Genomic DNA, 72,089 nt, shown 5'->3' with positions numbered 1-72,089 from the left:
ATCACTCGTGCTCGATCTCCCGATCTATAGTCCTCCTATAATACACTACATCTCTAAATAACACTTCACAACTAAGGTTGACTATCCCTTAACAAGTCAACATAGGTCAACACTGGTCAACGGTCAACTTTGACCGGACTCGGCGAGTGCACTATAGCGACTCGGCGAGTCTATGCGCATACATTGATTTCCCTGGGATCCTCACTTGACACGATGAGTATTCTCCTAGCTCGACGAGTTCCACCTGGCATGAGTTGTGGGGCCTCCACGACTCAACTCGCCGAGTCTCAAGAATAACTCGGCGAGTCCCAGCTTGACCCAGTCCACCTGTCAACCCACTCTGACTCTCCCTGACTCACTGAGTCAATCCCTCAACTCGGCAAGACCACTCGCTGAGTGGTGCTGGGCAATCTTCATGCTACTCGCCGAGTTTGTTCTTCGGACTCGGCGAGTCCATGCCATGCAACGACTCAAACTCACTCCTGAGGTCAGATCTGTTCCATACATTCATAGATCTGGCCTCCCCAAGCATGATAATCACGTAAAGTCCAAACCTTGGGGCTCAAACAATAACTATTTGCTCATAAATGATGTTTTAGCCCCATATCTCATAACTCTAGGCCAATACTCTCATGAACACTCATAAAGCTTAAGGAATACAGCTCTTCTGGACCTCTATGGATCTCATCTCAAGCCTTATCATGATTAGGGACGAAATGGACATCAAATCTAGCCAACAAAGGGGTCAAGAAACCCTAAACCCCCATGTTCATCATAAAAACGAAAAAGAAGCCAAGATATACCTCCAAGATGATGCTCTGAGCTCCAAAATCGCAGAATGTCCACTTCCCTTGCCTCTACTTAGCTAGAATCTCTTTTGCCTTGCCAAACCAAGCTCCAAAGGTCACTAATGGCCTCTTTTCTCTCCCAAAATGCTCAAATCTCTTTGGGGTTTCTCTCTAGGGGTTGGTGGTCGCAAATGATGGCCATAAGCGCCTTTAAATAGGTCTCAAACCCTGGGAATTAGGGTTTCATTACACAACGTGGACTCGTCGAGTCCACTCTTGGACTCGCCGTGTCCAGACGTGAACCCGCGTCAAGAATCGCGATCCTACTCGGCGAGTTTGACCTCCAACTCGCCGAGTCCACTCATAATTTTCCAAAAATACACCAATAATAAATTCCTGGAAATTTCGGGCTGTTATAATTCTCCCCCACTAGAACTAGACTTCGCCCTCGAAGTCTCGCTCTACAAATAACTCCGAATGCTGCTCGTGCATCTCACGCTCCGGTTCCCAAGTCATCTCGGACCCCTTCCGATGCTGCCACTGAACCAAAACCAAAGGTACCTCCTTGTTCCTCAGAACTTTGATTTTCCGATCTATGATTGTCACTGGTCTCTCAGCATAATTCAGGCTCGCATCCACCTGAAGATCCTCTAATGGAACCACTGCCGACTCATCAGCTGTACACTTCCGCAATTGCGACACATGGAAAGTGTTGTGAATCTGCCCCAACTCTACTGGCAATTCCAAATGATAGGCTACCCTGCCTACCCTCACGACTACCTGAAATGGTCCGATATATCGGGGCCCCAACTTGCCCCTCTTCCTGAATCTAATCACTCCTTTCCAAGGAGAGACCTTCAGGAGCACAAAGTCGCCGACCTGGAACTCAAGTTCGGACCAAAGTCTGTCCACATAACTCTTTTGTCGACTTTGAGCAGTCAGTAACCTCTGTCTGACCTGCTGGAGCTGCTTTGTCGTCTGAAGTACGATCTCAGTGTTTCCCATAACGCGCTGTCCGACTTCTCCCCAGCAAATGGGGGTCCAAAACCTCCTCCCATACAACAGCTCAAAGGGTGGCATACCGATGCTCGAATGATGGTTGTTGCTGTAAGAAAACTCGGCCAAGGGCAAATACGTATCCCAACTTCCCCCGAAATCCAATACACATTCTCGGAGCATGTCCTCGAGCGTCTGAATCGTCCGCTCACTCTGTCCGTTTGTCTGGGGGTGATATGCAGTACTAAAATGCAACCTAGTACCCAGCTCCTCATGAAACTTCTTCCAGAATCAGGAAGTGAAACATACATCCCGGTCTGAGACAATCGAGATCGGAACCCCATGCCGAGATACCACTTCCCTCACATACATCTCTGCTAACTTCTCTGCGGAAGACCTCTCGCTGATAGCAAGGAAGTGAGCGCTCTTCGTCAACCTGTCCACAATCATCCAAACTGCATCAACTCCCCGAGCAGTCCTTGGCGACTTGGTGATGAAATCCATGGTGATTTGTTTCCACCTCCATTCAGGAACCTCCAACGGCTGCAACTTACCATACGGTCTCTGGTGTTCAGCCTTAACCCTACGGCAGGTTAAGCACCTCTCAACAAACCACACAACATCCCTCTTCATACAGGGCCACCAATACTCCCTCCTTAAATCCAAATACATCTTAGTGGCCCCAGGATGGATCGAGAATTTCGACCGATGAGCCTCTTCCATTAAAATGGTACGCGTTCCTCCCACAAATGGTACCCAAATACGCCTCTGAAAAGTCATAAGCCCCCGACCATCGGTAACGAACTCCGATACCAACCCAACAACTCGCTCTCTCTTCTGGTTCTCCGACCTCACTGCCTCAGCCTGTGCTCCCCGAATGGTGTCCAACACCGGAGCCATCACGGTTAATCGCAAACATACATCTCGCAACGGGGCGCTCTCCGCCCTACGACTCAGGGCGTCGGCTACCACATTAGCCTTGCCCGGATGGTACAGGATCTCACAATCGTAACCCTTAACCACATCCAACCACCTCCTCTGCCGCATATTTAGGTTGGGCTGATCCGTTAAATACTTCAGACTCTTATGGTCTGTGTATATCGTACATCGAACCCCATACAAATAGTGGCGCCAAATCTTGAGGGCGAACACCACTACCCCCAACTCTAGGTCATGGGTGGGATACCTCGTCTCATGAGGCTTCAACTGCCTTGATGCATATGCTATCACATGCCCTCTCTGCATCAGCACCGCTCCCAACCCCAAGATCGATGCATCACAGTATACAACAAAGTCCTCCATTCCCTCCGGGAGGGCTAACATCGGGGCCTCGCATAACCTTTGACGAAGCGTCTCAAAGGAGGCCTGCTACCCGGGGCCCCATGAAAAAGCGACACCCTTCCGGGTCAACCTAGTGAGTGGCACTGCGATCTTAGAGAAATCCCTGATAAATTTCCGATAATAACCGGTCAACCCTAGAAAACTCCTAATCTCAGAGGGTGACCTCGGCACCTCCCAACTCATCACCGCCTCAACTTTGGCCGGGTCGACCAATATCCCTTCCTGGTTAACAAGATGTCCTAGAAACTAGACCTCTCGCAACCAAATATCACACTTGGAGAATTTGGCATAAAGCCTCTCTGACCTCAGAACTCCGAGGATCTCCCTCAAATGCTCCTCATGCTGCTCTCTAGATCTCGAATATACCAAAATGTCATCAATGAATACAATCATCAACCGATCCGACATCGACCTGTACACTCGGTTCATGAGATCCATGAACACTGCCGGGGCATTGGTGAGTCTGAAAGGCATCACCACAAACTCATAATGCCCATAACGCATCCTAAACGCTGTCTTCTGGACGTCCTCATCTTGCACCCTCACCTGATGGTAGCCAGACCTTAAATCGATCTTGGAGAACCAAGATGCTCGCTGCAACTGGTTGAACAAATTGTCGATCCTCGGTAACATGTAACGGTTCTTGACCGTCAGCTTGTTCAACTCCTGGTAATCAATGCACATCCGGTGTGAACCATCCTTCTTCTTGACAAACAGAATAGGCGCTCCTCACAGCGAGCTGCTCGGCCGAATAAACCCTTTCCCCAGCAGCTCCTGAAGCTGCAAGGATAACTCTTGCATCTCTGGAGGTGCAAGACAATAAGGCACCTTAGCGATAGGCGCGACCCCCGGGACCAAATCAATACCGAATTCTACTTGCCTCACGGGAGGCACACCCGACAACTCCTCTGGAAAGACATCCGGGAACTCACGCACTATAGGAACCTCCTCCACCAACCTCGGCCTCTTGGAATCAACCCGCGTATCCAACACGTACGTCACAAAACCCTTACAGCCCTGCTGTAGACACTGCCTCACCCTAGAGGCTGAACAAAACGCTGATCCAGAATGGGTACCCTCGCCGTACACTGTAAGAACTCCCCCACTAGGGTCTCGTATGGTCATTAGTTGTCGCTCGCAGTCGATAACCGCACCGAACCTGCTCAACCAGTCCATGCCCACAATGACACAGACATCCCCCATGGCAATAGGAACCAAATCAATCGGGAACTCAACACCGAAAATCTAGAGTACGCACCCACGGATCACCTCCATGGCATATATCACTTTCTCGTCAGCTACGGAAACTCTCAGAGGCCGACTCAGCGCCTCGCGACTAACACTGATGCGCTGATTAAAAGCCAAAGATACAAAAGACCGACTCGCACCCGAGTCAAATAATACCAAGGCAGGTACAGAATTCACAAGAAACGTACCTACGCATAACATAATATAAGCATAATATCTCAACATTACAATAAATACACGAAAGAATATATACCAGCCACGACATCGGGCGTTGTGCGGACCTCCTCCGCGGTCAACTGAAAGGCTCTCCCGCGTGCCCTCGGCGCCTCGGCCTTCACTGGCCGACGGTAGCTCTGATGGCGGCAGGGGCAGATCCCTGAGGTGCTCCCTGAGCTGATCCCCGCAACTGCGAACGTTCCGTTTTCCGGTGTCCGGTCTGGTTGCAGTGAAAACATACTGCAAACCCCTTGGTGTAGTCCTTGGCCATATGCCCCTCCTTGCCACCTTTGTAGCAAGATCCATCTCTACATACTCCATCGTGACCCTTGTCGCACTTTCCACAAGTGCGGCCCTTCTGGCTCCCTGATTTGGGATCAGCGGGCTTGGCCCACTTGGCTGCCGGCTGGAATTGTGCCGGTCGCCGATCCCTCCCCTGAGACTCAGCCTCCTCTCTAGCTTGAGTCTCCAGCTCGATCTCCCTCTTCCGAGCATTTTCCTGAAGCTCAGCAAATGTCCGGTATGAGGAGTTCGCCACGAACTCCCGAATGTCTCGCCTCAAGATACTCAAATACCGGCTCATAGTGCCTGCTCAGGGCAGAACATCGCCCTCTCATGGAACATCCTGGTAATCACCGTAACAGACTCAGTGCCCTGCTTGAGGGTCAGAAACTCCTGGGCCAAACGCTCCCTCTCCACCTGGGGAACGTACTCATCTCGGAATATGGCAGTGAACCTCTCCTAGGTCACTGCCGCAAGCTCAGCAGGCGAAAAGTGTGTTGTCACAAACTTCCACCAGTCCTTCGCTCCCAAGCGAAGCTGGTTCAGTGCGAACCGTACTCTCAAATGCTCAGGAGATGAGCAAGTGAAGAAACACCCCTCTATGTCAGAAATCCATCTCATAGCCACCACCGAGTTCTGGGTCCCATCAAACTCTGGTGGTTTCGTGTTGCTGCACACCCGGAACAGCAATGCATCACCACCCTGCGGCCTCGCAGCAGCAACAGCTGCGGTGGCCGCCGCAACAGCAGCCTCAGAAATAGCAGCATAATGCTCGTCGAAAGTCTCAATCAACGCGGTCTTAATAGACCCGAACATCTCTGGTATCTATGCCCTGATGACCGCAGCCACCTCCTCATGAATGATCTGACGGATCTCCTTATCACTAGCCCCAACGCCCTCCGGCATATGACGTGTCCTCACCATGATCAACCTCTGAAATACAACATATGATAAATTAGAATCCGTTCGAGCATACTCACACTCGACAACTCATCCCTCCTTGATCCTTGGCATTCCGAAGATTCTTACTCGGACATGTACACCGCCCCGGTGCTTTTAGTAGTACGGGCACAATACTACTGTCCACACCGTTTCAGTATACACCCCAAGTCCTCCTCTTCGAATCCCAATTTCCAAGTACTCTATCACTTTCTAACAGATCTCTTATAATCTCCTCGCTACTACATATTCACTCTCAAGCATCTCATAGCAACTCACATCCCCCTAGGCTAAGGCATCACAAATCAGGGCACTCTAGTCCTATTAGGAATACCCAGCCTACTCTAGCAAGAGAATACATCATAACAATCTCATAAACATATAATATAAGGGTATTTTGGGAAATCACCGTTCGGGCGCTGACTGATTGTACACACGTTTCTTCTCTGAATTTCTCTAAAAATCTTTTACTTTTTAGAAAATTTGGTTTTCTTTTGAAAATATTTTCCAAATCCTCAGTTTGAGTTCAAATACTCCCGAAGGTGTACCCGAATCTCTCAAACCAAGGCTCTGATACCAACTTGTAACACCGTAAATTTCAAGACAATTTTTTTTTCGAATTTTATAAAAAAAAACATAATTCACTTAATATTCATAAAACAACCATGTTTGAAATTCAATTCAAGTAATACAAAAATCCTAAGATCTCAAAATCATAAATCCCATGCGTGTGTACAGATCAAGCCGGCGCCTTCCCGCGGTCGTCACTAGTAACTGAAACAATAACACCAAACACTGTAAGCACAAAGCTTAATGAGTTCCCCAAAATACCACATATAACACATATTAGCCACTCGAGGCTATAACTCTATGGGTCCGTGCACCCAAACTCTGTGAACCCTCAGGTTCTAACTCTATAAACATGCACAACATAAATCACAAAGAATAATGCAACACAACACATAACACAAATATAGCATACAAGTACTATATCACATAACTCTAGTTACCTACTCATGGTATGTATAGTGAGAAGACTCACCTCGCGTATCTCGGTAACTCGCAAGTCCCTGAAATCACTCGTGCTCGATCTCCCGATCTATAGTCCTCCTATAATACACTACATCTCTAAATAACACTTCACAACTAAGGTTGACTATCCCTTAACAAGTCAACATAGGTCAACGGTCAACATTGCCAGACTCGGCGAGTGCACTATAGCGACTCGGCGAGTCTATGCGCATACACTGATTTCCCTGGGATCCTCACTTGACACGATGAATATTCTCCTAGCTCGATGAGTTCCACCTGGCATGAGTTGCGGGGCCTCCACGACTCAACTCACCGAGTCTCAAGAATAACTCGGCGAGTCCCAGCTTGACTCAGTCCACCTGTCAACCCACTCTGACTCTCCCTGACTCACTGAGTCAATCCCTCAACTCGGCAAGACCACTCGCTAAGTGGTGCTGGGCAATCTTCATGCTACTCGCCGAGTCTGTTCTTCGGACTCGGCGAGTCCATGCCATGCAACGACTCAAACTCACTCCTGAGGTCATATCTGTTCCATACATTCATAGATCTGGCCTCCCCAAGCATGATAATCACGTAAAGTCCAAACCTTGGGGCTCAAACAATAACTATTTGCTCATAAATGATGTTTTAGCCTCATATCTCATAACTCTAGGCCAATACTCTCATGAACACTCATAAAGCTTAAGGAATACAGCTCTTCTGGACCTCTATGGATCTCATCTCAAGCCTTATCATGTTTAGGGATGAAATGGACATCAAATCTAGCCAACAAAGGGGTCAAGAAACCCTAAACCCCCATGTTCATCATAAAAACGAAAAAGGAAGCCAAGATATACCTCCAAGATGATGCTCTGAGCTCCAAAATCACAGAATGTCCACTTCCCTTGCCTCTTCTTAGCTAGAATCTCCTTTGCCTTGCCAAACCAAGCTCCAAAGGTCACTAATGGCCTCTTTTCTCTCCCAAAACGCTCAAATCTCTTTAGGGTTTCTCTCTAGGGGTTGGTGGCCACAAATGATGGCCATAAGCCCCTTTAAATAGGTCTCAAACCCTGGGAATTAGGGTTTCATTACACAGCATGGACTCACCGAGTCCAGACGCGAACCCGCGTCAAGAATCGCGATCCTACTCGGTGAGTTTGAGCTCCAAATCACCGAGTCCACTCATAATTTTCCAACAATACACCAATAATAAATACCTGGAAATTCCGGGTTGTTACAAATCCTAAGCAAAGGTCTAGATTCACCTTATTCGGTGTATAGATCAAGATGGCAAGGACCCGTAGCGGAAACATGAATGCAAATGGGAATTGAAACCAACCCCGAGTAATTGAGCAAATACCAGTTGTGGTAGCCCCTGCTGAGCCAATAACAATGGCCGAAGTGCAAGAGAAGATCCAGGAGATGTTGGATTGTCAAATGGAGGAAAACAGACGTTTGCTCCAGCAAAATCGAGAAGAAGCGACCATACAGATCGAACAGCCCGAGTTGAATGAAGGGCATACTGAGGAGGGAAACTACAGTGGGACTGTAGGTCAAGCCATCCCACCAATAGTTAGGCAAAATCACCAGGATGGAGGAAATGATGGACGTGGATGCAAATACAAGGATTTCATGGTGTCCAAACCACCGAGTCTATCTGGAAGCCCGACGCCGGTGGAAGTCATGAACTAGATCTTCGAGATGGAGACGATGTTTGAGAGTTACGAGTGTAGCAACAGGCAGAAGACCGCTCTCGCGGTTCCTTTGTTGAAATCTGGATTACTAAGCTGGTGGAAGCTACTAGCCGATTCGATGCCCAAAGGAGAAGCGAGCAAGATGTCATGGGAGTATTTTCTGGTGTAGTTAAAAATGCAGTACTGCTCTGAGCAGGATCTTCTGGAGATCAACCACGAGTTTCAAAATCTAAAGAAGGGAAAGATGAGTGTCATCGAGTATGTTGCAAGTTTTACAGAGAAAATGAAGCTTGTTCCTTATCTAGTTCCAACTGAGCTCTCCAAGGTCAATAAGTTTGCCCATGGATTACCAGCAGACTTTGGACCAATGGTCAAGCAAGCAACCACTTTGATAAGAGCCATCTGGGCAGCCAGGAATGTTGAGACCCAGATTAGGGAAAAGGTCTGGAGAGAGCTGAAGTTGGCGAGAAAAGGAAGTATGATGGATCTTCAAAATCCAGCAAAGAAAGGAAATTCTCAAAGACTGAAGAAGGAGGAGGAGGTGAAACCAAGTGGTGCGAGAAGTGTAAAAAGAATCACTTTGGGAAATGTAGCGACGAGGTGACTTGCTACAAATGTGGAAAGATAGAGCATTACGCCAGCAAGTGTGCATCCAACAAGAAGGTGTGTTATGGATGTAACAAGGAAGGGCATATTTCTAGGGACTGCCCGGGGAAAAATAAATCAGCAAGACCAGAAATGCCACCGAGACCACGGGCATTCCACATGATCCTCGACGAAGCAGAAAACCGTGCGAGAAATCAAGGAAGAGGACTTCATATCCGAAGAACAAGTTATACAGTAGCCATAGTGTCGTATGATGTAACCTTTTAGAGGCATAGTCTAGGGTGAACTTGAACACCTATGTAATAGTTTCAAGAAATAATAAAACCTTCGTTTTGTTATCTGATGTGTTAAACTGTTGTGTGATTTTCATGTATGGTGACTTGGGAAAACTGCGAGACAATACTTGGGACGAGTATGAGTAGGTATGAAAGGTAGTAGATGCATATACTACCGGAAGCACAGGACTCACGCTTGGATCAGGGAAAGTCACAAGGTTACCAAGCTAGTAATGATTTCGTTTTATTCAAGCATGTCGTTACCATCGTTTCGGTAATGACCAAGAAGATTGTTGATATTCCGACCCGAGTGGTTATATCGAATTGAGTCCGACTACGATAAGTATGTTACGTGCAAGTTCGATGTAGCACCGACTTAAGCCAGAAGAATTGATCAAAGCGATCAGTAGAAGTATCGCAACGGTTGCTAGAAATTCTAACTTTTAAGATGTGAATAGAACATGAAGGAAGGTATAGTCTGTTCCGGAATTTGACTCTAAACGATCTAAGTCCAAGCAATGCATCACACGATGATAGGTCATTAGAATATGACGCATTGTCCCATTCAATTCGTATCAACTGAGGATTGACGATTGTGACTTGAAGGTCAAAATTTGGAGTCTAATGTGAGATAGAGGGCGGATGTCGGATCGAGCACCGCCTGTAGTCAAGGAGTCTAAGAGTTAGATACACGTTCGAAGAAACATCGAAGTTATGACTTAGGGTGAATACATAACAAATGGAGTCATCATGTGAGCCCTATTTTGTTGATGATTCTGGGATGTAATCATCCTAAGGGGGAGATAATTGTAATGCCCGTAGATCCGGGCTAGTCAATTTAAAGGTAATAAGGGTTGAAAATGACTTTTCGACAAAAGATTATTTAGAATAAATAATCTTAACCAAGTTGTAGAATATGTCTCAAGGTTTCCGTACATATAAAGAACACCGAAATCCAAGTTATAACGAAGAAGTTATGACCCGTTGAAGTTTCGCGACGGAACCGACACGATACCGGGAAACGTAAATAGTGAATTTACGATAGAGTGAGATTTAGCCTTAACTATCTAAACAAAATTCGTAAAATGTGTTAACTAAGAACATCGATAAAAAGAACGCCCAAATCTGACTTCGTATGAAGAAGTTATGATTTTTCGAAGTTTCAGATTAGCAGTGTACAGCCCGAAATTCGAATGTTAGATCGAGCGGTTTTTAGCCGACATGACCTAAACGAGAATCGAATATCTTGTTAAGAGTAGCGTAACGAGAAAAATATGGGTGAAAACGGACGTCGGATGAAGAAGTTATGAGGATTTAACGGACCAATCCTGTCCCGGACTATTAAAAAAATATAAAATTTAAAATCGAGTCAAAATTAGCCGACGAAGTCTAAACGAAAGTTGTAGAGTACATTCCCACCTTCGCGTGGATATAAAGAACGTCAAAAACGGAGCTCGTATACGAAATATATGATTTTTAGACGTCCGAGTGCAAAATTGCGAAATCTGCGAGAGGTTGATGACGTGGCCGCTTCTGAGCCGTTGCTTGCTGACCAAGACTTCACTCCGGATCATGCCACGCCGACTCGCATCTACGGCCCGCGTCCGAAGTCTGTACGCCCCGCGTACCTCTGGTTCTTATCCACTCTGAGGTCGGTCCACGTGCGAGCCAGATGGAGGCCTTATCCGAGGAGTACGCCCAGCGTACCCTCGGTACGCCCCGCGTGATTTCCGAGATCAGGCGCCTATAAAAGGCATGCGAAGGGTCCGAACTTCTCACTCATTTTTCACTCCACATTCCATTCTCTCTCTATTTTCTTTCTCTCTCTAAGACCCCAAACTACCCCTAAGCCCTAGTTAAACCCCTTAGCTCCCGAGGGAAGCCCCGAGGCTCCCGGAGTCCCGAGAAAATAGGTCTTTCGGTTTCGAAACAATGCTCCAAATAAAGTTTCGGTTTTCGATAAAATTCGTTGTAAGTGAGCTATGCTTACGCAATTTTTAATATAGCTTTCGAATAATTATAGGAATGTTATTAGGTCCTTAAAATAATTATTTGGGCTATTATTATGAGTTATATTGAGTGTTATTAACGCTTATATAATAATAATAATAATAATAATAATAATAATAATAATAATAGTCAGACTAATTAATTTGTCGTGGTTATCGTTAGACTAAACCCTAGTGGTATTGGTACTAGGTTTTATCGAAGGAAATTGTTTTGAGAGTATCGAAGCCCTGTCCGAGTGTTGAGTCACCACCTTTCAGGTGAGTGCATAGTTACTTTCATCTTACACATAGATATGAAGTATTTTGTATAAATTACGTGCTATGTGTGCATATTATCTGAATACTTGTTGTCTATGCTAGATGAACGATTTTATACATGTTTTAAATGATTTAAACTGTATATGTATTTTATATCTACGATAATGTTGGGGTAAACATGGGTAGATATAATAGATGGAATATGAGTTGAATGATGAGTTGAGAGGTGTTATAGACCACGAGGTGAGGGTGAGAGGTGGACGATGTGAGAAGCCTTTTTCCCAAATGATGGCCCCGTCATTCAGCAGAGTATAGATGACAACCACAGACTATTCTAGACAGTCCAGTGGAACACTAGCAGGCTTGCAACCTGTAGGTGTTGTGAATGGTGTGTTCACCCGATGTACTCTAACCTTGGTGATCATGCAGACTTGATGCCTAAACCTTGGTGATCATGCAGACTTGATGCCTAAACCTTGGTGATCATGCAGTCTTGATGCCTAAACCTTGGTGATCATGCAGACTTGACGCCTAAACCCTGGCGACTATGCAGACTTAGTGCCCGTTGTGTAAACCGTGGCAATGATGGACTTTGTGTCGATTCCTTAGGATAATCCTTAGGAATGAATGAACGAGGAATAGTTGATTCTTAGGGTAGATCCTTAAGAGTAAAGAAGATAATGGGGATGGGTAATTGGGTTTAATTGCTTGATTGTTTAAACATAATAATTATATTACTGTGGGTTGAAAACCCTATGTACTCACTAGGTTTCCCAACCTAACCCACTCAGTTTATTTATATCATAGGTGTGGATACGAAGTCACTTTACATTGAGAGATTTAAAGAGATGTAGATCACTAGTGTAGATAAATGTAAGTTTTGTTTATGCTTATGTTTCTGTATTAATGATGACATCCCAAACGTTTTGAAATGAATAAAATACGTTTCTTCGAAAATGTTTTTAATAACGTATTTATCATGTTTTTCTGGGAACAAATTTCGCAACATTTCTATTAAAAGAAGTACTTTGATTTTTATAAAGCATAAACAAAATCGGTCTTTTCTGGCCGTGAAAATGGGGATGTCACAGATGTCGCAGTTGGTATCAGAGCATTAGTTTAAGCGAACTAGGAATATGGATTTATTTCTAGACTTAAACTTAGAATGCAAAGCGATGATTGTGAGGTGTGAGCACTAGCTTATTTTAGGGAATGATGCCTAAATTGATTTTATGTGCTAAATGATTTGTTATGCTATAGTGTTATCGGATCTATGGTCTGTTGCCGACCGGATCTAGAAACCTTATGTGTTTAGGATTCTAAGCGTTTAACTACGATATTAGAACTAGCATATAAACGTTTCGGAGTGATAAGGATGATTTAAACGTCAATCCTAAATAAAGATCTAGATTCACCTTATTCGGTGTATAGATCAAGATGGCAAGGACCCATAGCGGAAACGTGAACGCAAATGGGAACATAAACCAACCCCCAGTGATTGAGCAGATACCGGTTGTGGTAGCCGCTGCTGAGCCAATAACGATGGCCAGAGTGCAAGCGATGATCCAGGTGATGTTGGATCATCAAATGGAGGAAACAAGATGTTTACTTCAACAAGCTCGAGAGGAACTTACGATGCCTATTGAGCAGCCCGAGCTGAATGACGGGCAGTCTGAGGAAGGGAACGATAGCAGGACCGTTGGTCAAGCTGATCCACCGATGATTAGAAGGAACAATCAAGATGACAAAGTCGAGAGGAATGGATGCAAGTACAAGGATTTTCAGACCTGCAAGCCATCGAGTTTCACTGGAAAGGAAGATCCGATCGGGGTCATGGATTGGATCTCGGAGACAGAGTTAGCTTTCATGACGTGTGGTTGTAGAGGCAAACTACAAACAACGTTTGCGGTACGCCAGTTCAGAAGAGGCGCGGTTCGTTGGTGGAACACTCTGGGGAAGACTCTAAGCCCCAATGAGCCCCTGCAACTGACATGGGCAGAGTTTTGGTGCAGTTCAAATGTAAGTACTGCTCAGCCCAAAACTTGCTTGAGCTAGAAAACCAATTCCTTACCTTGAAGAAGGGAAGCATGTCTATTGATGAATACACCAACAACTTCACAGAGAAGATGGAGTTCTCCTTGCGTCTTGTTCTGGATGAGCTGACGAAAATCAGCAAGTACGCAAAAGGACTTCCATGGGAGTACGCGGTGCCAGTTAGGGATGAGTTTTGGAACCGAAAAACCGGACCGGAACCGGAACCGGACCGGAACCGGAACCGGTATAACCGGAAAATGCTTAAACGGTCCGGGTATTGGGTTTCAAAATTACTCTTATCCGGGTTCCGGGTATTTCGGGTATGGGTCTAACGGGTCCGGTTATTCCGGGTTTTTTAACCGGATTTGTTAAAAAAACCGGAACCGGGTTAAATGGACCGGGTCCGGGTTTAGTGGGCCAAAGAACCAATTAAAATGTAGACCCGGTATAGATTTGGAACCGGAATGTGATAAGTTTTTTCCCCCGTGCGGCCGTGCCCTCCAAGTTCGTAAACGTCCGAAGCAAATAAAAAAAAAAGTCATCGAGTTCACGATTTATCGCTCACAGAAAATCGTTAGCTAAAGTCATCGATTTTCATCAAGTTCTTCAATCGATTTTCATCCAGTTCTTCATTCGATTTTCATCCAGTTCTTCAGTTCTTCAATCGAACACATGATCGCCCAAGCCTCAGTCAAAAAAGCCGATACTATTCATCAGTTCATCATTCAAGTCGACAATCATCAAATCAATTTCCTACAATCATTCCCAATTGAACTTCAAATCAATCTCCTACAATCAATTAAAGGCCAATGGTGGACAATTGGGTAGATAACAATGAAGCTACACAAGTAAGTTGTCAAATTACAATGCATACTGGATTATATTTATTGCATCTGCCAATTGACTTTTACTATTGATTATATTTATTGCAGTTTCATCCATCATCGGTGACCTGATTTTTTTTTTCTTTTTTTCTTTTCTGTGTGCGTGTGTGTAGATTATGCATATGGGTTACCAATCTAATGTTTCGTTTTAACCATCAATGTCGGGGTTAGGGTTGAAATTCTTAATCTTACTTTTCAACATATAAAAGATCTTTTATCTTTTTGGAGATGTTAAGGAGCGATGAAGAAACTGCTCTTTTATAAAATTTTATTTCGGCAACACGTGTCAAATAGCAATATACTATATGAAATGAGAAACTGTAAATTTTTAACTGTCGCTCAATAAGAAGATCATGACTTTTGCTCTTTATGCAAACAAGAATAACATAAAGACAAATGATCGATATTCATATTTTTTTTGTTGATTATAAATACATCTCGATATGACCATACATAGAAGTTGCATGCTTGGGAACTTTTGAGCACTGATTGTGATTTGTTTTCTTTTTATGACATATCATATGGTCAAATATTTAAACATGTTTACCTTTTTGTCATCTTTTGTTACATTACCTTTTAAAAAGAATGAAGGAATTTAGTCAAAGACAGAATGCATCACGAATCACCATGGATGGATCACTCTTACTTTTTGTGTTATTGTTATTAAGTTGTGTTATTGTATTTTAATTGTGTTTTTATTGTTATTTATTGTAGTTTGATGATGACGAGGTGTTTGTTGACAACACTCAACAAGAAATCAATGAGGAACCAACACAAAAGAGAAAAAGAGTAGGCAAAACAAGGTCCGATTGTTGGAAATCATTTGAGAAGATTTTTATTGATGGAGTTCGGCATGGAAAGTGCAAATGGTGCGAGAGGGCTCTCAAAGCCGACGGGAATAATACCGGTACGTCTAGCTTAAATAAGCATGCAAATAATTGTAAAAAAAACCCCGAGAATTTGAAAAACCAACAAACATTACAATTTAAAAAAGAAACAACCGGGGAGGGTAGTGTTAGCACTTGGAAACATGACGACAAACGAATTAAAAAGGCTATGTTGAATTTATTTGTAGTGGGTGGTCTACCTTTTAAATTTGTAGAAAATGAGGCCTTTATTGAATACACAAACGCACTAAACGGGAAGGTGATTGTACCTTGTCGAACAACAATTTCAAAAAAAGTGTCACTTTATTATCAAGAAGAAAGAAATAAGTTGGTAACATTCTTATGTAATCCACTTAACACGATTCATTTGACCACCGATTGTTGGACAAGTCCGAGTAAAAGGGTGCATTATATTGTCATTACCGCACACTTTATTGATGATAATTGGGAGATGCACAAAAGGATAATCAACTTTAAAGAATTAGATAGTCAACGGGGGGAAGATATCGGAAAAGAAGTTTTGAAATGTATTCAAGGGTGGGGTATTAAAAATGTCATGACTTGTACGGTTGATAATGCAAGTTCTAATGACAAAGCAATAGAGTTTCTAAAAAACAAATTAACAAACTTGTACAATGAAGGAAAACACTTTCACATTAGGTGTATGGCACACATTATCAATCTAATTGTGAGAGACGGGATGAATAAAAATGACGAGAGTGTTAAATGTTTGCAAGACGCCGTAAGATATATTAGAAAGTCCACACAACGCATTGCTCTATTTAAAAAGTGCATGAAAGCCGTCGGGGTGGAATCAACCAAATTTTTGTGCAACGATTGTCCCACTCGTTGGAACTCAACTTACGACTTATTGAAGATCGCGGTGGATTTAGAAAAAGCTTTCTATGAGTATGAAATGGAATGTAATTTTTTTTTTCTGCATTCTTGCTGAATTTTTAGCTCTATTTAAATTGTCATATCTACTTCGTTATGAGTCCGTTTGGGCTGATTTTTTTTTTAAATTGTAGTTCATTGTTTGGCAATAATTATAGACTTTGGAAACACCTAATTTGCATGTGTTTTGAGTAAGTTACAGCCCTCCAAAAATGATATATCAAAGCTGTTTTGAATATGTTAACAGCATTATTTTATAATTTTTCGTTAACTTTAAGCTGTCATATCTACTTCGTTATGAGTCCGTTTGGGCTGATTTTTTTTTAAGTTATAGTTCATTGTTTGGCAATAATTATAGACTTTGGAAACACCTAATTTGCATGTGTTTTGAGTAAGTTACAGCCCTCCAAAAATGATATATCAAAGCTGTTTTGAATATGTTAACAACATTATTTTATAATTTTTCGTTAACTTTAAGCTGTCATATCTACTTCGTTATGAGTCCGTTTGGGCTGATTTTTTTTTTTTTAAATTATAGTTCATTGTTTGGCAATAATTATAGACTTTGGAAACACCTAATTTGCATGTGTTTTGAGTAAGTTACAGCCCTCCAAAAATGATATATCAAAGCTGTTTTGAATATGTTAACAGCATTATTTTATAATTTTTTGTTAACTTTAAGCTGTCATATCTACTTCGTTATGAGTCCGTTTGGGCTGATTTTTTTTTTAAGTTATAGTTCATTGTTTGGCAATAATTATAGACTTTGGAAACACCTAATTTGCATGTGTTTTGAGTAAGTTACAGCCCTCCAAAAATGATATATTAATTTTTCTTTTGTAACATTTTTTTGATAGATCGTTCCTTTGCACGAGATGTGGTAACCCCCGTGAGTGAAGATTTTGTAACTTGTCGAGCAATGGTCTCCTTTCTTGAGAAGTTCAAGGTGAAAACAGAATTGGTGTCGACGACTTCAAAACCATTGGTAAATCGGTTTTTTGGAGAAGTATGTGGCATTTACAAACATATACGGGTTTGGTCAAAAAACAAACGATTTTATTCAATTGGGAAGGATATGATAGACAAATATGAGAAGTATTGGGGAGATTTTGAAAATTTGAATGACTACATGTACTTTGCGACTATCTTGGATCCGCGAATGAAGACAGAATTTCTTAGACATGCTTTTGAAACATTGATCAAGTACAAGATGCCGGAAAATAAACCCCTTTCCGAATTAGATATTACTGCGAAGACTAAGTCTTTAATCAAGGATATTGAATTGAGATTTGAGAACTTTTTTAATTGTTACAATACCAACTCTAATGTACCATTTGAAACCGGTGGTAGTCAAGATGCTCTGCATATTGATGATGATGACGACTTTGTGGGTGACTATTTTGCTCAATCGGTGAATTCATCGGCTTCAAAGGAAACGGAATTAACACAATACTTGAACGAAGGACAAACCCAAGGCGTTAAGGACTTTGATATATTGGTTTGGTGGAAAAATAACGCATCTCGTTACCCAATTCTCTCGCGGATGGCAAAAGGTATAATTTTAATTACTTATATTTTTTTATTATAATGTAGTATAATTTAACATTATATGTTTATGTTATTAGATCTTTTGGGCATTCAAATATCTACCGTGGCTTCCGAGTCCGCTTTTAGTACAAGCGGTCGCATAATTGATAGTTACCGCGCAAACTTGTCCGCACCTATAATAGAGGCTTTGGTTTGCACCCAAGATTGGGTGAGGAAATCAAAGAAGCCAATTGTTGACAACATCGATGATATTCTTAAAGATGATGACATAGCTAAAGGTAGCAAACAAATTCATTTTATTATCTAATAACAAAACATTGGTTATATGCTAACTTTCATATTAATATTTTTTTATGATATGTATTAGAGTTGGAAGACGCCATACGCACCCAAAATGGAAATGGAAAAAGGCCGATAGATATTAACGAGTAGTTATACTATTTTTGTTTTTTTTGTCGATAAATGATTATTGGTTTGTAAGTGTTTGTTTTGGTTGATTAATGTTTTTGAACTTTAGTCAATGTTTGTTTATGTTATAACAATCTACACTTCAGTTTCAAAGTTATATCTATCCTTTAGTTTCACGATTTCAATCTTTCTGATTTGACAGAAAAAATTACCCATCTAGTATATTTCTCAATTTCTTCCCACTAAATAGATGTCTATTTATTTGTTTTATGTTGTTGCATGTATATTATTATGTTATTATCTAGCGTGGAAATCATTTATTCTTTCCAAATAATACATAGCTTTCATGTACAACCAACATGGCCTATTGGTGATGATTTAGAATTTAAGCACCTTAAATTGAAGTTGCTTTAGGCTTGAATCTTAAATGCTTCTGGCCGATGATCCACCGGTCAAAAAAAAAAAAAAACACTCGCACGGATGCTTAAATTAAAATTGTGCAACAACTTATTAATTACTTCTCAAACATTGCGGCCAACTTATCAAATAAGGCAGTAAGGCTGCATCAATAAACCACTAACATTAGGTACTATGAAAATTAAATTATACATAATCATATTATACGATTTGGCTATATGGTACAATTAAATTATACATAATCATATTATACGATTTGTCGTCAATAATATTATACTATCTTGAGATTGTTTACTAAGGCACGTAGGTAAGTTACCTAAGGTAACTGTGATATGATCTAAATGTTAATTTTTTTGAAACCAATATTGTTATATCTATTTATTTATTTATTTTTAAATAAATCAATGTCGTCAATAACCTAATAATTTAAATGTAATTTTTTGTTTGTTCATTTTTTTATAACGGTTGAAAGATTATGGGTAATAAAAAAAAATCCGGGTTTTCCGGTTCTAAACCCATTTGACCCGGTTCTATTTTACCCACTTTCCTATTTCCGGGTTTTTCGGTTCTAGACCCACTTTACCCGGAACCAAACCCGGAACCGAACCGGACCCGGTTCCTATATACCGGTCCGGTTTCCGGTTCTTAAAAATATCGTTAAACGGTTCCGGGTTTTCCGGGTTTTCCGGGTCCGGGTCCATCGGGTCCGGGTTTGGACCCACTTTCATCCCTAGTGCCAGTGCGTCAGGCACCTACTCTGGAGGCAACTATCTGGGCTGCCAAGTCTGTTGAGGATATGATCAAGGGAAGAGCCGCCAGCAAGATGGAGGTTGGCGAGAAGAGAAAGTTTGAAGGATCTTCAAGGTCTAGCGAGAAGAGAAAATTCCCGAAGTCTGAAGAAGGAACACAATGGTGTGACAAGTGCAGAAAGAAGCACATCAGGAAATGCTCTAAAGATACGACATGCTTTCAATGCGGGAAGACTGGTCTTACGCCAGCGAATGCACAACCAAGAGAGAATTCTGCTTTAAGTGTGGTGAAGAATGACACTTCAAGCAAGACTGCCTAAAGAGAGAAGGGGCTACAAAGCCAAATGTGCCGCCAAAGCCAAAGGCGAGAGCATTTCAAATGATCCTTGACGAAGCAGATGACAATGCGAGGATTCAGGAGTGAAGGCTTGACATCCAAGGATCGAGTTATGGAGTAATCGTGTAGATAGTACCTCACGATGTAGCCCGTTAGAGGCATAGTATAGGGTGAACTTGAACACCTATGTAATAGTTTCAAGGAATAATAAAAACCTTCATTTTGATATTTGATGTGTTAAGTTGTTATGTAATTTTCTTGTATGGTGACTTCGAAAAACTACGGGACAATACTTGGGACGCGTATGAGTAGGTGTGAATGGTAGTAGAGGCCTATACTACCGGAAGCACATGACTCACAAGGTTACCAAGAAGCTAGTAATTGATTTCGTTTTATTCAAGTATGTCGTTACCATCATTTCGGTAATGACTAAAAAGATTGTTGATATTCCGACCCCAGTGGTCATATCAAATCGAGTCTGACTACGATGAGTATGTTACGTGGTTCAGAGAACCAAGTTTGATGTAGCATCTGACTTAAACCAAACGATTGAAATCAAAGCGATCAATAGAAGTATCGCGCTCGTTGTTAAAGAAGTTGGTAGCTAGAAATGCTACATGTTAAAGTGTGATTATATCACATTAGAACATGAAGGAAGGCATAGTCTGCTTTAGAATTTAACTCTAAGAGACCTGAGTCTAAATGTGCAGCACATGATGATAGATCATAATTTGGGGTCTAACCTGAGGTAGAGAGCAAGTGCACGATTAAGTACTACTTACAATCAATAAGTCTAAGAGATAGACTTGAAGGAATATAGAAGTTATAATTATTACCTAGGGTGAAGAGATAACATATGGAGTCATTATACTGCCTTGTTTTGTTGATGATTCCGGGATGTAATCATCCTAAGGGGGAGATAATTGTAACGCCCGTAGATCCGGGCTAGTCAATTTAGAAACAATAAGTGTCGAAAACGACTTTTCGACAAAAGATTATTTAGAATAAATAATATTAACCAAGTTGTAGAATATGTCTCAAGGTTTCCATACATATAAAGAACGCCGAAATCCGAGTTATAACGAAGAAGTTATGACCCGTTGAAGTTTCGCGACGGAACCGACACGATACCGGGAAACGTAAATAGTGAATTTACAATAGAGCGAGATTTAGCCTTAGCGATCTAAACAAAAGTCGTATAATGTGTTAAACTAAGACCATCGATAAAAAGAACACCCAAATCTGACTTCGTATGAAGAAGTTATGATTTTTCGAAGTTTCAGATTAGCAGTGTACAACTCGAAATTCGAATGTTAGATCGAGCAGTTTTTAGCCGACACGACCTAAACGAGAATCGAAGATCTCGATAAGAGTAGCGTAACGAGAAAAAGATGTGTAAAAACGGACATCGGATGAAGAAGTTATGAGAATTTAACGGACCAATCATGTCCCGGTCTGTTAATAATATTAAATTTAAAATTGAGTTAGAATTAGCCGACGGAGTCTAAACGAAAGTTGTAGAGTACGTTCTCACCTTCGTGTGGATATATAGAACATCAAAAAAGGAGCTCGTATGCGAAAGTTGTGATTTTTAGAAGTCGAGAGTGGAATTTGCGAAGGTTGATAAGGAATTGATGACGTGGCGCGTTGTGGCCCGTCCATCGCTGATCAGTGAACGCTTCGGATTTGGACACGCCTCGCTTTGCATTACGCCCCACGTACGAAATCCGGTACGCCCAACATACCTTTGCTTCCCATTCGACCAGTGTGCAAGACTGCTGGCTGCGAGCTGGCATCCATATCCGAGACTACGCCCAGCGTAGCCCCGGTACGCCCAACGTAAATCCGAGGATGTTGGCCTATAAAAGGGGGTGCGAACCCTTCCAAAAAATTCACACCTTTCTTCATTTCTTCTCTCACTACTTTCTCTTTCTAGGGTTTTGAACCCTCGCTAAAGTCTAAGTGAACCCCTAGCACCCTAAGGAAGCCCCGAGGCTCCCGGAGTCCTGAGAAAAAGGGTCTTTCGGTTTCGAAATGCTGCTCTAAATAAAGTTCCGGTTTTCGATAAAATTCGCTGTAAGTGTGCTACGCTTACGCAACTTTTAATATAGTTTTCAAATAATTATAGGAATGTTATTAGGTCCTTAAAATAATTATTTGGGTTATTATTATGAGTTATATTGAGTGTTATTTAACGCTTATATAATAATAATAATAATAATAATAATAATAATAATAATAATAATAATAATAATAATAATAGTCAGACTATTAATTTGTCGCGGTTATCGTTAGACTAAACCCTAGTGGTATTGGTACTAGGTTTTATCGAAGGAAAGTTGTTTTGAGAGTATCGAAGCACTGTCCGAGTGCTGAGTCACCACCTATCAAGTGAGTGCATAGTCCCTTTCATGAACATGATTTTAATACAAGTATTGATTGAAGTATTAATTATATGTTTATGTGCGAGTTAATTGATGTTGCCTGAAATACGTGTTAAAGAACATACCTGATTATATTTGATAATTTAGGATAAAGAGTAGACCTAAATTAAATATGAGGAATATTGGGTAGCATATTCTTACGAGTACAAGTGAGTTATACTCAGAGAATAGAATTGAGTATATGTCATTTATTCGGAAGTATGGATTAGACATATTCATTGTCCCTAGTCCGAGAGTATGGATTAGGCATAATCATTCATCATTAATCCGAGAGTATGGATTAGTCATTGTCCCTAGTCCGAGAGTATGGATTAGGCATAATCATTCATCATTAATCCGAGAGTTTGGATTAGTCATTCGTCCCTAGTCCGAGAGTATGGATTTGGTAAATTCGTTCATTTCTCATCCGGGAGTATGGAGTAGGTAAAACGACTAATCTTAGGTCCGAGAGTCTGGATAGCCTCGTTGTGAGGATCGACGGGGTGGGATAAGAGTTGTTTATATATATGGTGAAATTGTATATTTTGTGAGTTTTAAACTATATATATGGAATAACATTGTGGGATTGAAATCCCTATGTACTCACCAAGTTTTCCATCCTAACCCACTCAGTTTATTTACATCACAGGTGTTGATATGAAGTCACATTACACTAAGAGATTTAAAGAGATGTAGATCACTAGTGTAAATAAATGTAAGTTCTGTTTATGCTTATTTTTCTATATTAACGATGACATCCCAAACGTTTTGAAATGAATAAAATACGTTTCTTCGAAAATGTTTTAATAACGTATTTATCGTGTTTTTCTGGGAACAAATTCCGCAATATTTTTATTAAAAGAAGAACTCTGATTTTTATAAAGTATAAACAAAATCGGTCTTTTTTGGCCGTGAAAATGGGGATGTCACACTCCAACACCCATCCTATGCTTACTAGAGTTCGTACCAACTCTCTAAAACCTAAAACTTTCCACACCTCTACCTCCGACAAATTTGACTACGAACCTCGACTCTTCTCTCAAGCCATTAAACATCCCTGTTGGCAACAAGCTATGCAACATGAATATGATGCTCTCATGCGAAATAACACATGGTCTATTGTTTCTCGTCCTACTAATGTCAATGTTATTGGTTGTAGGTGGATTTTCATTATCAAACGGCATTCCGACGGCACAATTGAACGTCACAAAGCACGATTAGTAGCTCAAGGGTTCACTCAACCGGCTAATGTTGATTATTTTGAAACATTTAGTCCCATCATTAAACCCACCACCATCCGACTTGTTCTCTCCATTACTCTATCTCAAGGATGGTCCATTCGACAGCTTGACATCAACAATACGTTCCTCAATGGTGATCTACACGAAGTTGTCTACATGAAACAACCACATGGATTTGAAGACCCACCAAACCCAACCATGTGTGCAGACTCAACAAAGCCCTATATGACCTTAAACAGGCTCCAAGAGCATGGCTCAACAAGCTCAAAACCTATATCGTTGACCAAGGGTTGTCAATCTTATACTTCGCTTTTTGTTCACATCAATTCAACCACCATCATTTACATCTTGGTTTATGTCGATGAGGTAATTATCACAGGCAACGATGTAGTTAAAATTCAACGCTTCATCAACCAACTTCATAGGGTGTTTGCTCTTAAAGATCTTGGCCACTTACACCATTTCTTGGGTCTTCAAATCATATCTAGTGCTACTGGTCTTGATCTCTCACAACAACGCTATATCCTTGACATCCTAGATCGTAGCAAAATGACTGATGTTTCATCAGTTGCCACCCCGGTAATCCGGGCTCTCGTTTATCCAAAGATGGAGAACCATTTCAGGACTCGACAATGTTTTGTCAAATTGTGGGTTCACTCCAATATGCTACAATCAAACGCCCAGATATTGCATATGTAGTCAATCGTGTATGTCAATTGATGCACTCCCCCACCATTCAACATTAGCAAGCTACAAAACGCATCCTTTGTTATCTAAAAGGAACACTACATCATTGTCTACATTTCTCACCAACAAAAGCTGACTCTCTTCTTGCCTACTCGGATGTCGGTTGGATTTCAAACCACAAGGACAGTCGGTCTCAATACGGCTATGCAATCTTTCATGATTCAAACCTTATTAGTTGGACATCGAGAAAACAACGTGTCGTTGCACGGTCAAGTATAGAGGCAGAATACCGGTACTTAGCATACACAACAGCTAAATTATTATGGCTCAAACAGTTAATCAAAGAACTTCACGCTCCTATTTTGCAGCCACCACAGCTCCTTTGCGACAACTTAGGTGCCATATTTATGAGCAAAAATCTTGTCATCAGCACAAGATCCAAGCATATTGCCTTAGACTTTCACTTCATTCGAGAACAAATTGATATCGGAGCACTAATTATTTGTTATGTCTCCTCAGTTGACCAATTGGCTGATATATATTCACCAAACAACTATCAAAGGATAGAGTACATCTGCTTCGTTCGAAGCTTCAAGTTTTCCATAACCTTCAGCTTGTCGGGGGCTAATAACCGTGTGTTTAGTATGTGTTGAAGTGTTCAATTTACCGTTCCTATTATAATGTATACTGTTGGATAGTGTCGTATAGTTAGGCATGTATTTTCCCTTTTACTGGATATATATCTTGTACCATTTTCTGCATCAATCAAGAGAGCTTTACAGATTTACACTCAACAGCTTTACTTTATAGATTGGAATCGAAATTGAAAGTCCCTTGCTTGAAGTCGAACTCATATTCGATGGTTGCTACAACTCGTTCAAATATATGAACGAATTGAAGAAGATTATTAGTTTGAATCAAGAGAATCTAGAATTGAAATGTGATGGGTTATTGGAGTCTAAGCCGATTTTGATAAATCAATTTGGATTTGTATATTTGGAAGTCGAAGGCAATTTGGCATCGAATGAACTTAGAGTCAAAATCGAATTTGTCTTTGAGTAGTTGGAATCGTTCGCATCGAATAGGCATTGTTTTGGTTTGATAATTGAACTGATTTCGATTTCGAAAATTGATTTGGAATTGAGTATGCTGATTTGGTTTACTAATGTCAAAATCAGTTTCTCTATGGAGTCATAGAGTTCGTTTGATTTGCGGATTGGTAATTTCGACATGGGAAAATCACAATTTGATTGTGTTCACATTTGATCGCTTTCGCTATGGGTTGACATGTATGGAGTAATTCTTCACTTTGGTTAATTGATTAAGAGGTCGAACATGGGTCGTTGTGTGGAAATCAGGTTGGTAGTCGAATTCCCCTTCGCTATGGGTTAATCGAGTGTGATGTCGAACACAAGTTCGATTTTTGGATAGCAATTTCGACATGAGAAGGATTTGATTTCGATGTGTGGCTTGCTAGTTCACTATTGATGTTTTGGTTTGGATGTCGAACTACTTTTGCTTTTGGGGTCGCGATTGTATTTTAGATTGAGGTCGAAATCACCTTCGCTATAGGATAATTGTTATGGATGTCGAACAAGAGCTCAGTATAAAGTTCATCGTAAGGCTTGGTAATTTTGTTGTGTGAGTTCCTTTGAATGCGTCTGGAAGACGAAGGTTCTCATTTAAAGCAATTGGATAGCAAAGTGGGGAAGAAAGCAATAAGGTTACATCGAATCCCTGAACTTTCAAAGAAGTGGCAAAAAAATACCCATTTTCAAAATAGAAGTACAGTTTTGTGAAGTTTGCAGAATTTTCATTTTGAATCCCTACAGTTTATGCGAAATGGAAAATTTTACCCAGTTTTGCATTTTAGGTAAAAAAAATTGAGAAAGGGAATATTTTTGAATCGGGTCCCTAAAGCTTTTGTGAATTGACACCTTATGCCTGTTTTCATATTTAGGGTAAAGTTTCGCATTAGAAGCTATTTTGGCGCAACGGTCCCTGCAGAATTACAAAGTGGAAAGCTTATACCTAGATTTTGAAATTCTTGCAACTCTCACCCAAAAGTTGAAATTTTCACAAAATTTGGAAAATTTTCTTGACTTTTCATGATTGTTTTTCGAGCAAGATTTTCGAGGTTTCATTTTTGGCACACATCGAGGGGAGATTCATCAAGTTTATTCCTTGAGCGCTTCTCATCCTTTGTGAGTTTTATGATCACTTGTTGATTATAAAATGGGGAGAATGTAGAAATGGTATTCGATACTTCTCGGGTATTCATCTGCGGATTTGAAGACCAGTGTTATTTCTAGAGAGAGTTGGTCTTGATCGCGTGAGCTCATTTGGAAACTGAAGCCCGGACATCCAATCCTAACTTTTAGGGGGAGAATGTTGGGGTGCAAAGTTCTCCTTGGATGTGGCTTACCCTATTGTATGTGTAAGCGAGTTGAGTCTTTCCTATAAATAGGAAGTGAGTGACTCCCATGTAGTTAAGAACTTGTAAGACCCATTTGTGAGTGTTAGTTTAGTGAGAGAAAGAACAAAATCCACTTGTACTCTTACTATTCTAATGGAGCTTAAATGATTTTATTTACTCCTTATGTTCTTATTGTTTATATGATTCACTAGATCTTTTCAATTCCGCACATGTCATCATAATCAGGATCATGTAATCAACATAAACCAACATGTACATTAGTATTCCTTGATAGGTATAAACAAATAAGGATGGGTAGATGCGAGAACCTCGAAAAGCAAGAGCAAGAAAAGCAGTGGAGAGCCTACAAAACTAGGCTCGCGAAGCCTGTTTGAGACTGTATAGTGACTTGTGGAGAGGGCAAACATGCTTTGTTCTGGTGGGGTCAACAAAACCTAGTGGCTGCTGTAAATACACAGTTTCTTTTAAATCCCCATATAAAAACGCATTTTGCACATCAAATTGGCGTAATGGCCATTTTTGTGAAACGGCTAAGGAGAGAACAACACGAATGGTTGTGGCTTTGACAACTAGGCTAAATGTCTCCTAATAATCAACACCAACACCTGGTTGATGCTTGAATCCATTGGCAACAAGTCGAGCTTCGTACCGTTTTATCATACCAGTTTGATCTTTCTTCAATTTGTACACCCATTTACAATCAACAATATTAATATTCGGTTTTCTGGTTACCAATGACTAGGTACCGTTACGCATTATAGTAGAGTATGATCAGCATCCATCGAATTTGGAATGATGATATACAATACATTTAAGTCTACATGTCTCACATGCCTTTAAGTTTACTTTCCTTTATTATATTTAAAAGACCATGACTAGCATATCTAATGTTATCCATGACTTTTATTAAAAAAAAGGGAGAGAAGCCAAGTTTATAAAATCTTGCATGCCTTTATAAGATATAAATTAACTTTTAGCTTAAATACAGAAAAAAAAGTCTTTCTAACCCAAATTAATGTAAATAACTTAATAAATCATATCATAGATATATGATATATATTATGTTACTTGTCATTGAAAATTATTATTTTCATAGAATAAATAATTTTCAATTAATGGTAAGAGTTTATGAATATTTATCAAGTATCATAGAGTTGTTATTAATGTAATCCTTCAATATTATATGTTAATTAGTAATATTGTTTTAATATGACTTCTGAGCATAAAGATCTTTCAAGTACATGATCATCTATTGTGACAACAACATTACAAGGTACATGCCATGTAATTAAGTCCAACATCAACACACAAAACACATAGATATTGAAATTCACTCTGTATAGGAAAAAGTAGTGTTTCGCCTTGTACGTGTGATAAACATTCTATCTAGTTATTCATATACAAACATCTTTATGAAGGGTCTGCCAACTTCTCTATGTGCTTTTTTCTAATCTTGTTTGAACATTTGAAAGTATCCTCCAAATAAAAAGGTTGAGGTGTTAATATTCATAATATATATTGCATAGTCGGGCCTTAATTTAATGTAATTCTATTTATAATTATTAGATTTTGGAATCAGTGAGAAAGTCAATGAAGAAATACCCATAAATTTAATTATCATCGTACAACAAGTGAGATGGCAAACGGGCAACAAGCTGCGCCGCTAAGCCTTTTTGTGTAGCAAAGGTCAATCTTTTAAAGACTACATTCATAGAAGTAGGGGATATACCATTGCAATGCATAATCAGTTGACTTTATTAAGAAGCTCTACCGCATCATTAAAAAGCTTGAAATCATGTGCATGGACTTCTTTTACACATCGAATAAATATGAGGTTAAAACGGAATAGGTAAAGTGGGACATCTTAGTAGCGATAAGGAAATATGACCTTGGGGTGAGGAGTCTATTTTCTATAAAACACTTACTTTTGACCAAATGGATTTATAGATTTAGAACGAATAAATAGAGGTGGTGTTCTACTATCATCAAAGTGGTACATGCTATGAATGGCCTTTTTCCATTTACTTGGCCACCAAACCTCACTTGTATGTGGAAATTGATTGATATGGCCGCCTTTCTTTTAAATGGTAGAGATATCGATCATTTTAGCCTTATGGTAAAAAAGATCGGAAGTGGCAAGGATTCTTTTTCTATAAAGATAGATTATACATTAACTCCTTTTATTTTTTCTATACCCTCATTATGTGACCTTGACATACATGTTAACTACAACATTACGATCGAACTAACTCGTTGATAGAAAGTGGTAGCAGAGATATTCTATGAGGTTAAGGATTGGATAGGAGTTGGCGGCGTTTGAAAGCTTGTTTAATTTCAAATAAATCCTTGTTTGGTCTTGGATCTTGCCAAAAAGGACACCAGAATGTGGAACTTGGATCAATATGGATATTACTTTGTGTGCTCCTTTAGATAGTTAATAAATAGTAAAAAAAATTGGATGGCAGTGTCCGTTGCACCAGATGGAACAAAAATTTCCTAGAAAATCAATATTTTTCAAATTGAGAGTTTCCATTGATAGAATCCCCACCAAAGTAAAAACTTGATGAAAAACATTATGGACTTCAATAATTCTCTATGCCCTCTTTGTCGAATGGAAGATGCATACATTTTTTAGATGTCTTTAGAGAAATATCGAAGGTTGGTGGGAGTTGAATATTTTGTGTTGTTAGACTTTCATAGATATTTCCTCGATCGTGGAGAATTTGAAGGTGAATAAGTGGGTGAAATAAAAATAATAAAGCTTATAAACTTAAGTGACCAAAACTATAAATACTCTAAAATTGGTCAAAACGTGTAATTGTGATTAAAATCCCATGCAATCCATTACATCGTTAAACGTATTTATACAAATATACATCAATGGGCCAAAGGCCACATATGGGCTAATAATCTAAATACAGAGAGTATACATTAAAATATATATGTGAACAGCCCCCTGCTGTTTGAATGAAGGTAGAATCACGAACTTTCAAGTTGGACCGAAAATCAAGGAATAAGACCGAAGGAAGACTTTTCATAAAGATATTCGCATACTGAGACTTGGAGGGAACATGAAGCAAACGAACCTGACCTGTAGCAACCATTTCATGAACAAAATGAAGATCAGTCTCAATATGTGTGTTCCATTGTTATTGAATTGGATTCTGAGACATGTAAACAACACTGACATTGTCGCAATAAACAAGAGTAGCCCGATGAGGAGAATAATGAAGCTCAAGAAGTAAATTACGTATCCAACATGTTTTAGGAACAACATTAGCAACACCACGGTACTCTGCCTCGACACTAGGCCTGGAGATAGTGTGTTGACGTTTGGAAGACTAGGAAAGGAGATTGTGTCCTAAAAATACACAATAACCAAAAGTAGAACATCGAGTGACAGGACAGCCAACCCAGTCAGCATCCGAGTAGGCAATAATGTCTCAAGAGTGAGAGCTAAAATTTTGAAGACCATGATCAAGTGTACCACGAACATAGCGTAAAATGTGCTTCAAAGCTGTGAAATGAGGCTCACGAGGATCATACGCGTAAAGACAGACCTACTAAACTGAATAGGTAATGTCAGGCCGGGTGAACGTGAGATATTGAAGTGCACCTGCCAGACTACGATATAGAGTAGGGTCTTGGACAGGAGGCCCTAAACAATCAAACTTAGCATACAAGTCAGCAGGGGTAGATATAGACTTACAGTTTAGCATAGATGCACGATCTAGTATCTCCATGACATATTTTTGTTGAGACAAAAATAAAACCGTCAGCATTTCTAGCAGCAGAGATACCCAAAAAAATAATGGAGATCACCAAGATCAAACTTGGAAAACTCAGTCCCAAGTATGGTTGTAATATGAGACAAAAGTTGTGCATAATTACCAGTGAGAACAATATCATCCACATACATAAGTAAGTATGCAATGTGAGTACCATGTTTGTAGATAAACATAGATGAATCACACCTACTGTTAGTAAAACCAATGCGAGATATAAATGTTGTGAAGTGCTGAAACCATGCCCTCGGTGCCTGTTTGAGACCATAAAGTGATCTCTGAAGAAGACATACATGATGAGGCCAAGATGGGTCACGAAAACCAGGAGGTTGTTGCATATAGACTGTCTCCTGAAGATGATCGTGAAGAAAAGCATTTTTCACATCAAGATGTCGAATAGGCCACTAATGAGTGACTGATATGCTCAGGACGGTACGAATGGTGGTAGGTTTAACAACTGGGCTGAAAGTTTCATCACAATCAATTTTGGGTCGCTGACTATGTCCATTTGCAACAAGACGATCCTTGTAGCGAGAAAGAGTACCATTGGCAGTCAACTTCTTTTTAAAGAGTCGGATACAAGTAATAATGTTCGCATCTGTAGGACGAGGAACAAGGGTCCATGTTTTGTTTTCCATAAAAGCTGTATATTCTTCTTGCATAGCTTTGAGCCAGTTTGGATCTTAAAGGATTTTGAGTAAGTACGAGGAAGAGGAGACTCAGATTCAATATGAAGATTTAGGCGTTAAATAGGTTTTTAAATACCACGTTGTAGCCTAGTGACCATGGGATGAGTAGAGACAGGTGTATCAAGTGGAACATTGATATTTGAATGAGGAGATGTAACATCATCAGTGACAATATTAGGAGGAGGAGACTGATGACCAGATGGAATAGGAGAACTCTTAGCAGAAGAAGAGAGAGAGCCAAGAGATGGAGATGGAGAGTTAGGAGGGAAATTTGTTTGTGTATTTGTAGATGATGATAGCTCGGGATTTATAATCGGAGGGTTGTGATCCTCGAGAAAAGAATACGAAGGACCAGAGTTAGGAGTCATAGAGGCAAAAGGAAACATAGTTTCATCAAACACAACATGTCTGGACATGATTATTTTCTTAGAGTGAAGATCAAGACATTGATATCCTTTATGATTGGAAGGATATCCAAGAAAAACGCATGGTGTAGATCGAGGAGAGAGTTTGTGAGGAGACTCAACATACGGGAAACATAGACATCCAAAAACCCGAAAGTGGTGATAGGTAGGTATTTTTTTTTTGTAGAGTTTGAGAAAGGGAGTGTCACTGTTAAGAATAGTTGAGGGAAGGATGTTGATAAGGTGTTCTGGCATATGTAAGGCTTCAACCCAATATTCGGGTGGAAGACGAGCATGAAAAAGAAGGGTACGAACAACATTGTTTATGGTGCGTATCATACGTTCTGACTTTCCATTTTGTGGAGATGTGTGTGGACAGGAAAATCGCATTTTAATACCATGAGTGTCACAAAGGTTTTGAAAATGTTGATTATTGTATTCACCTCCGTTGTCACATTGAAATTGTTTGATGTTGGCATTAAATTGATTTTTAACAAGAGCACGAAAGTGAAGAAATTTGGAAAAAACTTCATATTTTGCACGTAAGGGATAAATCCAAACAAAATGAGAATAATTTTCAAGGAAGATTACATAATATTTAATACCACTATAACTTGCAACCGATGAAGTCCACACATCGGAATGTATTATATAGAACGGAAATAATGAAACATAATTTGAGATATTAAATGGTAATTTAACATGTTTCCTAATTTGACAAGGTTCACATAAAGTAGAAATTTTATTTGAAGAATAGGAAATAAAACGATTATCAAATAAATGCTTGAAGACATGATGACCGGGATGACCAAGACATTGATGCCAAAGAAGCAGAGCAATATTGAGAAGAGCTTGAGGAGATGGAGTAGTAACAGGATAGAGATCTTCGGTGCTATCAAATCACATGAGAGCTTGTTTGGTTCGTAAATCCTTCAGAAAAAAACCAAACGGGTCAAATTCAATAGAGCATTAATCTTCACGTGTAAAGGAACGAACAGAAATAAGGCTTTTAATGATTTGATTGGTGATTAAAACATTTTTAAAAACAAGAGTATGATACGAATTTTGATAAGGAAGAGTGGAATGACCAACATTACTCACAGGTATTGAAGATCCATTACCAACTAAAACATATGAAGAAAAATTACGCTTATTGGAAGTTTTAGTAAGTATACTTGCATCTTGATGGAGATGGTGTTGGAATAGTGTCTAAGGCTATAACTATATTCGGTGGTGCATGGTCCTTTTGGGTTGCCTTCACCATAGCAACTTGAAGGATGATTTGTTAAGAGAGAGTAAATATTATAAGGAATAATATTTAGCTATTTGATTAAAATAAGTCATAGATTAATTGGTATTAATTTGGTGACTTAAAGAGATTAATTAAATAAGAGGGTATAAACTGTCAATTGTTTGATAGTTAGACTTTAGACTATAAATCCATTAGGATGGACTTTGGACGGTTTCTAAGAGCTTTAGGATAGCTCAAAATAGTCCATAAGGATATCTATGGAATGGATTTGGATAGCCTTAAGTGAAGATTATCCAATTAGGGTTTAGGGTGAAACCCTTAAGGAGTCTAAAGGTATAAATAGGCCCTTGGGGTGTGGAATTCGTGGACAATCTTTCAGAACCTAAAGCAAGGAACCTCTGGCCGAATTCCATCCCCTCTCCTCTCTCCTAAATCATCTTGCTTGCTATTGGTGTTTGTAAGCCATTAGAGGAGTGACAATTGTGACTCTAGAAGCTCCAAGACAAGAAGATCAACAAGGAACTCAAAGGTATGATTCTAGATCTGTATTAATGTTGTTGTTTAACCTAATTAGCCATTAGAAGTCTTGGATTCAAAATCATGTTTGATAGAAAGCCTAGATCCAAGCAATAGGGTTTTGCATGCGCACATAGGAAAGTTCTTATGGCTAAAACCCAACAGTGGTATCAGAGACTAGATTGGTTTTCTACAAATTGTTGCTTGAATAACTGAAACAAACCTGCAAAATTCTATTTTTTGGGTTTTGAGTCACTGACTCGTCGAGTTCCAAAGTGGACTCGGCGAGTAGGCCTGACTCGGCGAGTCCATTTGTGTACTCGGCGAGTCCAAGCGTCAGGAAAGGCCAGATTCGGGATTTCTTTGTGTTTATCTTATCCAAACTTACCATAAACTAATTAGATCAATATGAATCCGTTTTTTTGATAAATATAAGTGTTATATTGATCTAGTTAAAGGTAATTATCAACTAATTAAATATTTAGTTTCTTTATATGATAATTAATTAATTGTTTTAATTATTTTTGGTAATTATCCTCAAAGAAATCAAAGATAAATCAAATAAAGATAATTAAGATATTAATTGTTAATTGAAATTATTTGTTATTTGATCCTCCATGTTTTTAAATGTTTAAAACCTACCCTATAGTTTTGAAATTTAAATTTGTGATTAAAAGCTTTAATTTAGACAACTTAAATTTCAAACACTAGATTTTGAAAGGTTTAAAATACAACCCTATACTTATATGACATTATTAGAATAATATATATATGTATAACTAAATGCTAGTCTTACCGCTAGTAGGCCTCATTCACGAAACCGATCTATAAGGTGGGTATAAGGTTGCAGCCTATAAAATGGCGCTTAATGGGTGTACACTCACACCCACCGCTTGCTTGATTGGTGGAGGGTCGTTAGCCGAACGGGTAGGATAGGGCAACCTCATCCTCTCATTAAAAGTATAATAAGAAATACGAAGTAACTAAATTTTTTTTAAATTTCCCAATCTTAGTTACTTTAGGAAAAGTGAATTGATGCAATTCCATGAAATTACACTTTGCACCTTGCTAAGATGTTAGTGGAGCGTGTGTGGTTTACCGGCACACTAATTGGTTCTAAGCGAAGGTGGCGAAGGGTGATTCATTGTTTATCATAGTTCGGTGGAGCGTGTGTGGTTTACCGGCACATCGAATTGGTGATCGTAACAATGAAGGCACCATGTAAATTTGCATGGTAATTCACACCCGCTTTGTGATCCTCGGCATCCCAGTCACAAACAAGAGGGGCATATCGAGATTTAAACATGCCATTGAATAGTTCAATGAATCTCATCCGAACCTAGGAATTCTCAAAAACACTTAGGACTAAAATTTTAAGTTTTGTGATGGAGAATTAGTGAATCGTCATTCACTTACCTTCAATTTATTTGCATGTTGGATTACGGCATCCCTTTTCTAGTGTGTAAATGTTATTGTTGGATCCTAGCCCTAATTTTTCTTATTGGGTGATAATTAGGGATTCTTGTTCTAATCTATCTTTGTCCTTTCTATAGATGTCAAACGCAAACAACGCTGCTGCTAGTTCTTTCACGTTGATGAGCCTTTGCCAAAAGGTCACCTTCGATGGAACGAACTTTGGCGAATGGATAAGATACATTCGCACCATTGCTCGCTATGAGGATAAAGAGTATGTCCTCGACGAGAAGCTCGAGAAAATCAACCCCGAAATTGCTACTCCCGCTGAAATCACCGCCTTTGAAACCCATGAGCGAGATGCGACGAAAGTACATTGCATCATGATCGCCACCATGAACTCCGAGTTCCAAAAGTCCTACGAGGACATGTATCCATACGAGATGCATCAAGACTTGTTGGAGAGGTACCACCAAAACGCGAGACAAGAGCGTTACGAGATCTTCACCAACATGATTTCCGCTAAGATGGGTCATGGAGAATCTCTTACCGTGCACTTGCAAAAGATGCAAAGGTATGTCGACCGCCTTCGCAAGTTAAACGTTGACTTCGGCGAAGACTTGGCGATCGACATGGTGCTTCACTCTTTGCCTCCGATGTACAATCAATTTAGGATGACCTACCACATGAACAAAGAGGAGGTCACTCTAAGTAAGCTCCAAGGTCTCTTGAGGGTTGCTGAGAGCAATTTCAAGGACAAGTCTGTTGCACCAACTCCCAATCCGTCTGCTGCTCCTGTCTTGGCAATTGGTCAAGGGAAGGGAAAGAAGAGGAAAGCTTCTTCAAATAACTATCGAAAGGTGAAAGCCCGAGATGGTTCCTCTTCTAGTGGGACAAAAGTTGATCCCTCTAAGCCCTGCTCTAACCCAAAGGAGGCAGAGTGCCACCACTGCCACAAGATAGGACATTGGAAGCGAAGCTGCCCGGACTACCTGCAAGCCATCAAGGAGGGAAAGATCAAGCCATCTTTCGCAGGTATATATGCAATAAAATCTAACGATTCTAATCATGCTATTTCTTGGGTTCTTGACACCGGTTGTGGTTACCACATTTGTTCTAATGTGCAGGGACTAAAAAGAAGTAGGGATGTGGAGCAAGGAAGGATCAACCTAATCATGGGGAACAGAAGATCGTCGCCTGTGACCAAGATTGGAGTGTATTCTTTGGTGCTTAAGAATAGTTTAGTTTTAGATTTGAACAATTGTTGCTACTTGCCAGAAATGGCTAGAAACATCATTTCATTTCATGGTTTATATAGACAAGGTTTTAGATTTTCTTTTAATAATGAGAATGGTTCTATTTTGGCTTATCTAAATGGTGTCTTTTATTTTGAAGCTATACCATGTAATGGAATATATGAAACTGTTATGATTGTTGATAACTTAGGAAATGATGTTTTAAATATTGATTCTTCCACTAGTATGGATAAAGCATCTTTGTGGCATTGTCGTCTTGGACATGTCAACAAGAAACGCATAGCCCAACTCCAAAAGGATGGAGTGTTGGAGTCATTCGACCTTAGGGAAGATGACACATGCGAATCTTGTTTACTTGGAAAGATGACTAAGTCACCCTTCACGAGTACTTGTGAAAGGGGTGAGGGACTATTAGACCTAATACATACCGATGTATGTGGACCTTTTAGATCAACCACGAAGGATGGGAACCGCTTCTATGTGACCTTTACCGATGATTATAGTAGATATGGGTATATCTATTTAATCAAGCAAAAGTCAGAAACCTTTGAAAAGTTCAAGGAGTTCAAGAATGAAGTGGAGAATCAATTGGGCAGGAAAATCAAGATGCTTCGATCCGATCGAGGAGGAGAGTACCTAAGTCTTGAATTCCACGATTATCTCAAGGAGTGTGGAATAGTTTCGCAATTGACGCCTCCTAGGACACCGCAATTGAATGGTGTGGCAGAAAGGCGTAATCGAACCTTATTAGATATGGTTCGCTCTATGATGAGTCGTGCTTCACTACCTATCTTCTTTTGGGGGTATGCCTTAGAGACTGCCGCCCATATCCTTAACCGAGTCCCTACCAAGAAGGTTGCCAAAACACCTCACGAGATGTGGACGGGGAAAGTTCCCTCGTTGGCACATATCAAGGTTTGGGGTTGCGAGGCTTTCGTAAGACGAGATACTCACGACAAGCTTGAACCTCGAAGTGAGCGATGTATTTTCATCGGCTACCCGCAAACTTCCTTTGGATATCTCTTCTATAGACCGAAAGATAATGTTATCTTTGTTGCGAGGAGAGGAGTTTTCCGAGAGCGAGAACTCATAAGCCAAGGAGACAGTGGGAGGCAAATCGAACTTGAAGAGATTCAAGAAACGATAGATGAAGGAACCTCTACCGCTGGCGTTCAACCCGAGGAGGAAACTCCGGTTGAACCGATTGACGAATCCTTACCTCTTAGACGTTCCGATAGAGTTAGAGTTCAACCCCAGTTTTATGGTTTTCATATTACTACCGAAGGGGACACGTATATTAGTGATGGTACACTAATAAATCTTGATGAACCTAATAGCTATAAGGAAGCCATGGCAGGCCTGGAGTCTGTGAAATGGAAAGAGGCGATGGATAGCGAGATCCAATCCATGTACGATAACCAAGTTTGGAATTTGGTTGATTACGTGCCCGAACGTAAGACCGTAGGGTGCAAGTGGATCTTCAAGAAGAAGACCGACGTGGATGGGAACGTACACACATACAAAGCGCGATTGGTTGCGAAGGGCTTTACTCAAACTCCCGGAGTTGACTATGATGAGACCTTCTCACCAGTTGCGAAGATTAAATCTATTAGAGTGATGCTAGCAATTGCCGCATTTCATGATTATGAGATTTGGCAAATGGATGTCAAGACCGCTTTCCTTAACGGAAAGTTGGCTGAGGATGTTTACATGGCTCAGCCAGAGGGGTTTGTGGATCCGAAGCATCCGAATAGAGTGTGTAAGCTTGAGAAGTCCATTTATGGACTTAAGCAAGCGTCTCGCAGATGGAATCTTTGCTTCGATGAGAAAGTCAAAGAGTTTGGATTTGTACGAAGCGAAGACGAATCTTGTGTGTATGTCAAAGCCAGTGGGAGTGTAGTAAGCTTCCTCGTTCTATATGTCGATGACATATTACTCATAGGAAACGACATCCCGACTCTGCAGGAGGTTAAGTCCTGGCTCGGGAAGTGCTTCGCTATGAAGGACCTCGGAGAGGCTTCTTACATATTGGGAATAAGGATAGTAAGAGAAAGAAGTAAGAGACTAATTGGACTTAGTCAGAATACTTACTTGGAGAAGGTACTAAAACGTTTTAGTATGGAAAACTCAAAGAAGGGAGAACTACCGATACAAGGAAATGCCAAGTTGAGTAAGACTCAAAGTCCGAGTACCGAAGCCGAGATAGCAGAAATGAGCCGAGTACCATACGCTTCCGCAGTTGGCTCAATCATGTACGCTATGACTTGTACTCGCCCTGATGTAGCTTTCGCTTTGAGCATGGTTAGCAGATATCAAGGGAATCCTGGCAAAGCACATTGGATTGCGGTGAAGAACATCCTTAAGTACCTTCGGAGAACGAAAGAATGGTTCTTAGTCCTTGGAGGGAGTGATGACTTGAAGGTGCGAGGGTATAGTGACGCCAGCTTTCAAACCGACAGGGACAACTATCGTTCGCAGTCGGGCTGGGTCTTTACCCTAAATGGAGGAGCAGTGACATGGAAAAGTTCCAAGCAAGAAACCGTAGCTGATTCAACGTGCGAATCAGAGTACATCGCAGCAAGCGAAGCGTCGAAGGAGGCAATATGGCTGAAGAACTTCATCGGTGATCTTGGGGTTGTACCGGCCATAAAGGAGCCCATGGAGATTTTCTGTGATAACGAAGGTGCGGTTGCCTTGACCAAGGAACCGAGGGATCATGGTAGATCTCGACATATCGACAGAAAATATCACTTCATTAGACATCGTGTAGAAGAAGGACAACTCGTAGTGAAGAGGATATCATCAGAAGATAACCCAGCAGATCCGCTTACGAAGGGACTAAGTAGGGTTAAGCACTTACAGCATGCTAGGAGTATTGGGCTGAAGGATGATATTAGCATAGATTAGATTGTATTAGAAACGTATAATAGATAAATGTAATTAACATTTGATGATTAAATAAAGAAGTTTTATTTATGAGTAAAGTTACTATCACATGTTAGTTGTTTAACTATTGTTTCACTTTGCATGTTTTGACTTCCAGAATAATTGAGTTTATTAGGAATAATCGAATTATTCAAATGGTCCACAATCGTTCATATGTTGGGAGTAGATATGAATGAAGATTGTCGTGAATTGGTGTGTAGAGTGTCTAAATGGTGTTAGACATAGCAAGAGTTGCTGCAACATTCATGAGTGCTTACGAACTGGTTTTGAGCATTGGAATAAACCCGCGCTTGCTGGAATCACCTTATGGAATACGATATAAAAGGTGATCGCAAGACGATAATATCATATGGTCTTAAAACCTAGATATATGGTTTATTATTTGCTAATTGATTGTGCATTGATAATGCGAAAACGCATCAGTAACTTGATGTTATAAAACGCATTGTTGTGTATAGTTGGTTAATGAATAAGTAAATGCATATAAGTCGAAGTTTATCTGTAAATTTTATCCTAAGAGGGTAGAAGAGATATCTTGGCCACTCGATGATTTGATTTGACTTATGTGCCGGGCCCGGTCAGAACTGAATTGATGTGTTCGATTAAGTTCTATGTCAAATAAATTGAAGATCGAGAAATCTAAATGCTAGACTAACCATTCCATAGGATTGTCAGCATGATATCTAACAGAGGACTGTACGATCCCTTATCTAAAGGACAAGATTGATTAGATCAGAGTTGACAGCGTCTTTGAGAGCTACGATTGCAAACCGTATTATACTTGTATAGTTACTAGACTTATCCAAGTGGGAGACTGTTGGAATAGTGTCTAAGGCTATAACTATATTCGGTGGTGCATGGTCCTTTTGGGTTGCCTTCACCATAGCAACTTGAAGGATGATTTGTTAAGAGAGAGTAAATATTATAAGGAATAATATTTAGCTATTTGATTAAAATAAGTCATAGATTAATTGGTATTAATTTGGTGACTTAAAGAGATTAATTAAATAAGAGGGTATAAACTGTCAATTGTTTGATAGTTAGACTTTAGACTATAAATCCATTAGGATGGACTTTGGACGGTTTCTAAGAGCTTTAGGATAGCTCAAAATAGTCCATAAGGATATCTATGGAATGGATTTGGATAGCCTTAAGTGAAGATTATCCAATTAGGGTTTAGGGTGAAACCCTTAAGGAGTCTAAAGGTATAAATAGGCCCTTGGGGTGTGGAATTCGTGGACAATCTTTCAGAACCTAAAGAAAGGAACCTCTGGCCGAATTCCATCCCCTCTCCTCTCTCCTAAATCATCTTGCTTGCTATTGGTGTTTGTAAGCCATTAGAGGAGTGACAATTGTGACTCTAGAAGCTCCAAGACAAGAAGATCAACAAGGAACTCAAAGGTATGATTCTAGATCTGTATTAATGTTGTTGTTTAACCTAATTAGCCATTAGAAGTCTTGGATTCAAAAGCATGTTTGATAGAAAGCCTAGATCCAAGCAATAGGGTTTTGCATGCGCACATAGGAAAGTTCTTATGGCTAAAACCCAACAGATGGGTGGTAGCTCCTGTATCCATGTACCACCCTTCAGTAGCTAGATCAACCATTGAAGTGGTTTGGAATGCATGTGAATTAGTAGTTGGTTGTTGAAACATATGTGGAGGGTGGCTGATCAATGATTGAGGATGAGAGCTGGAGGGAGCAGGTGGCCCAAAACATTAATGATGTTGGGTTTGTTGCTATGGTCCACCTGGAAGAAAGGGCATGTGGGCTGATTGATGTTGGGCCAAAGGTTGTTGCAACATTGTTGATGGACTCGGTAGAATACCAGGTTGAGCCTGGGCAGTATTCGACAAAGGGTACCAGCCGTACCCCCAACTAGAAGGTGCAGCCGCCGAATGTTGTTATGGACGTGAACCCCCACTAAACCTGTTGCCATTGCGACCACCTTGACCGCCATGAACATTCCTGCCACCAGAGCGACCACCTCGGTAATAGTTGTGCTGATTAGTTGAGTTGAAGTTGCCATCAATGGTGAGAATGGTAGGAGAAGAGTCATGGTCAAAATGAGTGGGAGTGAGATTAGTTTGTCGCTGCTGATCTTGAAGTATTTGGCGTTCTACAACAATAACATGGACCACATTTGCATGAAGGAGGGTAGAGGATCACGATGTCGTATGGTAGTAGCAATGTAATTATATTTGGTAGACAACCCATTGAGAGCATAGGAAACAATATTGATCTCAGGTACCGGATTTTCCAGATTGTCAAGCAAATCAGCAAGAGACTTGATACCAGAACAATAATCACTGATAGATAGTCTCCTTGAGTGATGTTTCGGATCTCACCGTCAAGTTGGATGGAGGTAGTATGCTTATTTTCTCGGAAAAGTAGTTCTAGTCGGTTCCAAACTCCATATGCAGAGGAGTTTTTCTTCAAAATCATGTGGAGAAGAGGCCGGGACAGCGTGTTGTGGATCCAAGATTTTACAATGGAGTCCAAACGTTCCCATTCTTTAGTGGGTTCATGAGACTTGTCGGTGGTGAGAAGAAGGTCTTTGGAGAGACTGTATCCCTTGCAATGGGTTTCAAACACCTCACGCCATATGTCTTAATTCATTCTTTCAAGACCAAGAACTAGGGGAACTGCATGTTTGATGTTAATAGAGGAAGAAGGTGTTGGGTTAGTGTCTAAGTCTATAACTATAATTTGTATGTACTTGACCCGACTCGGCATGGTTCATTTGGGTTGCATGGCATCAGAACATTTGGATATATCGTTTGTGAAAAGAGGACATTTGTGACATATTAATATATTATAAGTTCTAATATGTTAATATGAAATCATGTTATTTAATTAGTATTGATCAAGAATTAATTTGGACTTAATTTAGTGATCAAAAGAGACTAATTAAATATATGGGGATTCATTGTGTAAATCTTTCATTCTTATATATGTGGGCTTATGATCCATGATTCCTTATGTTGGGTTTAACCCATATGGTGATCCATGGATACTCCATGGAGGTTAAAACCCATGGAGCATAAAGAAGGGGTAAAGTCATGGGTTACATGGTGTAACACTAATGTGCACACTATATAAAGACCCCATTGGTTGAACTGCCAGACAACATATTTTCGACTGTTTTGGCAGGAATTGGACTAGGAACATTACCCTAAGATGTTTTTGAACTTGTAACCCTATTTTTGATTTGGTAATGTTCATGCTAATCCAATTTCAAAGATAATTTTCAATAGATTCATGTTTTGTATTAGTTTAATGGTTAGACTAATTTCATGAAAAAAATTGATTTGAATTATCTTGTTCTTATGAGTTGCTTAGATTAATAGAAAAGTTATGTGAAATTGTTGTTTTCAATCCAATTTAATCTAAGAGTTGGTTCTAAAATATGTTTTCATAATTTGTCCTTAAGTTATATGAAAAGTCTCATTTAAGATTCATAAAACTCATAAATATTTCCATAGGTTATGAATAAAGAAAAGTCTTATTCTTTTAATAGTTTGAAGTCTTCCATAACTTGTCCTCAACTTATGGAACTTGAAGAGTTTTTTGAATTAAAACTACTTTAAACACATAAGTTATGGAATTGAAAAGTTTTTAAATTGTTCAAAACTTGCCCTCAAGTTTTGGAATTTGAAAAGTTTTCTTTCATGAATACTTTAATTCCAAGTTAAGCCCTTAGAATTTTAAAAGTTAAAATCCAACCCTTATACTTTATAGTATTATAAGTTAATATATATATATATATATATATATATATATATATATATATATATATATATATATATATGTATGTATGTATGTATAAGAGCAATTCATTCTTAACGTTAGTAGGCCTCATTCACGAAGCCGATCTATAAGGGGGTATAAGGTTATTGCCTATAAAATGACAGTTTATTGGGTGTCCACTCTCGCCGACCGCTTCCTTGACTGGTGGTGAGTCGTTAGCCGAACGGGTAGGACAAGGACGATAATTCTCCTTTCATTAAAAGTATTAATGATAAAGACTAAGTAACTAGACTGTTATTAATACCCAATCTTAGTTACTTGGGAAAATGTGAATTTGGTGCTAACCCATTAAATTACACTTTACACTTTGCTTAAGTTCGTTAGTGGAGTATGTGTGATTAACCGGCAAACTAGCTTGATTTAACTAGGTAGGCAAAGGGTAACTTAATGTTTATCATAGTATCATTGGAGTGTGTGTGGTTAACCGGCACATCGATTGAGGGGTAAATGTTAAGGGTACCTAGTATATTTGCATGGTTATTCACACCTTGTTTTGTGATCCTCGACATCCTAGTCACAAAACTTGAGAGGGAACAATCGAGATTGAAACATACCATTGGAAAGTTTAGTGAATCTCAAAAGATCTAGGAGTTTCAAATCCAATTAAAACCTAATAAATTATTTCATTTTTCATGGCGGAAATTGGTGAATCTTCATTCGCCTACCTTCAAATATTTTATAGCTTGGATTACGGCATCCCTCTTCCAAGTTATAAAAGTATTGTGTTGGGTCATAGCCTTAATATTTCATATTGGGTGTTATATTAAGGACTTTAGATCAACTATCTTGAATATCTCCCAAAAGATGTCTAATTCAGACATCTACGATCTTCCCATATATCTTGGAACCTCACTTCCTCCACCTCCTCCAATTATTCTCCCTAACCCACAAGTTAAAGGTCACTAAAGCCCTATTTGCAAGCAAGGTCTATGTGTGATCGCATCTTGGAGATGAAGTCACATATTGACAAGTCGGGAGAGTTGGGTGTCAAAGTCTTAGGAGAGTTGGATGTTCAATCATTTTCTATGTCACATAGTGAGTTCCTTTGGGACTACTATGAAATAGACTATTACATGACCCTTAATGATCTTATCTATTTTCTTGGTGCTGCTAAATCAGCAATGATTTGAGGACTAGTAAAGCAAATTTGATTAGGAGATCAACTTCCCAATAGACATTGACAATGGTAACATTGGATATCTAGAAAAGGCTTTCTCATCCCAATAGAAAGGGATCGACCATTGTCAACTCGGTTAACCAAATGGTAAAGAGAAAGACTAAGTCTAAGATTGTCCCATATAGAAAGGGATCGACCATTTTCTATTTCCAAAGGAATCGACCATTTTCTATTTCCATTAGAAAGGGATCGACCATTTTCTATTTCCAAAGGAAAGGGCATTGGTTACGAAGCTGCCCTAACTACCTGAAAGATTTAAGAAAAGGTCGAGTCAAAAGTTTAACTCTACTTCAAGTAAATTCCACTATCTAACTCTATTAAGTTCGTATTTGGAGATTCTTATTACATGATGTGCCTAGATCGCATGTTGATGTTTTAAGAATCAAAGAAAAAAGAGGAAGCTTAAAGGAAGTATATGTTGCTTCTGATCGCGAGAATGGATTTCGATCGCATGGTTCGGTGATCAAAATTTTGAGCTATTACTTAAGAGTTATGACAGATTGCTTAGGAATGCATAATAACATAATTTTCATTTGTATTTACATTGTAAGGGTAAGTTTTCCACAATTTTAAAATAAAAGGGAAAATTTTTGATTTTATTTATTTATTTTAAATATCCTTACAATGGAATCTGTGAAAATTGTTGTTTATATGATTCCATTTATAGCAATGTTGGAAAATAGATTTGATTCTATCTTTTGTGGTAGTGTATAAGTTTACCAAATAAGGAAAGATTCTTATCACCCAAGTTTCAATTGGACCGAAACTTGGAATCATGCAAGTTGTATAGTATGATGAGTGAGAATTTTCATCATTGGAAAATTAAGACTAATTCTTTGTTCACATGAATATGTGAGTCGTGAAGGACTAAAGGGATCGAGTACACATTCTTGTGCACTGGTCAAGTCCACCGCAAAAGATCGATAAGACTATTCATCATGATTTAATAAAGTTTAGTAAATATGGTTATACTTACATGCTTAAGTATAATTCTGAAACATTGAAAAAGTTTCAATGTATGGCAGAACGAATGAGAAGAATCAAGTTAGGCAGAAAGATAAAGGTTTCTCAAATCTGAAAAGATGGGAGAGTACTTTAGTATCATGTTATATGATCATCTTAATGATTGTGAGAACATATCACAAATCATCCTCTAAGGACATCTTAGTGCATTCTTATGGCTAAGAAGAGGAGTCATGAATTGTTCAAATGGTTAAATCAAGAAGATGAGTCATACTTCGTTCCAAAAACAATTCTTAGAGTCATACTCCAAGATTGTAATTTGAGTGACATATCTTAAAGAAAGGTTTATAACACTTGTCAAATGTAAGAGTAAAAGTGTCCTACGCTTGTACATTTGAAATTGGTAAGTTGTGATGTTTTGGATAAAACAAAGACCAACTAAGGCCAATTGTGTGAAGTGTTTATCTTGATAAAGAATTTTCACTATCTCTTAAATATTTGGCAAACGAGTATTATATGTCAAGAGGAAAGTGGGAGTCTTAAAAATCCTGAAAGAGTTTCAAGAAGCAAGAATGAAACCTATAGTTTATCACTAGCACACGACGTGAGGTTTATAACCTATCTTGTTGACATATTCCTATTTTTGTGCCCATTCCAGTTAAATTTGGTTTTGCATATGAGTTCTGAGAGTTCTCAATTGGTTGCATAACAGCTTGGAAGCAATGACAGGCCCTTATGCTTCCAGGTGGTAAGAATTTAAGATTACACCAGTTTAGTCCATATGAGTTTATATTTGTCACTAACCTTGTCTTGTGATTATGGTTTGACAAATTCACATGGATAGGAACTCATACACCATAAAATCTAAGTGTCATAAGTTTTCTCTCTGATTCATGAAATTGATGGTGAGGAAATGCTTTCACTAAGTAGATTTTATGTAGATAGCAATTGTGATATTTGTATTCTCAAATTTATTAGTGGAGTGTGTGTAGTTAACCGGCACATTAACATGGACTTTTGAGGAATGACAAAGGCTTGAACAATTGAGACTATGATTACGACATCCCTTTTCATAGTTCTAAAATATTACAGACACACATGTGTCCTATCTAAGGAAAGGTGCATGATTTTGATAAAGTTTTTATCAAAGCATCTCGTATCAGAAATCTAAATTTTGGTAAAAAAAAAGTCAATAAAGTATTAATTTCTAGAAGTCCAGCTGATTTCTGGATACATGTGAAAGCTAGTGGGAGAATAGGTGTTATGCTAATAATCATCATGTGAGTGGGAGCATGATAATTATGATCAGTGTTGCAAGTTAGCAATGTTAATTATAGAAAAACAAAAGTTCAATTGGGAAAAACTGTTTTGCTATAATTAAGGGAGAGGAAATTATACTTCATTTCAATTCTAAAAGGCTTACATTGAGATTTTTATAATCTTTAGTCAAGAATATATATATATATATATATATATATATATATATATATATATATATATATATAACGCCCGTAGATCCAGGCTAGTCAATTTTAAGGCAATAAGTGTCGAAAATGACTTTTCGACAAAAGGTTATTTAGAATAAATAATCTTAACCAAGTTGTAGAATATGCAAGGTTTCTGTACATATAAAGAACACCAAAATCCGAGTTATAACGAAGAAGTTATGACCTGTTGAAGTTTCGCGATGGAACCGACACGATACCGGGAAACGTAAATAGTGAATTTACGATAGAGCGAGATTTAGCTTTAACGATCTAAATAAAAGTCGTAGAATGTGTTAAACTAAGAACATCGATAAAAAGAACGCCCAAATCTGACTTCGTATGAAGAAGTTATGATTTTTCGAAGTTTCAGATTAGTAGTGTACAACCCGAAATTCGAATATTAGATCGAGCGGTTTTTAGCCGACACGACCTAAACGAGAATCGAAGATCTCGATAAGAGTAGCGTAACGAGAAAAAGATGGGTGAAAACGGAAATCGGATGAAGAAGTTATGAGAATTTAACGGACCAATCCTATCCCGGTCTGTTAATAATATAAAATTTAAAATTGATTCAAAATTAGTCGACAGAGTCTAAACGAAAGTTGTAGAGTACGTTCCCACCTTCGCGTGGATATAAATAATGTTGAAAACGGAGGTCGTACGCGAAAGTTACGAATTTTTGAAGTTGTAACTTGAATTTGCGAAGCTGATTGCGAAGTTGACGACGTGGCGCGTTGTGGGCCGTCCATCGTTGATCAAAGGACGCTTCGGATTCGGACACGCCTCCCTTCGCATTATGCCCCGCTTATGAGGTCCGGTACGCCCTACGTACCTCCGGCCTTATCCTTCCGATGAGTGCGAGACAACTGGATCTGGGTGGCAACCATATCCGAGCCTTACGCCCAGCGTAATCCGAGGCCTCGCGGCTATAAAAGGAGGCCGAGGCTGCCTCAATTTTCACACCAAAAATCACTTATCTCTCTAATTTCTTTCTCTCTCTAGCTCCCTAAACCACCCCTAAGCCCTAATTAAACCCCTTAGCTCCCGAGGGAAGCCTCGAGGCTCCCGGAGTCCCGATAAAAAGTGTCTTTCGGTTTCGAAACGCTGCTCCAATTAAGTTCCGGTTTTCGATAAAATTCGTTGTAAGTGTGCTACGCTTACGCAATTTTTAATATAGCTTTCAAATAATTATAGGAATGTTATTAGGTCCTTAAAATAATTATATGGGCTATTATTATGAGTTATATTGAGTGTTATTAACGCTTATATAATAATAATAATAATAATGGTCAGACTAATTAAATTGTTGCGGTTATCGTTAGACTGAACCCTAGTGGTATTGGTACTAGTTTTATCGAAGGAAAGTTGTGATGAGAGTATCGAAGCGCTGTCCGAGTGTTGAGTCACCACCTTTCAGTAGGCCTGTCAAATCGGGTCGTCGTGTCGTGTTTTTGTCTGACACGATACGACACAACAATTTTTTTTGTAACACGAACACGACACGACACGATGTAGTGTTTTTTTCACCAACACGAAAACGAACCAATTAAAAAACGACAACACAACACGACACGACAAAGATAATATTACATAACTATTATTTTATTTAATTCATATTTAATCATATATAACACGATAAAAACGACAAACACGAAAACACGACAAATACATGCTCAATCGTGTCAATTTTGTGTGGATTTGTAAACACGAACACGACACGACACGACATCGTGTTTTTTAAACTTGACACGAACACGACACGAAAACGAATTCGAATTTTGATTTCATCCCGATTTCGTTTCGTGTCGTGTATTTTTGTCGTGTCGTGTCATAAATTGACACCCCTACCTTTCAGGTGAGTGCATAGTCCCTTTCATCTTACACATAGATATGAAGTATTTTAATATAAATTACGTGCTATGTGTGCATATTGTTTGAATACTTGCTGTCTATGCTGGGTGAAAGATTTTTATACATGTTTGAAATGATTTAAATTGTATATGTATTTTATATCTACAAAATGTGTTGGGTAAAACATGGGTAGATGAAATAGTTGTTTTGTGATAACACGATGGGAGACATCAGTGTTGTCAGTGATCCAGTCATCTAGTGGAGTATAGATGACGACTATGGACGATACTAGACGGTCCAGTGGAATGATAGCAGGCTCGTAACCTGTAGGTGTTTTTGAACTAGGTGCTCATTAGGTATTTTTTAACTGGGTGTGTTCACTAGGTATCTTTGAACTAAGTGTGTTCACTAGGTATTTTGAACTAAGTGTGTTCACTGGTTACTTTTGAACTAAGTGTTTACCAGATGTTTTAGACTACGTGTTCACCAGATATATTCTATAAGCCTTGGTAATGATGGACTTCATGTCGATTCCTTAGGATGATCCTTAGGAATAAATAAACGAGGAATAGCTGATTCTTAGGGTAGATCCTTAAGACTAAAGAAGATGATGGGGATGGGTAATTGGGTTGATTGTTTGATTGTTTAAACATAATAATTATATTATTGTGGGTTGAAAAACCTATATACTCACCAGGTTTCCCAACCTGACCCACTCAATTTATTTATATCACAGATGTTGATACGAAGTCACTTTACACTGAGAGATTTAAAGAGATGTAGATCACTAGTGTAAATAAATGTAAGTTCTGTTTATGCTTATGTTTCTGTATTAACGATGACATCCCAAACGTTTTGAAATGAATAAAATACGCTTCTTCGGAAATGTTTTAATAACGTATTTATCATGTTTTTCTGAGAACAAATTCCGTAACATTTTTATTAAAAGAAGTACTCTGATTTTTATAAAGCATAAACAAAATTGGTCTTTTCTGGCCGTGATTTTGGAGATGTCACAATATATATATGAATTTTATGTTGGTTTGGTTCAACTTAAGAAAATTCTATATATTGCATTCTTAAAATTCGATTATGATTATGGCATCCCTCTTCATAGTCAAATTTTGAAAACATGGCAAATAAAAATATTGTAGCAAAAGACTCATCTACAATCATGTCTTTATGTGATACATCATGAATCATGTCCCATTTGCTTTGGGTACAGGATTAATTGTATCTGCTACAATATTTATCCTTTCTAAATTTCGAACTGCCTGTGGCATTAAGAAGGGGAAAAGGTATAGAATTGGATATGAATAAAATGATTAAGCAATTGTTGAGGACAATCTAAGGTTTATCAAATATTGGTTGCTCAGGGATAGTTGGAAGTATTGTATTAATTCTGGAAGGACCATATTAACATAGTCTGAAAAAAGGCAACTCTTGTTCAGAAATGATAGTCAAAATGGGAATATGGAGTTGTCTCCATAGGTAGAAGTAATCTGTGTAAGATTAGAGAAAACTTAATGCAAGAAAGATACTTAAAGCAATGTACTTTGAATATGAGACTTTATTTCCATGGAACTGATCTCTATTGGAATACTCTGTAATGTCTGTTGACAAGTCTTTTGACTTTGTACATAGTCATTACAAGAGGGTCTATGCATATACGTTTAAAATTTAACAGATTTTGATAAATGATAGGAACTTGGAATTCTTACATTTTCGATAAGGATTTCGGAGTGTGAAAAGAGAATTATTGAAATTATGTCCAATCGATCTAGTTCAAAAAGTAAGGATCATAGACAAACATAGAGTGCATACTTGGTGTATGGAAAAGCTATTGTACATGCTTGGAGCATGGGAAAACTAGTGTTTTTAATTCAAGTATAAGTTGATGAAACCGGAACAATGAATAATGAGTAATCAGTATGGTGATAAATAAAAGGTGTTCTATTTATATTCATAAGTTTTGATACCATACTAGATTCAATTATTCTTGTGTTTCATTTTGCATGTTTTGACTTCCAGAATAAACTAGGTCATTCTTCCCAAATGACTAAGTTATTCAAACCATCCACAGTCGGTCATATGTTGGAAGTAGATATAAATCAAGACTGTCATGAATTGGCTTGTATATGTCTAAGATGTTGGACATAGCAAAGAGGTGCTACAACACTCATGAGTCCTCATAAGTTCTGATTATTGGATTCAACCCACCTCATTTGAATCACTTCATGGATTTTATCACGAGTGATAATGAGACGATAATATCTTATATTCTTTAAACCTAGAGATATGAGTTGTTACTATGAGTTCATTATATATTGATAGCACAAAAACGCATTGGTAACTCGATGTTATAAAACGTGCCTTTGTGTATGATTCAACAAGTAGTAGAACAAGCCATATGAGTTGAAGTTTATCCATTCCTTTTACCTTCGAGATAAAAGCGATATATGTGGGCCCCTCGATGATTTAATGATGACACATGTGAGACTGGTTTGATTTGTTCAATCAGTCAATCATCATGAATTGAAAATCAGGACACAATAAATGGACAGAGAGAATGATTTATAATCCATGTATCAGCCATATGATATCTAGAATGGAGGAATATATGATCCCTTATCTAATGGACTAGTCATTGACAAAGGTCAGAGTTCATCGACGAGGTCAGAGTTCGACAACGACTTTTGAGATCTACGATTGCCAGTTGGTTATTGAAGTCATACTCAATAATAGTTTTAGACTTATCCAAGTGGGAGACTGTTGGATTAGTGTCTAAGTCCATAACTATAATTGGTATGTACTTGATCCGACTCGGCATGGTCTATTTGGGTTGCATGGCATCAGAACATTTGGATAAACCGTTTGTGAGAAGAGGACATTTGTGACATATTTATATATCATAAGTTCTAATATATTAATATGAAATCATGTTATTTAATTAGTATTGATCAAAAATTAATTTGGACTTAATTTAGTGATCAAAAGAGACTAATTAAATATATGGGGATTGATTGTGTAAATCATTTATTCTTATATATGTGGGCTTATGATCCATGATTCCTTATGTTGGGTTTAACCTATGTGGTAATCCATGGATACTCCATAGAGGTTAAAACCCATGGAGCATAAGGAATGTGTAAAGTCATGGGTTACATGGTGTAACCTTAATGTGCACACTATATAAAGACCCCATTGGTTGGAGTATCTGGCACTTGTGCATAATATGGAGGGCAAGCCGATTTCCAAGTCTCATATCTTCTTTTCATGGTTATTCCAAGTGTTGATGATGTTGTGTGAACCATTTAAGGTGTCACACTTGGGGTACTAGGCTCTCGAGCTTCATGGAGTCAAGCTACATCAACAAGGTATGTATTCTATCTATTTTATTACCCTAGTATCAAATATTGTATGCTACTTAGGGTAATACCTTGGAATATTCATATTTGCATGTATAATAGAGAAAACATAGATCCAAGGTATTTAGGGTTGCTTGTACACCATAGGAGTGTTAGAATGCTCAAAACCCAACAGAAGGTTTGTCAAGAAGAGAAGCAGAAGAGGACGAATCCTTGCCAGTCATGATTGATGAAGTAAAGGGAGGGAAACAGAATCAATAATAGGAAGAAAAGAAAAGTCGATTTAGCGGCTAGGGTTTTCTGATACCATGTAATTGTGATTAAAATCCCATGCAATCCATTACATCATTAAACGTATGACAAACAATTTTGTATGCATTTTTATGTCTTTAAAAAATACGTTTTCGAATAATATGTTATTACGTTGTACTGGAAGACAAAATCGATCGAATATGTTTTTGGTTTGGTCCAATCGTTTTTCCGATTTTCTGAAAACCGTTTTTCGGTTATATGTATTTAAAAAAACATGAAAAACCTATTTGATTATATATCTTATTTAAAATACGTATTTCATCTTAATCACAAGTTCTAAATCGTATGGTTAAAATGAAAATAAAAAGAAATAGTGATATATCTTTTTGAAATAACGATTATTAATACTACTCTTGACATAAAAAAAACTTTGTATAAATTGTTTAGATACATAACAAAATCATTGTTAATTTGTTTTTAATACATATAACCGAAAAAACGGTTTTAAAACTAATGACCCAAAAGAATTTATATATTTTTTTATGTCATGAGTAGTGTTAGTTATTATTATTTCAAAGATATTAAAAGATATATTTTACAAAAACATATTTTTTATACGAAAACGTAGTTTTTAAAGACATAAAAAATATATTTTATTTAAAATACATCCATAAAAACACATAAAAATTATTTGAAAAAAAAACTATTTTTTTATAATACGGCTAACATTTTGTTTTATTTAAAAGAAATGTAGAAAATATTTTTTGTAATTTATTTAATGTTTATGTATTAACTTTTTCATTATTATATAATTTAGTTTTAGAAAGATATTATCAAGTAAACATTCATTTGGTTAAGGTTTCTTATAATATAAAGGGTGGAGGTCATGAGTTTGAGCCCTCCCCTCTTCCTTCGGCCAATTAATTTAGTTTTTCAAACAAACTTCAAAAATTGTCTCTATGGTTTATACAAAATCATTAATCTCGTTTCTTTACACTTGAGAAGACCAAATACATTTACAAATTCAATTCCTAACGGCGTTAGTAAAAAGGGTCATGTATGCAAGATTTGCAAACCACAAGGGTCATTTGCATCAAAAAAAAACTAATAGGAACTAACTTTGTGACTTTTGCTAAAAATGGTTCCTATGGTTTATCCAAAATCATTAATCCAGTCTCTTTACACTTGAGAAGACGAAAATACCCTTACAAATTCAATCCCTAAAGGCGTTAGTAAAAAAGATCATGTGTGCAAGATTTGCAAACCACAAAGGCCATTTGCATCAAAAGACAAATAAGTAAAAAGATAAAAGGGATAATTTCGTCTTTTACTGGCATTTAAGAGAGACTAATGGATGGTAACGGATGAAAGGACAAAAGGTATGGATCTTGAATCCATGATGACCACCCATATTAATTTCTCAAAACTAGGAACTAAACTGCAAACAGAGGCATAACACATCGACCAAAACTGTAATTTACTTTTGTGTGAATTAAAAACAGAATGCAACTAAAGGTTCACAGATCCAAATATTTTCGTACTATAAAGATTTACAAATCCAAATATGTTCAACGATTCCAAGTTGGAATGATCCATGCACCGGTTGTAACTAAAAGGTTTACAAATTACAAATCCAAATATGTTCAACGATTCCAAATTGGACTGATCCATGCACCGGTTGTGAAATCAAGTTTCATCTTCAATAGCTATGATGCAATGCTAATTTTTGAACAAATCTTAGTGTAAGAATTTAAGAATTGTGAATGGATGGTATTTTCTTGGTGGGGCTATGAGAAAACAATAGTTGATTTTGAAAGTCATATGCGAAAAGTAAAAATGGGTATATAAATATAACTTTTTTTATAAATAAGCAAAATTTGTTAATAGTAGGACAAGATTCAACACCTAATAGATCGATCGCTAAGTTATATTAATGACTAGAATTAAAAACAAAAAAAATTGCTCATTAACAAATAGTGAGTGATAGATTAACGATAGAACCACAACAGAAACAAGCTAATATCAGAGGTGGACGCTGGAATACATAACATGTGTTGCTGATGAAGGTAATAGGTAAAAAAATTAAAAAATCGAAATTTTTTTCACTATGGATAGAAAAAGTAAGAAAAAGTAGGTGTTGTCCATGTCACACCAGAACACCTACTAAAACCGCCATGGCTAATACTTCACTAGGTCCCTCATTAATTTTGTGGCAAAGTCCCTCGCTAATTTCATCGTTGATCTGTTGTCGTTGTTGGTCTTTAGCGATGGATTTCCAACAAAAATTTGGTCATTGATTCCTATGTTTCTAGTATGCAAAATAAAAAAAAAAAGATATTATTTTTATAATATCATTCTACTTTTGTTACTACTTATTTTCATATAACATGAGAAGTCTAGAGTATAAGGTGTCGTGGTTGTGGTTGTCTTGGTGCCGTAACCTTCTTTAATAAAATGAAACTATTAAAGTAGATTTGATACAAAAAAAAGGTAACAAATAGAGATGCATTAAATCAAAAGGTAATAAAAAATGTATGAGAAATTTTATATTCTTCTATCTTTTCTTCCTACTTATATTCTCATCCATATAATTATGACATGTGTTATATTTAGATAAGATTAATATTATTTGAATACATTTATCATCATTTTAAATGAATAGAAATATATGTAAGAAAAAAAGTAGAAAAATTTTTAATTTCTCAAAATGTATTTATTCAGTTAATGGTATAAAAAGATCATTTTACACTAGAATCTTCATAAATCATAAATAAAAATAACTTTTATTTCTTTTGGTAAGTTTTTAATGAATTTTTTATGTATGATATGATTGATATTAAATATCTCATGTATGCTTTCTAATTACGAAGAATTAATACTTATAATTATAATAATATATTCCTTAATTAATGATCGAATATGTAGGGTAACTATGGAACAAATTTGGCTCTCAAAAAATTATAAATGCCTAATTTATGAAGGATTGCTTCAAGTCACTGTTAAACCAAGAGACATTGATATAAAAAACACACAAATGTCAATCATGAAGCTTGTTAACAAGTATGTTATCCTTTTAATACTTATCACAATATCAATCACAACAAAAGCATCAATCGTAACAAGGTAACTTATACATCATTTTTTCCCGATTTAGTGTGTTTTTATATCACAATTTGTTTAATTATGTCATTTGTTTTTAGGTGATGTGAATACCAATAGGAAAATAAACATTAAGTTTTGTCATACCTTTTCAACAATGCTAACTAGCTGTCAAGATGGGAACTACAATGATTATTGTCGAGACTTGAAGGGGAAATTTGGATATGGAAAATGTTTTGATCCTTACACATGTGATTGTCAATATGTTTGTTAATAATTTTGAAGCTTTTGTTGATAATTTTTACTACTTCAAATAAAAATTGGTTATTAATGTTTGAGTTTTAAAGATTCATAACGTTATACTTAAAAATGCTCATTAATTTGGTGATCAAAGTTATGCTCAAGTATATAGTGAAGTAGTGAAAAAAATTGAATTATATACATAAAGTTAATTTAAATTGAGTTGCGTCTGCTTTTAAAATGGATTAATCAAAATTAGATAAAAAAAAAATGAATGGTAACCAAGCTTCTATTGTGGCTAAAAAACGTGGTTTCATTTATAGTAGTTTTGTTAAAAATGAAATTGTCTTTGTAGTCTATCTGGGTAGTGCTTAGACATTTTTTAAAATTTAACTATTCATTTATAGAGAAGGTCATTTCATAAAATATCTAATTTAATTTTTAAATATTTTATTAAAGACAACTAATTTTAATTTCATTAATATATTCTTTTTAAATTTAAATTAAATCTTCTTTGTAGGTGCCTCCTTATCGTTTTGCATCGGGCCTAAATTTGGGCCGACCTTTTTAATACATGTGTTTTGAAGTTATATTGGGCTTAGGTGGTTAAGTTGAAGTTTTAGTATATCATTTTCGGTTTTTGAGTTTTGGTCTCTCCCTTTAGATAAATTTTATTTTTATAAGATTTATATGGTGATGACTATGCATTTCCACATGGCATGTAATTCTTTCCTTTAAATGAAAAATGTTTGAAATAGAACCATTGAAAACTCCCTCCCAAAACTAACATCTTTTAACTCTAGGCTAGAAACATTTGTTTGGAACGTCATAGAAAAATTATATTTATTATCTAAAGGGCTAAAACTATTATTATCATTATTATTACTATTATTTTTATTAAAATGTAAATATATTTTTATGAAATTATAAATACAGTTTTAATTGTAAAAATACATAATAAATAATGATTATAACTTTATAAATGTATGTATACTTTTATAAATACATATAAATATTTTCATATCTTTAAGTCTTTGTACTATTGATAAGTATAAATATATATATATATATATATATATATATATATATATATATATATATATATATATATATATATATATATATATATAACATGTATTTTTTTAATATGCATTATATACAAAATAAATACATATTATATATGTTTTTAAACGAAATAAATACGCGTACATTCATTTAAAAAAAAAAAGTTCGTTTTTGAAGATATATATACATATTTTAAATATATAATTATTCATATTAAAACGCTATTGGTTTTTGAAATTTTATAAAAGTATTTAAACATTACCCACCGGGAAGATAATATCATCAATATGCATTTACTTCATTGTTTTTGTTTAAATCTAGATTTCAATATGTGGAGTTTCATACTTGTGTTTTTTTTTTTCTGCAATTTATGAGAAATTAAATATTCTTTTTTTTTACTACTTATCTTTATATCCATGTAAAATATAAAAAATGTCTTAAAATAATATTAATTTTATCAAAATATGATATTTGTTACTATTTGACATGGTAGTAGGATAAATAGAAAAAATGGTAAGATGATATTTAATTTCTCTATTTTTGTATTTAATTTCTCTATTTTTGTATTTTGATAACACTCTTAACATTTTTGGTTTGTGTATTAGCTTCAATTTTCTTAACTTCCTCACTATTAAATAAAAATAATTTAACACATGTCATTTTCTAATGCATAATGTCACATGTGTTTTTGTCATAATTTTAAAATATTTATTTTACATTTGTTATTTACTTTATTTTTTATTTTTCAATATATTATTAATTTAGTCTCTATAAATTAAAGATGTCATAATGACTATAGTAATTTCAAGTTTCAAATTTTAAATTTCATGTTCAAACTTCAATTCCAATTTTTATTCTTGTTTAGGTTATGTTGGCTAAAAATTGTTCGATCTAAAATTCGAGTTTTGGGTTGCATACTGTTATACCAAATCTTAGAAAATTCATAACTTCCTCATACAAAATTAGATTTGGACATTATTTTTATGCACGCTCTCGGTTTAACGTATACTACGACTTTTATTTAGATCGCTAAGACTGAAAAACACTTTATCGTAAATTCACTTTTTACGTCACATAGTGTCGTATCGGTTCTGTTGCGAAACTTCGACAGATCATAACTTCATCGTTATAACTCGGATTTTGGTATTCTTTATATCTACGGAATCCTTGTTTCACATACTACAAATTTCTTCATAGATGTCGGTTTTAGCTAACATTTATTTTCGACGCTTATTTTTATCCTTAATTTATTAAATCATAATATTTAAGTATAAACACATAATACTCAAATAATACATCTTTATTATTTCAAAACAAGTTACAAAGGTTAACCTAGGCTATCATCATTAATGTCTTGCCTAGAAACACGGACGTTACGGTTTGGGATAATTTGTGTGCTTGGTCCTTAATTTATTTTTTTAACTCGGAAGGTTTGTACTGTTTGTTTTTGTTATGTGTTTGGTCTCTAGTATTTGTTTTTGTTACATTTTTGGTTTCTATCTTACTTGAAAAGACTATTATTTAAATAATGAAAAATGGTGGGGTAGGTAAGGTAAGGTGAGGGGGTAGGATTGGGGGTATGTTTATTTAAATAAATTAAAAATGGGTAAATTACATCATTCGTCCCTCGTGCACATGTCAGAAAGCATGTTTAGTCCTTATTTTCAAAATTAACTCGGGTCGTCCCTGTGTTTGTTTTTTCTTGCAGGCTTAGTCCCTATTGACATGAATTGACTGTCTTACCCTTACTAAATTCTTTTTTCATTTTTTTAATTTCTTTATCAATTTTAATTTAAAAAATAAATAAACCAGATATTCCAACCCTTCCATATGGAACTTCCCTTCTCCCCTGTTCTAACCCCCTTCACAGTAGACCTACATCATAGAACCAAAACACTATCACCACATTGATCTAAAACTCCATCGGCAACTTCCAATGGTGGCGTACAGGTGAAGAAGGTGGTCGACGACTTCCGAAAAAAGCGTCACCATCACAGATCCGCTCAGTCACCTTCTCATCTCTTCTGCAACTATGACACCGACCACATACCTAGAAATCGGGCATGTAACAGAAAAAGGGTGCAAAATCAAGGGGGTTTCTTGAAGCTCATCGGAGAAGATGAAGGGTTTACAGATCTAAGATGATGAAGTTAGGGTTTGAAATCAATTCAATCGAGGCCAATGTGATGTACCATCCAGAGATTTCCGAAGACGGATGTTTAAGGGTTTTAGTTAGGGCACAAAGAAGGAAAATAATGCAACTTGTCTTTCTCTACAAATCGCAACCACCACCACAACCTCCGGTTCTGATTTTGCATGTTTATACCCACAACAAGTCTCAACATAAATACAACCTTATTCTTCTCCCTCTAATCGATCACCAGATGCGTCACTTTCTTCTTGTCAAGTGAAGAAGACAACTAATTAGAGGTTAAGGGGTAAGAAATTGATGTACAACGAATTAGATGAAGTACAGATTTACAAACCCCTCTTGCCATCTCCCTCGTATCGAATCATATTTGGAGGTTCACTTAATCAAATCTGTTTTCAATTTAAGAACTCTAAATCCTTTACTGATTTCGAATTAAACATTTACATGCCATGATTCTTTTTTCCATATTTTCCATGGTTATTCTTTTTATATTTGTAAGTGGGTTTTTCGATAGAGGTTATGGTGGTGTTAACAGTAAATGGCTGGTTCGATGGTGGTTTGAGTATATGTAGCTGGTTCGGTGAATGCGGTGGTGGTTTGTGGTTATTTTTAGTGAAACATTTGAAATTTTTTTAACGAAGGAGTGGGTGGGATGAAGTGAGGGGTGGCGGTGGTGCTCCACATTCCGGTGAGGGCTGGCGGTGGTGCTTCATTTTCCGTTGGTGGTGTAGACTACTGGTGGTGGTCAGGTGTTATTCAACAAAATTAAAAAATAATTAAAATAATTTTTAATAATTAAAAATATAAAAAAATGTTCAATATAAAAGAAAAAGAAAAAGAAAAGGAAAAGGGTATTATAGTCTTTTTATGTATCACAACAGATGAAACGTGCAAATTTAAACTAACGATGGATGAAGCGTGCAACTGTTAACGACATGAGGGACGGTCCGAGTTAATTTTGGAAAATAGGAACTAAACACGCTTTCTGACATGTGTACAAGGGACGATTAGTGTAATTTACCCTTAAAAAATCAAAGTTAAAATAGTCTTTTTAGGTAAGACAGGGACCAAACACGTAGAAAAAACAAATAGTAGGGACCTTCTGAGTTAAAAAATAAGTTAAAGATCAAACGCATAAATTACCCTAAACCATAAGGACCTTTCGTGTAATTTACTCATATATATATATATATATATATATATATATATATATATATATATATATATATATATATATATATATATACACACACACACTAGATTAAAACCCGTGTGATACATGGTTAGGAACTTAAAAATAACATACATAATACATAGTAAATTTCCAAGCACATGTACAATCCTTGAGCTAAATAATTTAAGAGGTCAATTTGGTATTCTAAAAGTAAAAACATTTGCTAGGTTTCTAAGCAAACAATAATGTATGTAATAGTGATTGCTCAAAATTTATATCTAGAGCTACGATCTTTCCGCATTTAACTACTCCTCCCCAAATCCAAAAACATTCTTGCATTCCTTTTAAACTCATTTTCTTATACATCTCTCCTACTGGCACAAGATCACGACAAACTTGATGAAATAGATGATGATTTTTTTCTCATATAAAGCAGCTCTGCACAATTTTAGTGCCAACAAAAGCAATAGATTTCTGTAAATCAAATAATAATAAATAAAACAACATAAATAAACTTCAATCCATTTTTTTCTAAACCAGGTTCAACTACTTTGATGAAAATTTAGATGTGTATCAAATTATACCTATAAATGCAATCTGGTAATAGCATTGTACTATAAGTAATAGAGCAGCAGACATGGGACAAGATATATTCAACATCACCACACCATTATAATAACAAACTTTAGAGGCAATAAGGCATGAAAACACTTGTGTTCGAAAGAAAGTCACACCTTTAGTTGAATATATAGAAAGAGATGGTTGTGGAAATAAATGCTTAAAACAAAGAAAACAAAAAAACCCCTTTATTCTCAGTGTTTTAAGAGGATAAAAAAATAAACACTCTACTTTTTAGAATATAGAAAGCAGCAGCTGAAATAAATACTTATATTTCTCTACTAATAAGAACAATATGGGACTAAAGTACATTGTCCACTTTGTAGTGGAACTTAAGTGTGTCGCTATTATAGAACAAAAAAGTATGAAAATTGTATGGTCCTTAAATCTGAGGATCCAAAGCAGTGATCAAACAAACAACAATCAAACAAAGTGAGAATGGAGTAGAAGAAAGATTAAGCCAAGCATGCACACGTTTATATCATAAAAACGTAAAATACACCTTGGTTACACACACTAGAGCCGTAAACACTATGAGACACTCTTGATTCGTCAACAACCTTAACAGACTCTGACAAGCCATATATATATATAGGGAATAGTTGGCCGTAAACGGATTTACGACCGTAAACCCGATTACAGCCGTACACAAAAACCTAGCCGTAAACACTGCAAACATCAACAAAACATGACCATAAACACATTAAGACCTATACATATTATTTCCTAGCCCAAACCACAAAGATAAGACATTTCAATCTCCCCCTTGGTTTAAGGCTAGCATTGACTCAGTCGTTTTTCAAAGATAAGCACATCTGACCCCCCCCCCCCCCCCTATGGCACCAAGCCACATCTCCTTATGGACGATCCATGCAACCATTGCAGTGTATTCTTTAACAGCATTCTCAAAATCTCTTCAGCTACCTTGATTTGATGTTGAGCCAGCTGGTGAATACCCCACCTTCCAAATTGAAATATCTCTCTCTTGTCAAACAGGCGAAAGCAACCATCTGGAAATTTGATGATAGCAGAAGCTGTGGATTCATCATAAACCCAGTAGAGCATATTTCTTAGAGAACCATCGCAAAAATTTTGCAACACAGGAATTTGGTAGGTGGCCACATTACCGTCTGGAAAGGCTTGTTGGTATTTGGATCCATATGTAAGGGAATCTTTTGATGATGGACTCAGCATTCTTCATGTTAGTAAATACCTTCTTTACTTGATTCTCCAGATAAATCTTGAAGTGAGTTGCTCGTGGATCATATGATGGATTAGCAAAGGGAGCATTCGCAAGTTCAGAGAGGTCAACTCTTGTCCATGAGATGAAATCATGAAAGTCTTTGTAGTACTCCACACTTAAACTTTTACATTTCAAAATCCACATATTCAATCTGTCATGAAAACCCCACGAGACAATTCCTGATCTATCACCATACTTGTGATTAAATTGTTTCTTTTCAAGATCAGTTACGGTGATTTTAGGTTGATCTCCACAAGCATTTTGATATGAACTCTTTTTGAATAGCAGTTGCGGTATCTTAGCAGATGTTGCCAATTCGGTATGTTTTAACGAAACTACATGAGGAGCTTGAATTGGTTCCTTTTCAAATCGATTAATGACTTGAGTTATTCTCACAGTGGGCGGGTCAACAGGGATTTCTTGAGAAGACTGGCCAGTTTTGAACTCTTCAGCCGATGATTTGAACTTGTCTCCAAGTTCCTTTGCCAATTTTCTTTTCAAATCATAGTAACATATAGTTAGAGTCCCAAGATGTGTCTCCAAATCTAAAATTTTCTTTAACATCAAAGTTTTATCTGCTTCAAGCTCAGTGATTCGATCTTCATGTTGCTCGATTAGGATGTCCTTCTCTATGTTTTTTCTGATTGAGGACACCGATTTCTTCTCTAAGATTGGAAACTAAAGGATCATCATCCCTTAAATGGCCTTCCTCAACATATATTCCTTTGGCACGATAGGAAGTTATTGAACTTTGTTGCTGTGCCAAGTACATTGCAAGCCTCTCAGAGGCAGCATCATGTGAAGGCCTTGGGGGAGACGATCCCTGAGCAGCTAATGAACCTCTAGTTTCAAACACAGTGCTTGGACCTTCTTGGGTTGGCATGGGTAATGCAGCAGCCGTTGTTGTTGCTGTTGTTGTTGTTTGTGTTGGTGGGGCTTGTTCCAGAATAAGTACTCTTGGCCTTGGATCATGTCTTCTCCTTTTTATCGGAGGCTGGGAGGTTTGAGTCATCAGACGATCACTCACAGATGGCACAGTAGTCGTAATAGCACCATCAAGGGGAGGAATCCCTGAAGTTGCATCCATAATACTTGAGGTATCAGCCATCTGTTTTGAGGTAGGAGGCGCCGTTTCTTGAACATCTTCAGCTTCCCCTATCTTCGTTACTTGTAGAGCAACATCATTGATATTGTGAAAGAAAGTGTCGAGGTTTGCATTTGATAGGAAATCCTCATTGCTTTCAAAATTTAAAGGAATTTCGTCCTTATCAAAACCTGAGAGATCAATATCATGAAAAGAATCATCCTCATCTTCTTCATCATCGTTCACAGTTACATCTTCCATCATACTCTCACTAAAATCACTTTGAACATGCACAGACGTTAAATTATGTTCCTCGGCCACGATTGCGACCGGAGGAGCTCTGTTTTCTTCATGATCTAAAATGGTTATCACGTCATCTTCTGATGTCATACGGTTAGAAGACCTGTGAGACTCAGATGCCATACGGTCAGAAGACTCGTGAGACTCAGAAGCTTCACTCGATTTAGCAAACATACCAAACTTCATCAGAGGATATTTTCCTTAAAATGTGACTTTACCCTTATGGTTTTGCTTAATTAACCCAATGGTGTTTGGTCCAAGGAACTTCATGTCCAAAGTTTCTCCTTCTTTTACGATCTTCAGGAATTTGTAACCTCCCGAGATTCAGGTATATCCGTTTAACCCTTCCTTCTTTCTGAGTTGTCTTATTTAACCCTTAAAAGTGAACAAAGGAAATTGAGTATGTTGGGCGTACTAAGGAGTACGATGTGCATACTCAAGGGCGTGTTTTAGACGCGGACTCCACCCGGTACGCTAGGCGTACCTTGAGCTACACTGGGCTTAGAGGGTTCAAACTTAAAACACTAATTTAGACTTGAGCCCTATATAAAGAAAGCTATGGCCTTATCCTCAAACACCATTTGTGAGAGTGAAACCCTAAAAGAGGGCTAACCTTCGTTCTAAGCTTGTGTGAGTGGTTTTGGAGCTAAAAGTGCCTTTGTGTGTTAGTAAAGAAGTGGAGGAGATTCTTGTGAAGGCTAGAAGTTGGAGTGCAAGCTTGGATTTGAGTGCTACAGAGGGAGAAACTTCACTTGGAGGTAAAAATCTCAGAACTTTCCTTGTTATTATTGAGTGCTTCTTGGATAAATTTCTAGGGTTTTTGGTCCCAAGGTGGAAACTTTATGAGCAAAAGGTCTCCATAAGCCTAGATCTTCTACATTTCAGAGTATTATGAGTTGTGGGTTCATAAAAATCCAAACTTGGATGTGGATCTTAAGTCATGCATAAGATATAAGCTTTATAAGGAAAGAGGAGAGGTGTTAGAGTGATTAGTGACCTTTACAGCCATGCAAAGGCTTAAAGGTTCCGACTTTATGGAATAAGAGGCCTAGGGGAAGTCAGATCTGAAAGTTGGATGAGTGTCTTAACCGTTTAAGACCCAAAGATCAAAAAAGCATAAAACTGGGAGTTACACGGGGTGTAATCCCAATACGCGCAGCGTCAGCGGCCGCGTACCCCGATTCTGTGAGTGGCCGGGTACGCCCATTGTTCAGTTTTGGTACACGTAGCGTAATCCGTAGGGTTGAATTTTGGTTGACTTTTAGGGTTTAGTCAATGGTTGGATCTTTGAGTCATAAGAGGGGTAAAATGGTATTTTACCCTTCTAAGAGAACTTTAAAGATGAGACTATGAGAGATTATTGATCATGAATGTTATTTAAATGATACGAGGAGGCTAGGTCGGGACGTTGAGCACGAGAGTTTATCTGACTTCATTTGAGGTGAGTCTTCTCACTATACTGTACCTGGAAGGGTACCAGTGTGTGACCGGAAGGTCTTATATGCTATGAGATGTATGTGTTATATGTTGTTATGTGATAAGTATGTGTTATGTATGTTATGTATAATAAGGACCGGAAGGTCGAGATGACATTGACCAGAAGGTCGACACGGGTAGGAATGGAAGGTCTACTGGGACTTGGGACGGAAGTCCCCTAAGACACTTGGACCAGAAGGTCCCACAGAGTTATGGCCTGGAAAGGCATATGTGTTGTATGTGGTATTTTGGGGAACTCACTAAGCATGTATGCTTACCGTGTTATGTGTTATGTGTTTCAGGTTCTAGCAAGGATTGCGGGAAGGCGTCGGCGTGATCTGTACACACTCATGGAGTTCATGTTTTGAGATTCTGGGATTTATATTGTAATGATAACATTAGATACATTATGTTTTGATGTTATCTTTTGAATGAACGTATGTTTTAAAAATTTATGTCGTTACAAGTTGGTATCAGAGCCTTGGTTTGAGAGATTCGGGTGCATCTTCGGGTGTATTTGAACTCAAACTGAGAATTTGAGAAAGTTTTTCATAAAATAAACAATTTTTCTAAAGAAGTAAAAGGATTTGTGAAAAGCAGAAAGAAGCAGTGTGTACGATCAGCCAGCGCCTAAACGGTGATTTCCCAAAATACCCTTACATTATGCATGTTATGATATGTTATGCTAAAGTAGGATAGGTATGCATATTCAGAATAGAGTGGCCTGATTTGTGATGCCTTAGCCTAGGAAGATTTATTCTGCTATGAGATGCTTGAGAGTGAATAGGTAGTAGTGAGGAGCTTATGAGAGGCCTACCGAAGGGTAGCCTATGCCAGCGAGATGTAGAGTACTTGTGATCTGGCATCCAAGGAGGAGGAATTGGGGAGAATATTGATGCGGTGTGGACGGTAGTATAGGGCCCATACTACTGAAGACATCAGATCAGTACGCAGTCCAAGTAAGAATCATCGGATACTAGGGAACAAGTAGGGTTGAGTTATCGAGTGGGAGTATGCTCGAGCGAGTCTCTGATATTTTTATGTTGTATTTCAGCAACATCATGGTTAGGACACGCCACAGACCTGGGACGAGCGGCGGGAGTGACGAGGAGCTTCGCCAGATGATTCACGATGAGGTCGCAACGTCGATTCGAGCCAAGATTCCTGAGATGTTTGGGTCTATCAATACCACATTGATTGAGACTTTTAATGAGTGGTACGCAGTGGTTACTGAGGCCGCGACTATTGCAGCTACCGCAGTTGTAGCTGCTGCTAGACCTCAGGGAGGTGACTCGTTGTTGTTTCAGGAGTTCAACAACACGAAGCTGTCATAGTTTGATGGGACGTGGGATCCGATCACTGGGATGAGATGGTTTTCTGATATCGAGGGATGCTTCTACACATGTTCATGTCCGGAGCATCTAAGGGTATGGTTCGCGCTTCACTCTTGCAAAGCTTTCAGGGGTGACCTGGGAGAGGTTCACCACCATGTTCAGAGACGAGTATGTTCCCCTAGTGGAGAGGGAAAGATTGGACCATAAGTTTTTGACCCTCAAGCAGCATACTAATTCTCTTACTATGGTTACCAGGAAGTTTCATGAGAGGGCGATGTTCTGCCCTGAGCAGGTGTCTACTGAGAAGGCATGTATGAGTCGTTATCTGGGCATAATGAAGAGGGATATTTGGGAGTTTGTAGCGAACTCGACTTACCAGACATTTGCTGAGCTCCAGGAAAATGCCGGAAAGAGGGAGATTGAGTTGGAGACTCAGGCCAGGTAGGAGGCCGAGTCTTAGGGGAAGGATCGGCAGCCGACACATTCTTAGCCAGCAACCAAGCGGGCAAAGCCCGCTGATTCGAGATCTAGAGGCCAGAAGGGCCGCACTTACGGGAAGTGCGGCAAGGGACATGATGGGGTTTGTCGATCGGGTGCTTGCTACAAATGTGGCAAGGAGGGGCATATAGCCAAGGATTGCCCCAAGGTATTCATGGTTTGCTTTCACTGCAATCAAACGGGCCATCGGAAGGTCGAGTGTCCACCGCTGTTGCAGGGGTCTGCGCGAGTTATTGAGGGATGGTCAGTGAAGGCCGAGGCACCAAAAGCACGCGGGAGAGCTTTCCAGTTGACAGCGGAGGAGGTCGGTGCAGCGCGTATTGTCGTTGTTGGTACATATTCTTTCATTTATTTATGTTGAGTTATGATATCGTGTTTATTTTATGATATGTGTAGGTACTTTTCTTGTGAATTATGTACATGCTTTGGTGTTATTTGACTCGGTGCGAGTCGGTCATTTGTTTCTTTAGCGTTTAGTCAACATATCAGTATCCGGCGAGAGGCGTGAGTTGACCTCTACGAGTTTCTATAGCTGACGAGCGAGTGGTGTATGCTACGGATGTGATTCGAGGATGTGTATTCGAGATTTTTGGTGTTGAGTTTCCGATAGATCTGGTCCTGATTGCGATGGGGGACGTGTGTGTCATAGTGGGTATGGATTAGTTGAGCCAATTTAGGGTTGTTATAGACTGCGAGCGACATTTGGTGACGATACGAGACCTTAGTGGGGGAGTACTTACGGTGTACAGAGAGGGTACCTAATGTAGGTCAGCATTTTGTTTAGCTGCCATAGTGAGGTTCGTAGCCTATATGTTGGATACACAAGTGGCTGTTGGGAGGCCAAGCTCGATTGACGATGTTCCGATAGTGCGCGAGTTCCCGGATGTTTTTACCAAGGAGTTGTCGGGTGTGCCTCCCGAGAGGTAGGTAGAGTTCCACATCGATTTGGTTCTGAGGGCAGCGCCTATCGCCAAGGCGCCTTATCGCCTTGCGCCGCCAGAGATGCAGGAGTTATCCTCGTAGCTTCAGGAGCTACTGGGGAAGGGGTTTATTAGACCAAGTAGCTCCCCGTAGGGAGATTTGATCCTTTTTGTCAAGAAAAATGATGGTTCACACCGGATGTGCATTGATTATCGGGAGTTGAACAATTTGACGATCAAGAACCGTTATCCATTACCGAGGATCGACGATCTGTTCGATCATTTGTAGAGAGCGTCTTTATTCTCCAAGATAGACTTGAGGTCTGGATATCATCAGATGAGAGTGCGGGATGAAGATATCCAGAAGACCGCGTTCAGAACTCGTTATGGGCATTACAAGTTCGTGGTGATGCCTTTTGGGCTCACCAATGCACTGGCGGCGTTCATGTACCTCATGAACAGGGTGTGCAGACCAATGCTGGATTGGTCGGTGATCGTGTTCATCGATGATATTTTGGTGTATTTGAGATCTAAAGAGCAGCATGAGGAGCATCTAAGAGAGATTCTCGGGGTATTGAGGACGGAGAGGCTTTTCGCCAAATTCTCCAAGTGTGATTTTTGGTTACGAGAGGTCCAGTTCTTGGGACACCTTGTTAACCAGAATGGGATATTGGTCGACCCAACCAAGATTGAGGCGGTTATGAGGTGGGAAATGTTGAGATCACCCACCGAGATCAGGAGTTTTATAGGATTGGCCGGCTACTATCGGAGATTTATCAAGGATTTCTCCAAGGTCGCCGTACCTCTCACCAGGTTAACCAGGAAGGGTGTTGCTTTTTCATGGGGTCCGGAGCAGCAGACCATGTTTGAGACAGTTCGCCTGAGATTATGCGAAGCCCCAGTGTTAGCCCTCCCGGAAGGGATGGAAGATTTTGTTGTTTATTGTGACACATCGATATCGGGTTTGGGTACAGTACTCATGCAGAGAGGGCACGTAATAGCATATGCTTCAAGGCAGTTGAAGCCTCATGAGATGAGGTATCCCACCCACGATCTGGAGCCGGGGGGGGGGAGTGGTGTTCGCCCTCAAGATCTGGCGTCACTATCTGTATGGGGTTCGGTGTACCATATACACGGACCACAAGAGCTTGAAGTATTTGATTGATCAGCCCAACCTGAATATGCGCCAGAGGAGACGGTTGGACGTGGTAAATGATTACGATTGTGAGATCCTGTACCACCCAGGAAAAGCTAATGTTGTAGATGATGCCCTGAACCGTAGGCCGTAGAGTGCCCCGATTCGAAACATTTGTATGTGTTTGACAGTAATGACTCCAGTGTTGGACACCATTCGGAAGGCCCATGAAGAGGCCATGATACCAGAGAATCGCAAGAGAGAGATGGTGATCGGGCAGGTACCTGAGTTCATTACTGATATCCGCAGAGTTATGACCTTTCAGGGTCGAATTTGGGTGCCGTATGTAGGCGGGGCATGTACCACTTTAATGGAGGAGGCGCACAAATCGAGGTTCTCAATCCATCTTGGGGCCACTAAGATGTATCTGGATCTAAAAAAATATTATTTGTGGCCTTGTATGAAGAGGGATGTTGCATGTTTGTTGATAGGTGCTTGACCTGTCACAGGGTTAAGGCTGAGCACCAGCGTCTGCACGGCAAGTTGCAACCACTTGAGGTTCCCCAGTGGAAGTGGGAACAGATTTCCATGGATTTTATCACCAAATTTTCCAAGGACCGCGACGGGTGTCGATGCAATTTGGGTGATTATCGACCGGTTGACGAAGAGCACTCACTTCCTTGCTATTATTGAGAGCTCTTCTGCGGAGAGGCTGGCAGAGTTGTATGTAAGGGAGGTGGTATCACGGCATGGAGTACCAATCTCGATTATGTCATATCGATATGTACGTTTCACTTCCAAATTCTAGAAGAAGTTCCATGAGGAGTTAGGTACAAGGCTGCATTTCAGTACCCCTTACCACCCGCAGACGGACAGACAGAGTGAGCGGACGATTCAAACGCTCGAGGATATGCTCCGGGCATGTGTGATGGATTTCGGAGGGAGTTGGGACATGTATTTTCCGTTGGCTGAGTTCTCTTATAACAACAACCACCATTCGAGTATTGGTATGCCTCCCTTCGAGTTGTTGTATGGGAGAAGGTGTCGAAATCCCATTTGCTGGGGAGAGGTAGGGCAGTGAATGATGGGAAGCACTGAGATAGTGCTTCAAACGACTGAGCAAATACAGCAGGTCAGACAAAGGTTGTTGACGGCTCATAGTCGCCAGAAGAGTTACGCGGATAGGCGACGATCCGAGCTCGAGTTTCAGGTTGGAGATTTTGTGCTCCTGAAGGTATATCCTTGGAAAGGAGTGATCCGATTCAGGAAGAGGGGCAAGTTGGGACCCCTGTACATTGGTCCTTTCAAGGTGACCGCAAGGGTGGGCTGGGTAGCATACTGTTTGGAGCTACCTGCGGAGCTGAGCCAGATTCATGATACCTTCCACGTGTCTCAGCTGAGGAAGTGTATTTCCGATGAGATGGCAGTGGTGCCACTAGAGTACATTCAGGTGGATGCGAGCCTGAATTATGCTGATAGGCCAATCGCGATTATGGATCGAAAGATCAAGGTTCTTAGGAACAAGGAGGTGCCCCTGGTTCAGGTCCAGTGGCAACATCGGGGAGGGTCAAAGTTGACTTGAGAGCCAGAGTCAGAGATGCGGAAGCAGCATCCGGAGTAGTTTACGGCGTGAGACTTCGAGGGCAAAGTATGGTTCTAGTGGGGGAGAATTGTAACATCCTAAGATTTAGGTATATCTGTTTAACCCTTCCTTCTTTCGGAGTTGTCTTGTTTAGCCCTTAAAAGTGAACCAAGGAAATTGAGTATGTTGGGCGTACTAAGGAGTACGTTGCGCGTACTCAAGGGCGTATTTTGGACGCGGAATCCACCCGGTACGCTGGGCGTACCTTGAGCTATGTTGGGCGTAGCGGGTTCAGACTCAAAACCCTAATTTAGACTTGAGCCGTATATAAAGAAGGCTATGGCCTTATCCTCAACCACCATTTGAGAGAGTGAATCCCTAAAATAGAGCCAAACTTTGTTCTAAGCTTGTGTGAGTGTTTTTGGAGCTAAAAGTGCCTTTGTGTGTTAGTAAAGAAGTGGAGGAGATTCTTGTGAAGGCTAGAAGTTGGAGTGCAAGCTTGGATCTGAGTTCTACAGAGGGAGAAGCTTCAATTGGAGGTAAAAAGCTCAGAACTTTCCTTTTTGTTATTATTGAGTGCTTCTTGGACAAATTTCTAGGGTTTTTGGTCCCAAGGTGGAAACTTTATGAGCAAAAGGTCTCCATAAGCCTAGATCTTCTACATTTCAGAGTATTATGAGTTGTGGGTTCATAAAAATCCAAACTTGGATGTGGATCTTAAGTCATGCATGAGATCTAAGTTTTATAAGGAAAGAGGAGAGGTGTTAGAGTGATTAGTGACCTTTACAGCCATGCAAAGGCTTAAAGGTTCCGACTTTATGGAATAAGAGGCCTAGGGGAAGTCAGATCTGAAAGTTGGATGAGTGTCTTAACCGTTTAAGACCCTAAGATCAAAAGAGCATAAAAATGGGAATTATGCGGGGCGTAATCCCAGTACGTGCAACGTAAGGGGCCACGTACGCCGATTATATGAGTAGTTGGGTACGCCCAGCATACAGTTTTGGTACGCGCAGCGTAACTCGGAGGGTTGACTTTTAGGGTTTAGTCAATGGTTGGATCTTTGAGTCATAAGAAGGGTAAAATGGTCTTTTACCCTTCTAATAGAACTTTAGAGATGAGACTATGAGAGAGTATTGATCGGGAATGTTATTTGAATGATAAGAGGAGACTAGGTCAGGACGTTGAGCACGAGAGTTTATCCGACTTTATTTGAGGCGAGTCTTCTCACTATATTGTACCTGGAAAGGTACCAATGTGTGACTGGAAGGTCTAATATGCTATGAGATGTATGTGCTATATGTTTTTATGTGATATGTATGTGTTATGTATGTTATGTATAATAAGGACCGGAAGGTCGAGATGACATGGACCGGAAGGTCGATACGGGTAGGACTGGAAGGTCTACCGGGACTCGGGACAGAAGTCCCCTGAGACACTTGGATCGGAAGGTCCAACAGATTCATGGCCTGGAAAGGCGTATGTGTTGTATGTGGTATTTTGGGAAACTCACTAAGCATTTATGTTTACCGTGTTATGTGTTATGTGTTTCAGATTCTAGCGAGGATCGCGGGAAGGCGTCGGCGTGATCTGTACACACTCATGGAGTTCTTGTTTTGAGATTCTGGGATTTATATTGTAATGATAACATTGGATAGATTATGTTTTGATATTTTTTTGTGAATGAACGTATGTTTTAAAAATAAAAAAATTGTTTTGAAAATTTACGTTGTTACAGAATTGCTCATTGATAATCACTTGGAGAAATCTAGGATACATCAGAAACTTGTCTTTTGACTTTTCTTTGATATTCACAACGAGCTCGTCCAGAATGAACTTGGAGAAATTAAAGTCAAGTCCTGCAGCAAGAGCGACGATAGCTCATGTTTTCCGTAACGAGATTTCATCCGCACCAAATCTTCTTCCCGAAATACAACTCACAAAAACATGAGCTAGAAACCTCCAATATGGCGGTAACAGCTTCTTTAGGGTTGGAGGAAATTCACCCTCATAACCTATTTTACTGAGGAGTTCCCGAGCTTGGTCTATTCCGATCTCGATTGGGAAACTTGATTGATCTTCAATCTTCAGAACATCCCTGATAACTTGTTCCGTTACAATGACCTTGTATCCTTTAACAAGAGCTTCAACAGACACAAAGCCATCATTCCCTTTCTTCACTTCTGCAGACTTCCAAAATTCTTGAATCAGACTTTGATAAATTGTTGGATTTAGGGTTAGAGTTGTAGTTAAGCAACATTCCTTCAAGCCATGAATCATGGATTTGAATTCACCATGTGCAACAGGAGGGTAAACCAATAAGATCGCCAGATTGTGACTTTCAGCAAATTTAAGTTCGGCCATTTTGACCTACACAAACCGAGCCAAGTGAGA

Source organism: Lactuca saligna, chromosome 1 (genome assembly GCF_052625555.1).
Source record: "Lactuca saligna cultivar CGN05327 chromosome 1, ASM5262555v1, whole genome shotgun sequence".
In the NCBI taxonomy this organism is placed as follows: Eukaryota; Viridiplantae; Streptophyta; class Magnoliopsida; order Asterales; family Asteraceae; genus Lactuca; species Lactuca saligna.
The sequence above is the reverse complement of the archived record's forward strand: the minus strand, read 5'-3'. Positions refer to the sequence as shown.